Below are 64863 nucleotides of genomic sequence, written 5' to 3'. Positions count from 1 at the left end.
ATAGTAATATTATCATTATAATTTTATATATAATAGGAGTAAAATAGTTTTTATATACAAAATTATCACCAATTATTATTAAAATATAATATTTGTTAAATTCTATAAAAAAAATATATATATATATATACTTATAAAATGGATGGAAAAAAATACATTTTTATTCACAAAGTGTATAAATTGAAACTAAATACACCACATTTGTGTATAATTTTGTATATTGGATAATAAATGCACAGCAAAAATTATTTTATTTGAAAATGTAAATTAAAAAAATAATGGGGTGTTTCTTAATTAATTTTTAGTTGATTCGAATAGTTGTTAATTAATTTGATTGGATGAATATATCAGCTACTTGTACTAAAATATTTGGTAATATAATTATTTGATATTAGCAAAATATATATAAAATGATAATTAAGAATATTTTATATGTTTTTTTTATAATATTTAGTTGCTCTCTTTCTATGTGTTTGATTTTTTTAGAATTTTAATTATTGAAAATTATTAAAATATTTGTTTTAATTACTTTTTATATGTTTTCTAGAAAAATTAATACATTTTTTAAAAAAGAATATGAGCATTTTTTTTCATTAGAAAATAATGTAAAATATAAAAGAATGTATATTGTTGGAATTCGAGTTCAAATTATTGGGTTCTATTTAGATCTTGAGTTTAAATGGCGGAACTAGGAATTAAATAAGAGAGCACGTTTTTTAAACAAAATAAATATTAAAACTAAAAATTATAAATTCTAGTAAAAATAATATTAAACATTATTAAACATTGTTAGAATAAAACTATCCATTTGACAATTAAAATCTTCGATTTATCGTATTTTGAAAACGTTGCAAAGTATTTTATTTTTAATTTTAACAATTTTTTTTTTAAAATAAAGTATTGTAAACTATATGTGAAAAACTCATCTCTCATTTTATTAAGCAAATCATTTTTAATAATTTTCATCGCGAATAATGATAATTATTGCAACTGATAAAATCACTGGCAATTCAATGAGTCGATACATCAACTTCAGAGCCGTGTATCATTTTCTTTCGACCATTCTTTTAACAAGATCATCAATACTTTGAATGACAAAAAAAGAAAAAGAAAAGGACACTCATTTTTTTTTTTCCAAAGCTAGCAAATGAATTCAGAGATCAATGCATGCAATGCCGAAAAGAAGTTTTGAACTTTTCTACCAAATAATTATCTATTTCTTGAGCAATGAAATCACCAATCTTCCATGAGAAAAAAAAAATTAATTAATTTTTTTTATAAAATAAATAAACAAACAAACACATAAAACTATAAAAAAACATTTACAAACAAGTAACTGAAAGAAAATATGTTGTTGAAAAAAAATAAAAATAAATCTTCGATTGTTCATCAACTTTCTTTCAAATCAGGGTCGGTCTTTACTTTCGAAAGACTTGGGACGAAATAAAATTTAGAGGTCCTTAAATATCTATAAATCATATTTATTTACCTATAATAAAATGTAAATATTTTTTTAAAAAAATAAAACAATTTTCTAGTATTTTTTGATGCAATAATATCAGTAATAATATTAATATTAATTTTGTCTAATATTTTCTTTTAAACAAACAAAAAAATTTAAAACAAAAACAAGGGGTCCCTAAATATATATAAATAATTTCATTCTGACTTTTGCACACGGATTAATGTAAATTAGTATTTTATAGATATATAATAGGTATAATAAAAGAATGTAATGTCTATTTAACTTTGAAAAGTAATGTGAAAAATAAAAAATAAGAGTACTTTGGTATTTAATTCTGAGTTGCTTGTTTTTTGCCGCCGACAATATACTTGTTTTTTTGCTAACAATTTCAACATAAAATGAGTAGTGAAAATAAATTTGAAACTCATCATTTTACCGGGTTAAACCTGTTGCAGTACCTCGAATTTTATACTATTCTCCAAAATAGTATCAACATCTTTTATTACCTTATTAGTAACTGACCAGTGATTGCAAAAATCTAAATTGAAAAAAAAATCTATATAGCACAACTTGCAAATCACTGAACTGTGTTATACTAAGGGTGTGTTTGTTTGGGGGATTGGATTGGATTTACACTGTTCATCTAATTTTTTTCCCAAAAACATCAAATCAAACACCTATTTTTCATTTTTTATATTATACAAAAAATCAATTTTACATTCAAAACATCACATCAACACCTATTTAATATCACATCACACAACTATTCAAATTCAAAATTTTTACTATTCAAATCCCAACTCAAAATCCAAACACCCAAACAAACACACCCTAAATTGCTAATCTGACTAATCAAATAGATAAATTAATTACCAATTTTAAGTATAAAAGCAGTTTGAGCAAATACAGTTAAAAAATTTTTACACCTATTTTAGATTTTTCTTTTTATTTAAAATACTCAGGGTTTGAACCATGACTTCATGGTCACGAGTCCATTCCATACATCATGTCATCTCTTATATTTTTTTTTCTAATATGTTAAATGGTCCCTTTAGATAATGTGTCTTGTATTTCCGTAAATAAATTTGGTAATTCTAATAAATTGGGTAATAGAATAGCCTTCAATTCACCTAAACTAATTCAAACCTTCTCGCTACCACAAATAATATCCCATAAATATTTACCCCTATTTTTAAATAAAAATATTCAATCAAAATTTTAAGTCCTTTTCAACTACTTTTTTTTTTTTAGCAGTTGTATAATATTTAATTGTGTTTTAACTAAAAGGCACAAAATATTTTGTATTTTATTTATTGCGTCAAACTCTTTTACGTTAACGTAGAATTTGTATGGAATATTCTCTTTGTCCAAAACTGATGTTTTGTTCTAAATAAAAACTTAAATTATACAATTTTTATACAAATAAAAAACGTAAAATATCTTAAATAATTTTTTTTAATAAAATAAATAAATAAATAATTGATTAATAATTTATTTATATAGTTTTTTTTGTAAAAATAAGATAGCAATTTATCTCCAAGAAATTATAAATTGAAGGATTAATCAATTATTTATTTATTTATTTTATTCAAAATATTATTTAAGATATTTTACATTTTTATTTGTATAAAATTTTTCGTAATTTAGGTCTTTATTTCGAATCAAATATTAATTTTGGACAATAAAAATATTTCATGCAAACTTTACATTAATATTAGAGAATTTCACGCAATAAATAAAAAATATATATATTTTTCCCCATCCTCTTTCCTCTTCATCACAGTCGTCACTGCAGCCACGCCAAGTTCTCTCCCATCTTTTTATTTTTCTCCGGACCTTTTCTTTTTTTCTTTTATTCTTTTTTCCTCCTCCTATTTCATAATAGCCGTCCGCTCCAACATTCCACAGTGGGTCTCACGCTCAAAAATAAAAAAATAAAAACACTTGAATCGCTATCCTCTATATATATATATATATATATATATATATATATAGTAATACCCGCAGCGCACTATGCCGCGCGACTGCGACATAATATAATGAGGTTGTATATGCAAAATCGAAGTGTCGGTATGAAAGAAAAGACAGTGTAGTTGTATATTCGATGTGAATATACGTGATAGAAAAAAAAGACGGAGTAATGAAAAATCTCAATCCATTTAAATATGTGCATCATTATGTTGAGCCAATTATATACGATGAGAAAATAAAAATAATTACGTTGGAATGATAAAAGTTAATCCGAAAGAAGTCTGTGTGTCTGTAAAAAAAATAAATTAATAATTGATACATCAAATCAAATCTAAAGTAATTTCAGTCATGTAATTAATAATGTTAAATAATGGAAGGTATAACAAATATAATTAATTACATTTGGGGTCAGACATAGTTCAGTCGCTCGAAATGGCGGTTAGTTGGTCGTTTGGTTGGGCGACCGATGAATTGTCTGGACAAGATAAGGTCGGGCGAAGAAAGATGAGATGGCAGACACAGAGGTCGGACAAATGGAGGTCGGGCGAAGAAACATGAGAGGGCAGACACGAAGGTTGGACAAGATAAGGTCGGGCGAAGAAAGATAAGATGGCAGACACGGAGGTCGGACAAAACGAAGTCGGGGGAAGAGAGACGAGACGGCCGATACGGAGGTCGGTCAAAAGGAGGTCGGGCGAAGAAAGATGAGAGAACCGATACGGAGGTCAGACAAGAGGAAAGTGGACTTCTAGGAGCCCATTTGAAAGAAAGGTTTGTTAATTAGTAGCTTAATTAAGCGACCTGTCAATCACCTGATCGATTGGCTGATCACTTGGTCAAACAGTAGTTCAGTCGCTTGAAGGACTGCATTGTGGTCGCTTGATTGGGCGACCAATGAATTGTCTGGACGGATGATTGTTCAGTGGATTGAAGGGACTGGATGGTGGTCGCTTGATTGGACGATCGATGAATCGTCTGGACGAATGGTTGTGCAGCCGTTTGAAGGGACTGAATGGTGGTCGCTCGAGTGGGCGACTGATTAGTCGTTTGGTCTAGCGACCAGTTAGTATCTGGATTGGTCAATCGTTGGGTTATTCGGTAAGTCCATTTAAGGAAGTAAGGTGCCCAGAGGTGGTCGGTCGAGCCTGTTAGGTTCTGTAACTGGTGGGGGCGGTTGGTGAAACGGTTAAAAAATAGGTAATTCAAACCCTACATTCGGCATATATTAGTAATAATATTAGATAGTACTTCTTCTATTCCACGTAATTTGTTCATATTTTTTATTTTCGTCTGTCCCATGTAATTTGTCTTTTCTATTTTTTTTAAAATATAATTATGCACTTTAATCATATTTTAAATTTTATATTTTTAAATTTTAATTAAATTATTTGCTTATCTTAATCTATAATTATTTTTATTAATATATATTTTAATTACTTACTAATTGTATTTTATCTAAATTTTTTATCTACGGTAATAAGTCCAAAATATTCGGGACGGAGGGAGTAGATTATAGATTATAGATATAGACGTTGATACTTCATAAATGGATTCCCTTGTAAATTGTCTTATGATTCATTTAATTTAATATTATGTATATATATATTTTTTATTAGTATAAAAAATAATATTTGTTTTCATCCGGTAAATTAGTCTATTTGAATTTAGTACAAAAATTAAAATAAATATATTTTATTAAAAAAATAATAAAAGTAAAAAAAAGTAATTAATTATATTTTTGAAAATTTAATTTTAAATTAAATTAAATGAAAAGAATGTGTGTAATAAAAGGTATTATATATGTTATAAATAAATGTTAGGCTGAAGATTAAATAGTTAAATGTTATTTGTTGATTTTGTCAAAATCAATAATCGAGTAAATTTAGCAAATAGATTAAAAGAAATAAAAATAAAATTGGTATTTTATTAATTAAGTGAAGATATGTAAGATGTTTTTCATATCTTTATTTTTTATACATTATATATAAATTAATTATATACTTGATCCGTCATTTTAGTTTTGAAAAGTAATGTAAAAAATAAAAAATATGAGTGTTTTGATATTTAATTGAAAGTTATTTTTTTTATAAGAAAATAAGAAATTTTAATTTGGACAAACTAAAATGACAAATAAAAAATTTACTAAGTAGGCGGAGAGAGTATATAATAGTATTTTTTTATAATTTATGTAAAAATTAAAAATATTTTCAACCATTAGTATGTGATTATTTTTGTTATAATAGAAAATTAATATATTTTTGGGACAAACAAAAAATGATAAAAGAAAATATTATCTATTCGGATAGAGAGAGTAGATGGAAAATAATTAAGGATGTGTTTGTTTTTTAAAATGATTTGAAAAAATATTTTTTAATGTGAAGTTATGTATTGAATATAAAAATAATGAATATATATAATATATTATTTTTTTTGGAAAAATATGTGTATTATTATTATCACTACAAGAAATTATCAATTTTGTAACGAGGTTTTTTCGTTCCTAAATTTACTTTTTCCATTACTAATGATATTAAAGACGGAATTACGTTAACTACGTGAACTTTATGAACGGAATTCTGTTACAAATATACTATTTTTTTTTGTAGTCTATTATTATTTCTTTTAAAAAAAATATACCATGTCTCCGCCTAAAGTTTTTTAAAAAAAAATTGTTCGGTTAAAAAATATGACCTTGAGTTCACATTAACTACCTATAATGTTCATGTTGCTGTTTCTAGTGTTTTTATATCTTATGTCACTTTTATTTTTTAGAAAATAATTACACACTTTAATTTCATTTTAAATTTTCTAATTTATATTTTTTAATTTTAATTAAACTATTTAGTTATATTAATCTTAATATATAATAATTTATATTATAGGTTAATTATTTTTATTAATATATTTTTAATTATCTACTAATTATATTTATCCTAAATTCTCGTGTCTACAATAACTAGGACATCCAAGGTGGAACAGATGAAGTATTATATTAAAAATAATTATTTAAAATATTAAATTAGAAAATTCATTTAGTTATAAATGATTAAAGTTATAAGAGCAAAATTATCAATTTTGGTCTCATTGATTTTTTTTTTATTTTTTTATTTTTATCAATTTTGGTACTACTCAAATAAAAATTTGTCAATTTTGGTCCCATGATGGTTTACTGGGATTAAACACGGCAGTTGATGACTCATAAGAGTGACTGGGCGTCTAGACAGCCAACACACGATCGTGTTGATTACCTTGCACTGAACATAACCGTGTTTATGCCCCTATTAACGACTATATTCTGAACACAGCCCGTGTTCATGTCCGTGTTCTGAATATAACTATGTTCCTACTCATGTTCATGATTGTGTTCTCAACAGAGTCATATTATAGGTCATGTTCACGACTCTGTTCTCAACACAACCATGTTCAAGGTAATGTTGACGATTTGTTTTCAATATAGTCATATTATATATCATATTTATTATTATTTTCACTTATTTGTTAAAATTATTTGATATACATTTATAAATTGACAAAAATATTTTTTTCAAAATTATTTCGTAATATATAAAAAAAATCAATTTTTAATATTTTAAAAAATAATTACAAAAATTATAAAAATAAAAATATATTTTTAACAATCATAATTATATATCTTTTTCAAAATTTATAATGAAAACTTTAAAATAAAATTATGAAATAGTTTTCTAAAAAATATTTTAATTGTTGAAAAATAATTTTTCAGGTGTTTTTCTACTAGAGTTGCAATTTTTTATTTTTTTTTTTTTTATTTAAGGTGCTTTTAATTTCGGTTTGAATTTTATATTAAAATAATATACAATAGAATATTTTATGAGAAATATATATAATTTTAATTATACATAGTCTAAATACGTAAATAATAATAATAATAATAATAATAATAATAATAAAAAATAATTAAAATTTGAATGTAAAATAACTACCCATTTTACTATCCATTATTCCTTCAATTATATTTATTTACATAAATATTATTTCATTACAAATATATCTAAAAAATAAAATTTTCATTTAATGCAAGATATCATACAGCATTATTAAAATATTTTTTAATATCCATCTCAAATGTAAATAGAACTCTAATTACCAAACGTGGAAAATATTAAATAAATTTAAAATCTAAAGTTAAAATTAATATTAAAATATATTCTTTAATGAAGTATTATATATATATATATACTAGAACACGCTCTTGGTGCGGTATACCGCGCGACTATTCTATAATGTAATGTAGTGAAACATTATTTATTTGAAATATAAACTGTAAAACAAAAATACAATCGAATTATTTGCGCTCAGGTCGGTTGGTCCTCGGTCGGTTGGTATGATCGGTTGGTCAGGTGGGTTGGTTAGCTGTCGGATAGGCAGGTCGGAAGGTCCTCGGTCGGTTGGTCTGGTCGGTTGGTTAGCGGTGGGATAGACAGGTTGGAAGGTCCTCGGTCGGTTGGTCTGGTCGGATGGTTAGCGGTCGGACAGACAGGTCTGATGGTCAGCAGGTCGGACAGACAAGTCTGATGGTCTGCGGTCGGATAAAGTAGGTCGGCTGGTCTGCGGTCGGATAGGCAAGTCGGTCCGCAGGCGGATAGATTGAGATAAGAAGGGTGACCCTGCATCTCTTTATGAGTTTTGAAATGTCATTTCAAAATAGCAAGCATATTTCAACTTTGATAATTGTTACGCACAAATAATAATAATAATAATAATAATAATAATAATAATAATAAAAATAAGGATAGCAAGATCTTAAAGGAAGTTAGATACAAAGTCGGGTGGAAATGGAGAAAAATTTGCGCTCAGGTCGGTTGGTCGGATGGTCAGATGGGTTGGTTAGCGGTCGGATGGTCAGATGGGTTGGTTAGCGGTTGGATAGGCAAGTCGGAAGGTCCTCGGTCGGTTGGTTAGCGGTGGGATAGGCAGGTCGGAAGGTCCTCGGTCGGATTGTTAGCGGTCGGACAGACAAGTCTGATGATCTGCGGTCGGATAAAGTAAGTCGGCTGGTCTGCGGTCGGATAAAGTAGGTCGGCTAGTCTGCGGTCGGATAGGCAAGTCAGCTGGTCCGCAGATGGATAGATTGAGATAAGAAGGGTGACCCTGCATCTCTTTATGAGTTTTGAAATGTCAAAAATAGCAAGGATATTTTAACTCTGATAATTGTTACGCACAAAAAATAATAATAATAATAAAAATAAGGATAGCATGATCTTAAAGGAAGTTAGACATGAAATCGGGTGAAAAAGGAGAAAAATTTGTGCTTAAGTCGGTTGGTCAGGTGGGTTGGTCGGATGGTCAGGTGGGTTGGTTAGCGGTCGGATAGGCAGGTCGGAAGGTCCTCGGTCGGATGATCAGGTCGGTTGGTTTGCGGTGGGATAGGCAGGTCGGAAGGTCCTTGGTCGGTTGGTCCTCGGTCGGATGGTTAGCGGTCGGACAGACAGGTCTCATGGTCTGTGGTCGGATAAAGTAGGTCGGCTGGTCTGCGATCGGATAGGCAAGTCAGCTGGTCCGTAGGCGGATAGACTGAAATAAGAAGGGTGACCCTGCATCTCTTTATGAGTTTTGAAATGTAAAAAATAGCAAGGATATTTCAACTTTGATAATTGTTACGCACAAAAAATAATAATAATAAAAATAAAAATAAGGATAGCAGGATCTTAAAGGAAGTTAGACACGAAGTCGGGTGGAAAAAGAGAAAAATTTGCTCTCAAGTCGGAATGTCCTCGGTCGGTTGGTCCTCGGTCGGATGATCAGGTCGGTTGGTTAGCGGTCAGATAGGCAGGTCGGAAGGTCCTCGGTCGGTTGGTATGGTTGGCTGGTCCTCGGTAGGATGGTTAGCGGTCGGACAGACAGGTCTGATGGTGGTCTGCAGTCGGATAGGCAAGTCAGCTGGTCCGCAGACGGGTAGACTGAGATAAGAAGGGTGACCCTGCATCTCTTTATGAGTTTTGAAATGTCAAAAATAGCAATGATATTTCAACTTTGATAATTGTTACGCACAAATAATAATAATAATAATAATAAAAATAAGGATAGCAGGATCTTAAAGGAAGTTAGACACGAAGTCGGGTGGAAAAGGAGAAAAATTTGCGCTCAAGTCGGTTGGTCAGGTCGGTTGGTCGGATGGTCAGGTAGGTTGGTTAGTGGTCGGATAGGCAGGTTGGAAGGTCCTCGGTCGGTTGGTCCTCGGTCGGATGATCAGGTTGGTTGGTTAGCGGTCGGATAGGCAAGTCGGAAGGTCCTCGGTCGGTTGATCTAGTCGGTTGGTCCTCGGTCAGATGGTTAGCATTCGGACAGACAGGTCTGATGGTCAGAAGGTCGGACAGACATTTCTAATGGTCTGCGGTCGGATAAAGTAGGTCGGCTGGTCTGCGGTCGCATAGGCAAGTCAGCTGGTCCGCAGGCGGATAGACAGGTCGCTTGGTGGGTGCGGTCAAGGAGTCTTTTGGTCTACCGATTGGTCTCTGGATTGGTTGGGTGGACTATTTGAGTTCTGGAACTGGTGGAGGCGTTTGGCGAGGCGGTTAATGTAACCGACCAGACGACGTTCCAAAACGTTTCGTCTTGGGCGGTTGACGGCGGTTGCTGACGACGATTCCAAAACGTCTTTTCAAGCGAGTACAAAGGTAGGTTAAGGGCTAAATTGTCATTTTTGAAATGAGGGGCAAGATAGACTTTTCAAGTGGCAGATCCGTACAAACTCGTATTTATAAGATATAATATTAACAATATTAATTTACATAAATTTGTCATACGGGTATTAGACTACTTATTATAATTTATAAAATTATTCCAACAACTTATATAATTATAAAATAAATATTAATATTTATTTTAATAAATTATTATATATCCTTATTATTATTAAAATTATTACATATATATAATATAATTAATTTTATAATAATTACTCCCTCCGTCCAATAAAATTACTCCAGTTGGGTCCTACACGAGAATTTAAAAAATAAATATTTTATTAAAAAAAATAGATAGTTGAAGATATTTTTTAAAATTTAGTTAAAAATTTAAATAAAATTAAATGTTAATTTATTAATTTGGCTAAAATTAGTAATACAATAAATTTATTAGTGAAAGAGAGAGTATTAATAAATAAAAATCAATTTATTACTGTATAAATAATAGCTTAAAATGATTTGATACTATCAATTTAGTAAAAATAAAGTGATTAAATTAATAATATTATTATAAGTTTCGGGATTGAATTTTTAGTTGGAATTTGAATAATAAAAATTTTGAATTAAAAAAAAAAAAGAAAAAAAAAAAAGGAAAAAAAAAAGAAAAAAAAAAAGAAAAAGTTAATTGAATATGGGCTATAGCCCATTTTCTAAACCCTAATCCACCTTCCCTCCCTAATGTAAATTTAATTGTCTCTCACGCCTCCTGTCTCCCGACTCCCTCCAAACCCTACGCCAATCCGATTTGTTGATTTGTTTCCAGGTAGGGCAACTTGTGCGTCTCTTTTTACGCTTTCAAAGATCTCGATCTCGTGCATTTTTTATTTTTTTGTTTTGTGAAATTTTATCTGGGTTGCAATGAATAGTTTTGCTCGATATTGCGGATGTACTTTTTTTTTTTTTTTTTATTCGTCTTTGTAACTTTATTTACTTACTTATTTTTCTGTAATTTTGGTGGGTGAATGTAAAGAAAAATAAACATTCCTGGTGTGTAATTTTCTTATTGATATTGTAGCAAAAGATTGTGGATTTGTTGATGTTGGTTTGCAATTGTTTGTCGGGTGTAGAAATTTTCATTTTTATTGTTCCGTTGCTGTTATTGTTTGTATAAACACTAAGTCTCGTGCTACGGTTCTATTTGCTTTAGGAATATGAATTAGAAAATTTCATGGTACTGTTCGATGTTGTGATCTCAAAGAGTAAATTGTTTAATTGCTGATCTTTATTCTTTTCAGATCAGTATTGTTAGGAGTAGGCTATGAATTACTTTATTTTAGATTTTGTAATTAGCTTTTTGAAGTGGTTGCTATCTCAAGATGTTTCTAAGTTAGTTTAGTTATTGCATTATAATGAAAGAAATCTACTGTTTTAAACTTAGATATAAGATGCTGTTTTTTTTATCTAATTGAAAAACATAAGAAATAGTTGACTACTCATGTATTGAATGCTTCATGTATACCATTGCTCAGAAGTTTGAAATTCTAATGTTAATTGTTTTTGTCGAAGTTGAATTTGAAATTTCCAAGCAATTCCATTCTGATTTCAATGGCTTGGTTTTCGATTTGATATTGTACCAATTTGAATGCATAATATACCTTTTTGATTAGGCTTATTGGGTATTAGATATTGGCTGATGTATCAAAGTATGTGTACATGTAGTTTAGAGTTTAGACTATTTAGAACTTTTGTAATCAAATAATTTGTGTACAACACTTGCAAATACATAGGCCACTTTTATTATGAATAAGTAGGTGGATAGTTATTAGCTTCTATCACATGTCTAATTTAATATGTTAACTTATTAATAATAAATTTTTATGTGGGATTATTAATCTAATCCATTATTTAGAGATAGATAATAGAATGATCCTTTAATTAGTCTTAAAACCTACCCTGAAGTGTTTTGACACATTCTAGTCGACTGAGTTGTGTTTGTTTGTAGATTTTAGTTTTTTAGTTTGGATTATGAAAAGTAAAAAGTTAAATTTGAATAGTTGTTTGATGTGATATAAATAGAGGTTGATGTGATGTATTAGTTGTAAAATAAATTTGTAGTATAATACTCCCTCCGTCCGTCTCTAAGGGTCACATTTATCTTTTGCGTCATTGTACTTAATATTAAAAATATTCTTATATTTGTATAATTTTTTGTATAAATGTCATTCTATTAGTATTATAAGGCACTAGTGAAAGTATTTTTGCAATTTTTTTTTTTTAATTTGTACTACGTTTTGACATAATGAATATTCAAAAATCAACACGCAAAAAGTAAATAGGACCCTTAGAGCCGGACGGAGGTAGTATAAAAAAAGAAAAATAATTATTTGATGTGATATTTTTTAAGAAAAAAAAAGTTTGAATAGTAAAAACCTGAAATAAAATCCACAAAAGAACACAACCTCTATTGTTTGCGTGAGGCCAGTGCTGAAATTTAGTTAAAATTATTTTAATGTTTTGCGAGTTTTTGCTACAATCAGTGAATTCATATTAGTTGCTGTTTTGTAGAGATGGGGCGTGTGCGTACCAAGACAGTAAAGAAGTCATCCCGACAGGTGATCGAGAGGTACTACTCCAAAATGACCCTTGATTTTCACACAAACAAGAAAATCCTCGAGGAAGTAGCCATCATTCCATCAAAGCGTCTCCGTAACAAGATTGCTGGTTTCTCGACGCATCTGATGAAACGGATCCAGAAGGGTCCAGTCCGCGGCATCTCATTGAAGTTGCAGGAGGAGGAGCGCGAGAGGCGCATGGACTTTGTCCCAGATGAGTCGGCCATAAGAACCGATCTCATTGAGGTTGACAATGAGACCATTGAGATGCTTACAACCCTCGGAATGGCAGACCTTCCGGGAGTCGTGAAGCAGACCACTGAACAGGCTGCGGCCCCGGCTGCTCCGGCCTATGGCCGCGGCGGAGGTGGCTTCGGAAGAAGGTACTGAGATTGGTAAAAATGTTTTTTTGGTTTTCAAGTGTCTTTAGTTCTATCAATATGTGACTATACTGAAACTTGTTATGTTTTACAACATTATGGATTTGTTGTTTTCTTGACTCAATTAGTTGTAATTTTGCAACAAAATTGGTTCTTTTTACTATTTAGGATTGATTGCCATTAAAGATGATTGGTTTTGAGATTATTTTGCAATTTTACCAAATTCTTATTAGATGGTACATTGTTATTTGTGTATACAAATGTTCTTTCAATATGGATGGCAAATTGAAAACATGCTCTTATGAATTCCGATAAAAAAAAAAAAGAAAAAAAATTGCTTCTGTTTGTTTTTGTAGTGCTATGATATGATATGATATGGTAGGTGCCAATCGGTCTAGAGCTGTTAACGAACCGAACCGAGCCAAATTTGAAATGTTCGTTAACATTCGCGAATAAAGCCCGTGTTCGTTCGTTAAGCTTTCGAATTCGTTCGTAGTGTTCGGGCTTAGCTCATTAAGAATTTTTATTGTTTGAGCTCGTGTTTGTGTTCGGCTCGATTAAGTTCGTTTGTCTCATTTGTTTTAATTTATATATAAATTAAAAAAAAATTAAAATTATTTTATTTATGTACTTTAAATTAATGTTTTATTTATTTATAAATTATAATTTTATATGTATATATAATGTTTATAATAAATATGTTATTTAAATGAATATTCGTGAACAAAGTTCAAGCTCGCTCGTTAACTAAACGAATTTGTTTATATTGTTAGGCTTGTTAACGTTTGCGAACGAATTTTAATCGAATCGAGTTGAGCCGGATGAGTTGTTCAGTTCGGTTAACAACTCTAATCGGTCCTAACCTGAATTTTTTGGATCATAAACCAGTTCCATTTGGACCCAATATTCTGGAATTTGTTTGTTTATACCATAGCATATTAATTATCACTGCTATGGTTATAAATGATATCTTACTACTACACTACATGATCATGTCTTAATAAAAGTGAAAATGAAAAACAAGTACAGCCATACATGAGGCAACTATTACTGCATTAAAAAGAAAAAAAGAAAAACAGAAAAAAGATTAGTCAATCATTTATACTTGTGAAATTTTTGTTTTGATTTTATTATTCTAAAAATTTTTTTTCCCAAAAATATCAAATCAAATATATATTTTTTATTTACTATATTATACTAAAATTTAATTTTACATTCAAAATATCACATCAATACATATTTATATCACATCAAACAACTATTTCAATTCAAAATTTTACTATTCAAAATCAAAATTGAAAACCAAAACCCCACGAATAAGCAAACCCAAAATGATTATAAGAACAACAGATTATTAGGCTATGTATTATTTTTGAAAAAAAAAACATTTATTTTCCGGGTGTATTTTTAGTTCAATTTTAATTTATAACTAGTTTTCATTTAAAAAAAAGAAAAGAAAATTAATCTATAATAAAATAATTTAAATCATATTGAGATAATGATTAGTCGTTAACCCAAGAGATCTGGTCTATGAGATTAGTCATTGACACAAGTAGATTATAAAATACAAAAATTAAAACTTACAAACAATCTTCGGTACTCCTTAATGCAATATGATATTAAATAAATACTACAAGTGGAAATTAAATCTTTAAAATTATCTAACTACAATACTTACTTTTGTTTTTTTTATAATACAATTTTCTGTTCTTCAGTTTTTTCATCACTCTATGCAACTTCTATGGCTTTTTTGTTATTTTTCTTAGTTGTGGCACACTCAGTGCACATGCCCGTATCTATTACACCCATAGCATCTCATGTCATATGATATGACTATTTTATTCATCACCTTAACCATTTTCGAAACATCGACCTTATGGACAACATGCTTCGCATAAGTACTAATCTTTTTAAATGTTCTATGCAAGAGGCCTCTTATTTGTTCAAGTTGTGTTCAGAGTGCAGTTTCAAATTCCTGTTGCTTTAGTTGTCTGGCCTTTTTATCATGGCTTATTCAAATTATACTTTTTGTAATGATGCAGAGCTCTTTGTCACTATTTTCATCAACTATAGTTTCTGATGTGAAGATCACCTAAAATTGAGTTTTAAATGTCAATCGATTCATTTAGTAGGTTTTCAAGATTTAAATCAACTCATTTAAAGACATAGTGTTTGTCTTTTTTAACTCTACAAATGTTGTGATGTTTTGTGCAATTTTTTTCAGACGCTGTCCTCATCAATTTTAATACCAACTTTCTTTAAAAATCTCATATATAAGAACTTTCGATCTAAAGTCACTCATTCTTATTTTATCAACTTATCATTTAGATATCTCAAGCCAACATCACTCGTACTTGTATTATCAATTGTTATAGTAAAAATATTCTTAATCTTCCATACTACCAAAAAATCTTCAATTTTCTTTCTAATTGCATAACTCCGAGTGAGCAAGAATTAAAGAGAAATTCAACTTCTTTTGTGCAAATGTCAATCATCATCAATAAAATGCACAATTAATGACATATAGCTCATATTTTGACAAGATGTCCAAATATGTCAAACACTACCCTTGTAATTCTTGAAAAAACTCTCAAACTTCAACTTCTCATATTCAAATATCTTAATGCAATTCTTAACAAGTGTTTTTCGTGATGAATTTGTTAATCGAGGTTGAATGACACTCATAGAATCACAAAATTCTTCTAATTCTACCATTCCAAAAGACATCTCATCAACAATAATTAATTTTGCATGAATTTTACGACATTCTTGTTGATTAAATGTCAAAATAGAATTAACAACAATGGATTAGTTTTTTTTTTTTTGTTGATAATGCATTGTTGTTTATTTTAACTTTTTTATCCATACGGTCCTCATATTCAACTTTATTCATAATTATCTTGCAACTTTTCAAATGATTCAACGTAGCACTGATATTTGTTTTTAACTTACATTTGCATGTAATCAATGAAAATAAATGATTGCATTTTACTTCATCTCCCGATTCAGTGTTATAAAATTATCCATGTAATAGATCTAGATTTTTTTAACCTTAGGAGTAGGACAATAATCTATTGCTTGAGTTTGAAGAACTTTTTATTGTGACTAAGATTACTCTTTCTTATATACCGTCGAATTAAATCACCATCCTTTCATAGGAAATTTCTAATAACTGACTCAACCCGTTTATAGAATATCTAATAGGACCATCATCTGTTTTTGAACTTGCCGACTCCAAAATACGTATTAATCAAAATATGGTACATTAATTGTTAAGTAATGATTCAAGAATCAAATTTCTAATTAGCAATTGCAAAGAACTAAAATACATTAAAAAAAGAAACATTTTTTTTAAAAATTATATTTTAACAAGCAATTGTAAACAACACAATTACAATAATTGAATAAAAACCTAAGTATCGAAAAGTAGTCCGACTTCAATTTATTTCACATTAGCTACTTAAAACAGAATGCCAAAAGAAACACAAATAAATAACATGATTACCCATTAATTAACAAAAATTGAACCCAATAATAGAAGAAGAATAAACAACTAGCAAGTTGAACAAAGAAATAAGTCTCGTTAGGGATTATTTGGTAGAGTGGGGTTGGACTTGTAAGAATGAGTTTTTGTCTCTATCCATAAGTAGAAGAAAAAAAATATATAATGGATATTTATTATTATTATTATTATTAATTTTTTTGTTTTTTGTTTTTTTGTCTATATTTGTATTCTTAGTTTTAACAATTCTATTATTAAAAAATTAATTGAACCTAAAATATTATTTTTATACTATCAATTTATTTTTCAAAGTGACATAAAAATTTATTTAAATTAAATGTTTTATTTAAATAATATTTTTAAGTATTATACTCCCTCCGTCCCACATAATTTGTCCCTATTTTTTATTTTCGTCCGTCTCACATAACTTGTTATTTCTATTTTTGAAAATATAATTATGCACTTTAATTGTATTTTAAATTTTAAATTTTATAATTTTCTTAATTTTAATTAAACTATTTACTTATTTTAATCTTAATCTATAATTATTTTTACTAAATAATTATTATTTTTACTAATACACTTCTTAATTAATTACTAATTATACTTTACCTAAATTTCTGTGTCTAATACACCCATATTACATGGGACGGAGGGAGAATATATTATCTCCGCCCTACTTAAATTGTTCTATTTTATTTAGGTACATTGTGTTATTAATAAATGATTAAGAAGTGTAATAAAAATAATTATAATTTAATAAAAATAAATATAAATTAATATTAAAATGATTAAATAGTTTAATTAAAATAAAAAATTATAAATTAAAAATTTTAAAATGTATAATTATATTTAAAAAAAATAAATAAATTATGTAGAACGAAAATAAAAAGTGGATAAATTAGTGGAATGAATGAAGTACTCCCTCCGTCCCAAACACCGTGCAACATTTGTGTTTGACATGAGAATTTAGGTGGGTATAGTAAATTGAGATAATTTGGATATTAAGTGACGTGATTGGAGATAGAAATGATTATTTATTTTTTTATTTGACTGGTGTGATGCGATAAAGTAAAATATATATTAATATATGTATATAAATATTATTAATTATTTTTAAATTTAAAAATATTGCAATAAATTTGAAAAAAATAAAATATTGCAGATGTTTGAGACAGAGGGAGTAGTAAATATATATTGTCATCATAAACATATACATATACATATTATTTTCTTATTTAAAATAAAAAACTAACGCGCCCGCGAAAAAAAAAAAAACAGAAAATATTGAAATATTGAAACTATAATGAAACGAAAACAAGCCCTACTAAATTTCGAGTTACACGGAAGTTAAGGGGCTCAATTGTAATTGTAGAAATTTAGATCCCAAAAATCAATCCCAATATATTACTCCATTGTTTTAGCTTTTCTTCTTACATCGAATCCAAGCCCTAAGCCAATTCAATCGTGCGATAACGGGAAGAGGAACCATTTTTGTCTCTGCAGATCGGAGCCGCGCTTGTAAAATAATTCCAAGAAAGTTGAAGTTGCGGGCTCAGAGGAGAGGAGAAGCATGTACCATCCGACCAGAGGTGGAGTTCGCGGTGGCCGTGATCGTAAGCCCTTCATCTACTGTCTGTCTATTTCACCCAAATTAAAGGTTTTCTAGCGAATTCGGTTAGAAATTTGTTTTTTCTTTTTGCGATGTGCGTCGCGAATCAGTCGTCTGATTGATTGCTCTCTGGATGCTTTTCATCCATTTGAAAAATTAATTGATTTTGTGGGTTTAAATTACTTGTGGAGGTGTTCGAATTTTCCAAACATATATAAAATACCTATGTACTGATATTAGGAGCGGGAATTATGGAACTGTGTTTGGTAGGGGACGAAACCTTGAAAGGAAGGAGTCCAAGGTGGAATAAATGAAATATGCAACCTGAGTTGTTCAGGTTTTTCAAATACAAATTGTGATTGGAAGTGATGTCGGTGTTTGTTCATATGAAATGTGTTTGTTAATTATCTACTAATGTATGTTTTGTATGCTATCCCATAGTTTAATAACTAGCATGGAGATGTTACCTCTTATTTCTCTACTTAATATGTAAGGATTCTGACTTTAGGGTTGCAGGATTAACTACAATGTTTATGCGGGCAGCCTCCATATATTTCACACCAGTGTCAGCTAGTGTCTTTCAATTGAAGTGATAATATTTGTCTTCTTTTAACACGAGGGTGAATTGAATGTTTTTAATATAGCAAGCACTATAGTATGTGTGGTGTGGAATTAAAAGTCTAGGCCAAAAAGCACTAGAAAATGTGTATGATAAATAACAAGCCACAGATGAAATTATTCATCAAAGGGGTTTTGTTAAGTCGTCTTTCCAGACCCTGTCCACACAGTAACTTATATTGTATGCATTCCCAACTTCCAGCATTATCTTCTTTTTTATTATTACCTCTCTTTCTCATTTTTCTTTTCTTTAAAACTTTTTGAGTGATTCATTTTTATTTATCTATTTTCCAGTTGAGCTTGAGTCTGTAGTGATCAATCGATTTTGAATGTGCAGAGTTTAACTGGGATGATGTAAAAGTTGATAAACATCGGGAAAACTATTTAGGCCACAGTATTAAGGCACCTGTTGGAAGATGGCAGAAAGGTAAATTCAACACCCTTCTCTTTGTGCTTGTTTGTGCTTGATCGAATTGTGAATATTTTCATTGTTTCTAATTGTTCAAGTCAGAATATTAAGTGTATATAACTAAATATGTGGGGATTATGCATGGACAGTTGATTACAGTAACTAATGACCATCCTGTGATATCTTCTCATTACCTTGTCCAGTTGTCCCTACCTCAGATGCCAGCCATTGGGCATCATGGTATGCGTGATGGCATATTCACGTATGTATATGTGGACCAGCTTTGCAGTTTAGTATTCGTTGAATATGAGATTTTTAGATAACCCTTTCATATTCATTTCTTTTAGAGGTTTATGGATATTTCTGTCAATACTCTTGTTTGTATCATCATCAAGACCGATTCAGATTACAAAAGATATAATAATACTACTTTAACCACTCTTTACTGTATGCCCAAAGTTGCAATATTTGAGCATCTAGGTGTCACTATAACTGCATTGAACCTTGGTAGCCCTCATGGATTTCTTCCGCTGAACAGTTTGAATTGTAGACTGAGCTCTTAGAAAATTCATGCCCTGACCGCTTTAGAAACTAGAGATATATGTTTTAGCATTTAGTAGCTCTACAAGGTGTGGGTTAGAAACACCAATTTTCTGAATTGCTGAATGTTTCTAAGTACCAACTACTTTGAAATTTGAATAGTGCTAAACACAACCACTTTAGCATAGCAATATTTAACCTTACTAACTTCACCGATGGTTGGATGAGTCTTTACTTGATTCAGCTATATTTAGCTTAGTATACTTACGAGTTGGGTGAAACTGGAAGATTCTACAATTAAACTACTTCAATGGGTACCAAAAGAGGGGCATCCAGAGTGGCAGTAGCAGATAGAAACAAGGGCATCTTTCTTTGATAGAGGCTCTATGACTATGGGCATCTTTCTTTCAAGTGTTGGCTTCAGCTTTTAGCCAAAGTTACATTTGAACCACAAACACTTAAGTTTGATGCTATTGCTAAATATTGTAGAATTGAAGTAATTGTTGAAGTCTAAAACCAGTTGGAAGCCATAATAAGCTAATGAACTTGATTGAAGATCCAAGTTGAAGTTTATCAACTGAGCTTTACATGAAAAGATGATCATTCTGAAACACTATGTCTATAAAAAATTAGAATGGATTCTTTTCGCTTATTAATTATCTTATAAACTAGAGTGTGGTTGTTTGTGTTCTGGGGTGTTATGGATTAGAACATTTTTGAATGAAAAATAAGTTTTGGATGTGTTGTATTTAATGTAAACATTAAAATATATATTTAACTAGGTCTGTTGAAAAATGTGAGAAATGAAATCTGAAACACAAACACATCTTAGCCTGTTAACAATCGATACAAAAAAAATTTAACTAGTCATTTAGAACTAGTGTCGAATGAATTTACACACTTCAATATTGGGGGATGGGTCTTTCCTGGGTTACTTTTCATATTGTAAGTTGTAACCAAGGATTAGAAAACTCCTATGAGTACTGAGAATCCTAAGTTCAGCTTTCTTCCTCCACTTATCTTCACTTTTATAGAACGCACTATCCCTCTGTCCAGAAAGAGAAGCAAAAATGTTTCAGATATTCCCATATCACTCATACCTCGCAGCTTCATCTTTTGTTTTCAACTGCTCTCATTCTTGTTCCCAATTTTGATTGGCATCCCCTGTAACACTCGATTCAACCCATTTTAGTTCTTCTTGGACATTCTTGACCAAAGTTCGCTTGTAGGTGAGTAGGCAGTGGAAGCAGCCATTTATCTTGGACTGTGCATTTCTCTATTCTTCCCTTAATTGGATATCTTTATGTAAGAATCCTTCATTGGATATCTTTATCTTTAAGATGCTGCAGAGCAATACTATGAGTAATTATAGGTCAGTGATCGAAGTTTGAATTTAGCTATGAGAGGTTCCTTGACATGTTTACATATGATGGCTGAAGGTGTCATTTGAGAGTTGGTAGAGCTATCATACTCTTGTGTCGCTTCTTATTACTATCAGGTTACGAGTTCCTTGTTCTTTAGCATCTTTGCTTGCCTTACTGGTTTACCAATGGCTTAGGTAGGGGTGATAATTGATCTTTGCTCACCCACGTTTGGTTGCATAACCATACCAAGGATTTTATTGATTATATTTATCCTAGTATTTTAACATTTCCCCATCTATTGGGTATCGGGTATCTGCATTCAAGAGGAATATTCAAGTGTCAGCCTTTGGTTTTCCTTTATTGGTGTCTGGTTAGTACTTGTTATGTAGTTAGATCCACCAAAACTTACGAGTTGTCATCCTCTGGCTAAAACTTTAACCCCACTTTCTGAGCAACATTACATTAGTACCCACCTTGGTTTAGTTTGGATGGGAGCAATTGGATAGAAAAGAAATCAAAAGAAAACTAAATTGATTATTTTTTTTCTACTTCTATATAGATGAATGATTTTGAAAGGAAAATTTTCTTCTTAGTTTCCTCGAAAAAAGACTTCCCACTTTTGGGAGGGAATTGTTTTCCTTTGTTTTCTCAACTCCTAAACTAGTCATTATCAAGGGCTTAATCATTCTAAGCCAGTGTGCAATCAAGACTTGTAAAATTATATACCGAACAGAGGCCCACTTAATTCAAAGCAATTATCTTTCTTTCTCACTCTCTTTATTTTGGAAAGCAAACTTAGCATCAGATCTACTCAAAAATTCTTGCAGGGAAAGACCTCCACTGGTACAATCGTGACAAAAAATCTGATGGTCCAAATTCTGAGGCCATGAAAGAAGAGATCCGAAGGATCAAGGAAGAAGAAGAGCAAGCAATGAGGGAAGCTCTCGGCCTAGCTCCAAAGCGTGCTACAAAGTCCACCGGTAATCGACTGGATAAACATGAATTCGCTGAACTTACAAAGCGTGGGTCTACTGCAGAAGACTTGGGAGCTGGTCACGCTGAAGCAGCTCGGGTTCAAGGACTCGGTTTTGCGAAGTAAGAACTTATCCATAGATGAACATATGATATAATACACCTTATGACACATCTGGAGTTTGATGATGCAGCAGTTAGTTGTTTTTATGTAAAAAAAACATTCTTGGCTGTCTGCAGGGGGCCTCATCCTCCAGAAGAATCAAGTCTGCCTGCGGTTCTGAATACCGAATCAGTCAACAAGGCAAACATCCCAATTCCATCATCCTCGTCCGTGAAGAACGAACAAGATGATTCGGAAGATGAGAGTAGCAAAAAGAAGAGGAAGCGCGAGGAGAGGAAACTGGAAAAGCGCAAGGAGAAGAAACGGGACAAAGACAGGCATGAGGAGCGGCGTTCTCGCGATTCTGATGACAGGAGGAAGCACAAGAAACACATGGATAAGAGAAGACATGATTCGGAGTGATTGATTGATTGATTCCTATAATAAATCATGTCCGGATGGTTACAACTCTCGTATGTCTCCTCCTATTTGTATTTGTAAGTCTAAATGCTTAATTGTCTTGTGCTGCTATATTGAGGTGGGGTATTATTACAGCGCTGAACCACTTTTTACCATTTGTGAAACTTCGGTGTGTTTACTTGTCAGATTTACATCTGATTTTACTACTTTGATTTTTTTTTTTTTTCAAAAAATATTGAATCAAACATCCAATTTTTATTTATTTTATTACACTAAAAATTAATTTTATATAAAAATATTACATAAACACATATTTATATCACATCAAACAATTATTTCAATTCAAAATTTTACTATTTAAAATCAAAACTAGAACCACATTCATTGAAGTAAGTTTTGTGGCCTTCTAACGAATGTGATGGAAACCTAAAAAAAAAAAAAAAAAAAAACTTTTGATGTGTGTTGAATTTTGGGTTTGAATTGCAATTTAAATTGCAAACTTATTCACCCGTGTACCAATGAAGAATTGGCGTTTCTCTTTTTTCCCTTTTTATTTTATTTTATTTTTATTATTATTTTTTTTAAAACACAATTTTCACTGAAAAAATATACTCATTCTCTCAAATGAAGTATTTTTATAATTTTTGCATAATTTATACTATAATTTTTGATAAAATAATTAATATTCAAATTTAAAGATAGTATCGTAGAACTTAGATTTTATTAAGATGTAATATCTAATGAAAAGACATTAATGAAGTATTTTTACAATTTTTTTTAATTTATATTATATTTTGAAATAATAATTAATATTTAAATATTAATACGCAAGAAGTTTTATATTTCAATAAAATATATACGATATGAATATCATTAATAAAATTTTATACAATACAAATAAACAAAAAATATATTTATTTTTTCATTATTGCCATAAATTAATTTTATAAAAAATATTAAGAATTTTAAAAATAGATAAAAAAATTTGTTAACTGAGGGAATATATAGAAATAGAGGGATTTTGAACAGATAAGAAGTTAAAATCTTTTTAATTAAATTGATTTATATTTGTTAAATTGTAAAAGATTGATAAATTTCCAAAAAATAAAAAAATAAAAAAAAATCATCTATTGTCGGACAAAGAAAAAGAAAAAAATGGTGATTTGTGAGGGGACTGAGTGAGTATTATCTACTATTGTAAACTAATTTTGGTTGTGAGCAATGAGGAATGGTAAAAAAACTTTAAAAACAATGGTGTGTTTGTTTTGTGAGATAATTTGAATGAATATTTTTTTTTTTTTATGTGAAGTATGAGAATTGTGTAAAAAATATAAAAAATAATGAATGCATGTGATATATTAATATTCGAGCATACAAATAATTTTCATGCAACTCCAATATCACTACAAAAAAGTACTCCCTCCGTCCATTTACAAGGTTTACATTTACTTTTGGCGCAGTATTTAAGAAATAATAATATTTTAATTACAGTGAATAGTTAAAAGTAATGTAATGACATTTTTGCCCTTATTTTTTTGTGTAAAAGTAATGGTGTGATGTAAAGTAAGGGTATTTGTGGAAAAAAGTAGTGTATTTAACGAAATGTTAACTTTGTAATTGGACGTCCCAAAATAGAAATACGTAAACATTGTAAGTGGACGAAGGGAGTATCTAATTAGCTACATTATTTTTAACTATGAAATAGTTTTGTAGTTAAAACATGTTAATCAGCTACAAAAATTAATTTAATCGCTAAAAATAAATTATGTACTAAAAAATTAATTTTGTCGCTAAAATTTTTTTTGTTAGAAAATTCTATCTTCATAGAAAAAGGGTTTTAGCTACAAATTAATTTTCATTGCTAAAATAATTTGACTAAAAAAATTATACATATTTTGTTGCTAAAATTTTTTGTTATAAATTTTACTTTTATAGCAAAAGAACTTTAGCTACGAAATCATATTTTGGTAACTATATCTCTTTTTTTAACTTTCATTACAAAAAGTTTATTTTTTGTTACAAAAGTCATATTTGTCGTAAAAAACCTTTACTAATGCGGTATAGACAATGAAATGAGTTTCATTGCAAAAATATTTTTTCTATGAATTATTTATTACATTTTGCTACGAAATTTTGTTTTAGCTAACTTTCAACTTTTTTTTTTGGTACAGTATACAAAATACCTTTCTTTCCTCTGTTGGCTCAAACAACTAATCACAAAAAAGTAAAAATCAAGTAGGTTGTGGAAAAAGTCATTAAAAACAAATATGAAATAATATGTTAATATAACTCCACAATTCCATCTTCACAAAGAGAAAATCCTTTGATTCAAGTAAAAAACTAGGTTCCCAAATTTTGTTATGCATATGCTTGTTGTAACAATAATCAAGATTGTTAAACAACAAATTACAGAATAAACATATATGAAGACATACTATATATCCCGTAAGGGATAGCCTAGCGTGACTTTTCCGTCGGGCCTGATTTGCAGGGTATTAGGTTCGGCCGGGTATAAAGTATATTATAGGATAGCCAATAAATATATCGGACAATCGGAGATTAGTCCTTAATTCCATAAGTTCATTTAAAATCAATCCACATTACAAGTTAATTAGATTGCACTCCATTCTTTTTCATTGCACTCCATTTTCACTATAAATTCATCTCGATTTAACCTCCACTCATGAATCGTTAAATTTTATGCGAAATTGGAGGTGAAATTTGATTATAATAAATCAAAATTTTTGATTCGATTGTATTCCCCAACCCCAATTTCACCCCAAATTGATTGTATTTTCCTAACCCCATCACAGAAACTCACAATCAATAGTCTCGGCCCCTCTTTCTCTATCTCACTCTCTCTCGTTCTCTCCCAAATCTCACCCCAATTGATTGTTTTGCCTACCGAACGTGACTTTCATTGAAGCCTTTATGGTTCTCCTCAATACTTTTTAATTTTTTTTGTGTAATATTGTCTATCTCCGCTTCAATCTATCATCAAGTAATTCATATTTATTTTGCTTAATTTGGTGTCGATTTATTTGAAAGAACCTTGGTTGCTTACTTAAACTGTGATATTGAGTTTTTACTAGTGTTATTGATTTTGCTCGAATTTCATTTGTATTCTCTTCATCAATCAATTAAGGTATTCTTTTTTATTGTGCTTAAATTGAAGTTGTAATTTATCGCCCTATATGATACACAACTATAGTCGTCATACGAGCTCTCTTCATTTGGGGTTGAAGTGCAATCAAATTTGTTGAAGTCCTCTGTGTTAGTTATTGGCACCGGCGTCTTGGATTTACTTGCCCCGCTTTACCTTGTAACATGTGGTGTTGGTGTGCGTAGATAATTTAAGAAAAAAAAAAAAACAAAAAAAGCAAAAATTAAATATGTTGACTTTAATATAACTATAATTATTTAAATCTCTAAAAAAAAAATAAATTAGCAAAATTAAATAAATTAATAAACAATATCTATTACATTAATTCATAAACTCTCATAATATATAAAAACAATTAAAAAAGTATATATCAGCAAAATCTTACATAAACATCTAGCTCATCTAACAATTCTATAAAGAAAAAGAAAATGTTAAATACGTTAATTGATACAAATATGATTATTTTATTTAAATTTTTTAAATTATTAGTTAATAAAATTAAATAATAAATAAATAATAACTCCTGCATTGATTAACAAGCCTTCTTAATATATAACAAAAAAAAAGCAAAAAATACATTAAAAATAACTTTACTAAACAAATATCACATATTACTAACTCCTATTTGAGCAAAAAAAAAGAAAAATGTTAATTATGAGTGTAGTACTAAAATACTAAATACTAATTTATGGAATATTTTGTAGAAAAATATATTTGTTCTCTCCGTCAAATTTACTCATTTTCCTTTTTTGTCTGCCCCTAAATTTACCCAATTATTAATTTTAACAAAAATCTTTATTACATTCTTTCTCCACTTTCTTTAATTTAACTAAAATTTAAAAAATACTTTCACCTGTCTTTTTATTTTTTTCATTTTTTAAATAGTTTAAATAGTAAATTTTGAATTGCAATCGATGTTTAATATGATATAAATAGGTTGATATGTGCTATATTAAATAAAAATTTTGTTATATTTTGGGCGATTTGTGGGTATGAATTGCGAATATATATGCTCCTAGTGATATTCTTTTGGGTTGTTACTAAACATTCAGGAGTTGACAATTTTTGGGCATATTTGGGAGAAAAGCATACTGCACCAAGGCCTTAGGCGTGATGTTTGGAGTGAATTTGTGAGACTTGATTTTAGTTGAATTTGGTGTTCATCGATGTTGGGTATTTTTAATTCTTCTAATTTATGAGTTTATAAATTTTAAATTGATTATTGTGCGCGTATTGATTTGAGATTTTATAGCTACATTAGAGATTGACACCCGTAATTGTGTAATATTTCAATTGGTTAGCAACCTAGAAGAAGAATATTTTAAGGAAGAATTAAAATCAATTTTGAATAAATCGGCGTAGAAATTTGGTTAAATTGAATTGGACCTTTCTAGTCCGTAATAATGTCGAGTCAGTAAAACTACGGTCGTAACTAGGATTCTCACTCGATTAGGGAAACAACTAACGGTCGTACCTTAGCTATCAACAAAGTAAGGAAATGTTGGTTGTGAAAGCATATACATTAGGTATATAGAATTATAAATAAAATATTATTTTGAAGGCAAAATTGAAAGTTTATAGATGAAAATGTATAAAATTATAAATAGAGAGTTGTGAAGAATAAGTAAGAAGTTATAAAAAATAAATATATGGATAGAAACTGAAAAAAATAAAAAATAAAAAATAAATTTGTGAAATAGAAATTTTTGAAGAATTATTCGAAATAAGAATAACAAAACCCATCCAAGCCCTTACAAACAAACATATTGGAAATTATATAATAAAAATAAATATAAATTAATTTCTAATTAACATCACTATTTTTTTTTAAAAAAAAAAAAAAAACAAAAAAATCAAAATAAAGAGTTTTGAATGTATATAAATATATTTGTTTATTGAAAATCGATATAATTAAAAGTTTATAAATGATTGTAGATTATGTAATATATTAAAATTAATTATACTCCTTAATTTTATTTGTTCCGTCTCAACTCAAAATATATATATTTGTTTAATTTTATTTGTTTTCCGTCTCAATTCAAAGTATTTTTTTTTTTTATCATTTTCGTCTGTCTCACTTAAAAGTATTTCTTTTTTATTTTAGTAAATTACTAACATATTACATATATAATTACTTCAATATAAAGTCAAAATGACAAAAATATCAAAGCTTCTTATATATATTTATTAACTAATAAAATATTTTTATTTCTTAATTAGTACAAAACTCCAAAAGATATATTTCAATGAGACGAATAAAGTATTTGTTAAACATATTTAAAATTGATAAACTTTATAAAAATAAAAATATTTAAGAAGATAAACGAGTATTTATTAAACATTATTAAAATTGATAAACTTTACTAAAAATAAAAATATGTTGTAAGAAGATAAAAAATAAAACATATATCTAAATACTAAGAATCAATAGAGTATTAAAGTTTAATATAGCTTCGTATTAAAATTTTAGAATAAAATACTCCCTTTCATCTAATTTCGATTATGATAAAGTATATTTGCACGATTTTTTAGGTGATTATTTTTTTGTTATGAATTGACAAATTTGCCCTTAATTGTACGATAGAGATTAAAAATAATAAATGAATGAAGGATAAAAATGTATAATTTGTATTTAAAAAAAAGAAATAGGACAATAATTGTTGGACGTCGTAAATAGAAAATTAGGATATTAGTTTGTGGACGAAGGAAGTACGAAAGAAGATTGGGTGTTGTTTAAATCAACATCATTAGTGTAAAAAATAATTATGTTATAATTTTATAAATTATATAATTAATACAATTATATTAATAAATTTTACACTAATCAACATGAGTGTTAATTTAAAAAATAGCACCCAATTCTCATAAAATATATTCAAGTGTGTACAGTGTGATTTGCCTTGTCAAACCTAGTTTGCAGGGTATCAGAATCGACCGAGGTTTTACTCAATGCACACTTACGGATAGAGCTGTTAACGATCCGAGCCGAGTCATACTTTAAGTGTTCGTTAACGTTCACGAACAAGGCTTGTGTTCGTTCGTTAAGCTTTCGAGCTCGTTCGTAGTGTTCGAGCTCGGCTCGTTAAAATTTTTTGGTGATTGAGCTCGTATTCGTGTTCGGCTCGTTTAGACTCGATTAAGCTCGTTCGAATTCGTTCAAGCTCGTTTGTCTTATTTTCTAAATTTATATATAAATTATAAAGAAAATTTAAAATTATTTTATTTATATATTTTAATTTAATATTTTATTTATTTATAAATTATAATTTTATATGTACATATAATATTTACAATAAATATATTATTTAAACGAACGTTCGCAAACAAAGCTCGGGCTCGTTCGTTAACTAAACGAGTCTGTTTATGTTGTTCGGCTTGGCTCGTTAACGTTTGCGAACGAGCTTTAATCGAGCCGAATCGAGCCGAGTTCATGAACAGCTCGACTCATTTAACAGCTCTACTCACGGGTAACGGCTGCGAATTTCGGCGTCATTATAAAAAATAAAATAAAATACTTTAAGTGTACATTATTGTAGTATGTATATAAATACTTGAACTGTCAGATCTATTCCATGTGATTAGCCTCCCAAGGATAGATCACATCGGAGATAAGATAAGAGGCCATTATAAAGATTTGAAATTTATTTCAATATTATTTATTTTATTTTTTAATAAAAACGACTACTATTAAAATTTAAATTAGTTAATAATAGTAAATTATAATATTATTTTATTACACAATTCGTCGTACGTATTTATTTTTTATTTTTGTCTTTACTAATTTTATCATTTTTTTTTCGAAAAGAATTAAACACTTTAACCTCATCTTTAATTTTTAAATTTTAATTAAATTAATTAGTTATTTTAATATTAATTTATAAAAATTATTTTTACTAATACATTTTTAATTATTTACTAATTATGCCTTCTTAAATTATCTTGTCTACAGTAAAGTGAACATCATAGCGGGGACGGAGGGAATATAATAATAATTAATATTGTTGGTAGTTTTAAAATAAAAATTAAATATATATAATTAAAATAAATTTCAATATGAGTTTAAATATTTTAAATATGGAGTGTGTTCTTATATCAGAAAATATCCAACACATTTTTCTTGAAAAAAATAATATTGTTTCTGATAACCATTTTTCTTTTTTAATTCATACCACAAAAGATGACTCATTTATATTTTTAGTAAATTTATTCATCTTAAATATACTTAACAAGGAGTATTAATCAATTTAGTTAAATTTCTAGCTTGTTACACGTATGACTCACTAAAAAATCTTTTATTTTAATCTATCTCTTCAATAAATAAATATTTTTATTTATATTTTAAATTTTTTTTTTATAAAATCAGTTTTGTTATTTATAAATAAATAAATAATTTTGTATTTATTTGTATTATGTAAAATTTTATTATCTACAAAATGATATTCCTATTGTATATATTTTATTGAGATATAATACTAAAATATTTAAAATACTAATAATACTACTCATAAAAATAATAAAGTAGTATGATAATTTATTATTAATAACTTACTAATTTAAACTAACTAAAATACGATGTCTGTAACCAAATGGGTCATCTTTTTCCAGGACGGAGGGAATACATCACGCACTCGATATTTTTATATTACCTACACAATTTTTTATAACTCACATAATAACAAAAAATAAAATTCTTCAAAGCAAAACATAAAATAAATAAACTTATGATATTTTAATAAAATATATGCAATATAAATATAAATTTTAGAGAATAAAATTTTAAATAATATAATAAAAAATATTTATTTATTTATAGTATTTTATAAAAAAAATATATGTATAAAAATATTTATTTATTAAGAAAAATAAAAATGAAAAAAAAAAGGAAAAAAAAAAAAGAACCAATTGAATTGACATTTGAGGGATATATATATATATATATATATATTGTTAAAAATCAAATAATTTAAATAATACAGTAACAAATTTTATTTGTAAGCAAAACAAACAACCGAAATAATAAAGAAGGAAAACAAACGTAATCAAATCAAAACACTACGCATCGCCGCCAAAGCTCTCAGCGGTCAGTTTCTTGCATTATTTTTTTTAAATTTTTTTTTATGACATTTTTAATTTTTATATTAACATCCAAGCCGTCCTTATCACAATAAGGTCATTTGGTTTGTTTGTTTGTTTATTTATAATAAAAAATTTTACATTGAACATCCAAATGTGGGTTTTTTTTTTTTTTTTTTTTTTTTAAACACTCCACACACGCACACCCCGATGAGAATTCTACTCAATACATTTACATATGCACCCAGCCAGGATCGAATTTGGGACCCAACCCTCAAACGAGGATGTTTCACCGCTTGATCTACAAGTGTATGACGCATCCAAATGTGGGTTTCAGAGTGGCCGAATTGCATAAATATTTTTGTGTTTATTCTTTATATGTGGATAGATACACATCCAATATTCATTTATTGCATTGCTTTAATATTGTGGATTTATTTGTTTTGTATTTTGGTTTTGATGTATTTTTTTTTAGGAGAAAAATTATTTTTGATCTCAATAAAAATTCATCAATTTTGATTTAAATATAAAATTTTTATCAATTTAGGTTCCAATATAACCAAAACTCATCGTTCTTTGTCACAATCTAAAATTTTTATCAATTTTAGTCCCAATATAACCAAAACTCATCATTTTTTGTCCCGATATAATCAAACCTTATTTTTTTGGTCCCACCGTAAACAAATCGACGGAAAATGCTGACGTGAACTTGCAAGATTGTGCAATTTCTTCAAATATAAATATAAGGTTTGATTTCTTTTTATTTCAGCATTTTTTGTAGTTTTGTTGACGGTGGGACCAAAAAAATAAGGTTCGATTATTTTGAGACAAAAAATGATGATTTTTATTATATTGGGACTAAAATTGATAAAATTTTATATTGAGACAAAAAATGAGGAGTTTTGGTTATATTGAGACAAAAAATGATGAGTTTTGGTTATATTGAGACAAAAAATGATGAGTTTTGGTTATATTGAGACCAAAATTGATAAATTTTTTATATTGAAACCAAAATTAATTAGTTTTCTTATATCGAGACTAAAAATAATTTTTTTCCTTTTTTTTATATGAGATAAAAATAATTTTAGTAATATAAAGAATAATATTCTTTTGTCTCTTTTTAATGTAATCACCAGGGTTTTATAGTAAATTAAAATATAGTACGTCAAGAAGTAATAGTATTATATTAGATAGTTGATATATGTCAGAAGTTTTGATAATTATATGTATAATAATATGTTTGTAATTTAAATAAAAATTAAAAATATTATAGCATTAATATATATTTACTTTTAAATAAAAAAATAGTAAAAAATATTTTGAGTTGAAATAGAAAAAAAAAGTATTTTATATTAAGTACTGATTTTTATTTTTTTAAAAAATATATATATTGAAAAAGGTGTTTGAATAAAAAAATGGATAGACAAACAAACTCGCGTGCAATATCAATTATGAAGTTCATTGGACATAGGTTATTTTGGAACAAACAATTTAAAACAAAAAGTCAAATTCAGATAACAACTAAACAAACCCATGATAATCTAGAAATAAGTACTCAGTCCGTCCAATCTGCTATGTCCATATTACTGTTTCTATCCGTCTTATATTTTATTTTTTAAAAAATAATTATATATTTTAATTTCATTTTAAACTTTTTAATTTTAATTAAATTAATTAGCTATCTTAATCTTAAATTTATAATTATTTATATTATAGAATAATTATTTTTACTGATATATTTTTATTTATGTATTAATTATACTTATCCTAAATTATCGTATCTACAATAACACAGATATCCAATATGGAACGGAAGGAATATATAACAAAAATTAAAATAATTATAAGTAACATTTTTCTATTTTCACATCCTAATCCAAATTCCCCGTCAAAGTTGGGAACCAACGGCAAACACACACATATATGTATATAAATTCGAGAGGAAAAAATTGTAAAAAATATTTTTTATGTATACCTATTATCACATGTATGTATCTTATTGACAAAATATATTTTACATGTTTACAAAAGTCGCTATTTATATCATTTAGCTGGTCGTGACGATCACACCACACTCGCAGTGATGTGCGACCAAAGAATATAAATAGCGACTTTTGTAAACATGTGAGATATATTTTTCCAGTGTGATAAATATAAGACAAAAATAATAGTAAAGTATATATATGTGATATTTTTTGCAATTATATACTACTTCACTTCGGTTATAAGGGTTTACTTTTTGCTGTGTTAATATTTAAATATTAATTATTATATCAAAAAGTATTTTAAAAAATAAATTTACAAAAATATTTTTATTAATGTTTTATAATACTAATAAAATGATATTTGTATATTTTAATAATAATAAAATGACATTTATATAAAATAATATAAAAATATAAAAATATTTTTAAGATAAAAGTATAATCTTGCAAAAAGATAAATATGACTTGGAGAAATATATATATATATATATATATTTATATATACTAGAGACATGATATATCTGTGTAGTTAATTATTATTGGATTTATGTTGGGAGAGAGCTAGGTAGGTGGCATGGCGACCCACATCCTGATGTTTCCGATACCTCTGCAGGGCCCCGTCAAGTCGATGCTCAAGCTGGCGGAGCTCCTCCGCCCCCACTTCCAGATAACTTTCCTGGTGACGGAGCACATCCACCGGCGGCTGCTCCGCCACTCCAACATCTCCGACGACGACGACAGCGACGGGGCCGGGTTTCGAATCCGGGCGATCCCGGATGGGCTGCCGGAGGAGCATCCCCGGGGGGGCGACGACTTCCTGGAGATTTTGGAGTCCCTGAAGAAGACGAGCAGGCCTCTGTTGAGGGAGATGCTGATTTGCAGCAGCAGCAGGAAGAAGATCTCCTGCGTGGTGGCCGACGGGATCCTGGGATTGAGCTGCCACGTGGCGGAGGAGGTCGGGAACGGCGTGGGTGTGTTCCACGTGAGGACCATCAGCGCTGCGTGCCTTTGGGTCTTCTTCTGCCTTCCCAGATTGATCAGATCTCGAGACCTTCCATTTCATGGTATTGCTCACCCTCACTCACTTTTCTCTCTCTCTAAAAAATAGTTTTACTCCAACCGCTCCGGACATGCTGTTTTTTTTTTTTTTTTTTACCAATATAATTAATAAATAATTAAAAATATATTAATAAAAATAATTATCGTATAATAAAAATAATTTTTAATTAAAATAAAAGTAATCGATTAATCTAATTAAAATAAAAAAAATATAAATTAAAAAAATATAATATGAAATTATAAGTATAATTATTTTTTTTAAAAAAATGACTGAATAAGTCACAAAGACATAAATAATAAGGTGATACGGTTTGTGAGACGAAGAGTGTATTATAAACAAGAAAATTTTTCATTTCCTTCGTATCTCTTTTTTTTTTTTTTTTTTTTATATTCCGTATATATTATTTATAAAAATAATAATTATTATTACCTAATTTTGAAAGTATGTGTTCAACTAAATGAAATATAATTTTCAAAGAAATATGCAGTAACTTTTTTTATTTTTTAAATTTTTTAGTTATTTATTTATTTTTTATTTTAGAGAACCACAATTATATAGTAAAAAAACTTCAAATCAATTTTTAAAAGTTAATATTTGTTCACTTTGTATTTTTATAGTAATGTATTTCTATGTTAAATATGAAAAATCGTATTAGTAATACCATATTATTAATTTTTTTTTTAAATAAATAAATTATATATTGTGTTTATGTTATACAGATTGATAAATTAGATATCAGTAATATCTAAAATAAATTCGATCAAAATTTATATTGAATTAATGTATATTATATAAATTCTTGATCGTTATCTCATATTCTTATTTTTTATTAAAACTTCTATTATTATCGATCTAAAATAATTTCATATCATATTTAGGTTGTGATTGTTTGAGAGATTTTCTTCAAATTTTACTACTTATTTAATTTTTTTCTTCAAAAATATTAAATTAAACTTTTATTTTCAATTTTTATTATTTAAATTTCAATTCAAAATCCAAAACTCCAACCCATCTGCTCCAACACACAATTATATATGTATCTACACACTGTGTGTGGGGGCAGAGTTGGGCGGGGGAGAAAGGGCCCACTATCTTATCCCGGAAGAACATGTGTGAAACTTGCTAGCTACGAGCTTGGCATCAAAGAAACTTGGTTTACATTTATAATTTGAAAAGATTATTCAAAATTTTTATGTAATTTTGAGAATTAACATAAATTTTTTTATGTATTTTGATAATTTCATGATGCCCCTTTAAATTTTAAAAAATATTGCGTAAACTTTGAGTCATGTAAAAAATATAGATAAAACAATTATATCCTATGCAATTTTTAAATTATAAAAAAATTTAAGCAAAATTTCAAAATTGCAAAAAAATTATATATATACTCCATTTTATTTGTATACCATATCTTTTCATGTTTTAAATATAAAATATATTCCCTACTTTCTATAACAAGTGAGAATTTTTTTTTTTTTTTTTTCATAGTAATTGACACTTTTTAATTTTGATAAAATTTACTAAATTAAAATATACTTAACAAATAAATTAATTTAATTAATAAATAGTATTTAATATCATAAATCATGTAAGATTCACTCAAAGCCTCTTTATTTCTAACTATTTCCTAAAAAATTTAATATTTTTTATCTACATTTTAAAAATTTCACATATTTTATAAAATTAGTTTATATTAATTATAAATAAACAAAAATATATATATTTTTTATTTATTTGTATTATAGAAAATTTTATTCTCTACAAAATAATATTCATATTACATATATATATATTTTAGCGTGATATAATTTTTAAATATTTAAATACATAATTCTAATTTTTTTAATTATATATTTTAAATTTATTTTAAAACTAATATTATTAAATACTTAAAAAAATAATATCATAACTCATTATTATTAATTAATTAAACATAATTTTCTTAAAATCAATTGTATTGGGACAACGGTAGTATAAAGTAACAAAGGGTTTGTTCTTCCAAATTTGTTTCGACACAATTTTCAATATGTAACATATTTTATTCTCTCACAAAAATCAACATTCAACATAAAATATTACTAGTATTTTTTATATATTATCTACACAATTTCAAAACACTAAACAAATAAATCCAAAAAGTATACACAATATTGAAATCTATACAAAAAAATAAATGAGTATTTCTTTTTTACAGAAAAAGTAGTATTTTTCTTTTTCAAAAACACTTAAGAAATAAATTATTTTAATTTTAAATACTATTACATTATGAATATATTTAATTTAGAAGTATTACATCGATGTTTGTTTACATCACACAAATATTAATATTTTACTATTCTCACAACTCTATAAAACTCCAGTGTTCTTTTTTTTTTATTTTTTTTATTTTTTATTTATATAATATCTTTGTTATTATTATTTTTTTAAAAATATCATATTAAATAATTATCTTTTTATTTTTTTTATGTAATACTAAAAATTAATTTTATATTTAAAATATTATATTAATATCCACTACAAAAAAATATCAATTTTGTAACAAGATTTTTTCGTTCTTAAATCAATTTTTTTCGTTAATAATGGTTCTATTTGGTTTTAGTTTAATAATAAAATTTTGATTTAAATAAGTATTATTTTGATACGATATTTTATTCAAAAAAATATTTTTATTAAAAATTGTACAGATAATAGTAATTTGAATATAAAATTTAACCAAAACATTCTCTAAATTTTATTTTTAGTTTTTATATATTTTATATTAAATAGTTCTTAACTATTATACTTATAAAAAATTATTCAGTCAATATGATATTTAAAAAAGACAATAAAAAACGTAAGATCTCGAATCAATTAATACTTTACAGGTGTGTTTGTTTGAGGTTTTGAATTTTGGATTGTGATTTGAATAGTAAAAATTTTGAATTGAAACAGTGATATGATGTAATATAAATAAGTATTCATGTAATATTTTGAATGTAAAATTAATTTTTAGTATAATATAAAAAATTAAAAATAAATATTTAATTTGATATTTTCGGAGAAAATTTTTTGTATAAATAGTAAAAGTCCACCAAAATTCTTCAACCAAACACTCCCTACGTAGATACAGAATTGTCAACAGATCTTTAATATACTTAAAAGCACAATTAATGTGAAATATGACCTTTTTTTTTTTTAATAATTATAATACTCTCTCCGTCCACGGATAAAATATACATTTACTTTTGGCGCGGAATTTAAGAAATAATAGTATTTTAATATAGTGGGTAGGTAAAAGTAGTGTAATGACATTTTTGCCGTTGCTTTTTTGGTATAAAAGTAATGATCTGATATAAAGTAAAGGTATTTGTGAAAAAAAGTGGGGTATCTAATGAAATGGTTACTTTGTAATTGGACCTCCCAAAATAGAAATATGTATACTTTTGTAGCCGGACGAAAGGAGTGTTAAACAGATGGGTGGGGTGGGGGAACAAATGGTCAGTGTTGTTTTTTAATACTTGTCATTCACATGACCAAAAATCGAAATCCTGCAATTTTCAGAAACAAATTGATATATAATTAGAAAATTACAAAAGTTTGTATCTCAATTTAACATAAAATTTTATAACATAATTTCATGATATTTAGTTGTATTTTAATATAATATAAATAACTATATAATGTGATGCAATAAAATTCTATCGATGTAATATACGTTTGATGAGTTCTTTGTCCTGAATTGTTAATGAAATATTGAACATTTCATATTTATTAACTTGCTTGAAGTTATATTTAATTTTTTTCTTCTAGGAGATGACTTAGATACACCAATAAAAAGCATACCAGGCATGGAAAGTTATCTCCGCCGTAGAGATTTGCCGGAATTCTGCCGGTCCGGCGACATAAACCATCCAATGATCGAGTTGTACAAGAAAGAAGGTTCTGAGAATCCTCGAGCCCATGGTCTCATACTAAACACATTCGAGGAACTCGAAGGGCCAATACTCTCGGAGTTACGCAAAGTGTGTCCAAACATTTACACCCTCGGCCCTCTACACGCCCATTTAAAAGTCAAACAAATGTCACCAGACACATTCTCGAATAGCCTGTGGCAAGAAGATCAAACATGCGTGACATGGCTCGATGCGCAACCCCCAAAGTCCGTCATCTATGTGAGCTTCGGGAGCCTTGCTTTGATAACACATCAACAATTAATGGAGTTTTGGTACGGTTTGGTGAACAGTGAGCAAAGATTCTTGTGGGTGATACGACCTGATTCTGTGATCGGAAAAGATTGGGAAGACCGACTTCCCATTGAGTTATCAAAAGGTACTACTAAACATATAAGTAATATTTTTCAATATTTGTCATTTAGGTTATGTTTTTTTGTGTGTTCTATCACATGTTTTTACTATTCAGATTTTTTTTCCCTTAAAAAATATCGAATCAAACAATTTTATTTTATTTTATATTATACTACAAAATTATTTTACATTCAAAACGTCACATCGACAACTATTTATATCACATTAAAAAACTATTTAAATTCAACTTTTTACTATTTATAAATCCAAACCAAAAAAATCAAACCCATAAACGAACATACTCTTACATTCTTCTACATGATTTATAATTTATTAAAACGATAATGCTAACCTTTTTATAGTTATCGAAAAAATAAAAAGAGTGATGTTTTTGTTGTAATAGGTACAAAGGAGAGGGGATACATTGTGGATTGGGCGCCGCAAGAAGAGGTGTTGGCGCATTCTGCCATTGGAGGATTTTTAACGCACAGTGGATGGAATTCGACACTAGAGAGCATATACGAAGGGGTACCAATGATTTGTTGGCCATATTTTCTCGACCAACAAGTGAATAGTAGGTTAGTCGAGGCAGAATGGAAGTTGGGATTGGACATGAAAGATACATGTGATAGAAGTACGATTGAAAATATGGTGAGAGATCTTATGGATGTGCGGAAAGAAGAGTTTGCACTACGAGCAAAGCACATGGAAAATTCAGCTAAAGCGTCCCTTAGCGACGGTGGGACATCGCATGCGAACCTTGAGCGCCTGATAAATGATATCAAATTTAAAGCACGGTAAGTTGTTTCTGCGCGCTTTCGAAGTGTGGGAAGGAGTTTTTTCGAAGAAATTTTACTATAACACGGAGGATATCTTTTAGTAGATATCTCAATTTATGTAGATGTGAATATGAACCATGAAATAATATAGACTTTCATTTCTTTACATATATTAAAAAAAAAACACTTTTTTTTATTATTTAATAATCATAATTTTCAATAAAAATATTTTATTTCGTCTCACAAATATAACTCAAAATACGTACTATTTAAATCAAACTAAAATAAATAAATATATAAAAATGAAAATTTCAAGAGGATGCTGAAATTTTGCAATGTATATCACTTTGCATTTTGGTTTAGGATGATGTAGTAATGTAAAAAATATTTGTTTGCACACACTTCAAGAGTGTCCACCGGGATAATTTTTTTTTTTATTTTATTTTAAGATATAAAAAATATATATATAATATAAAATAAAAAATATAAAAATAAAATAAAATTTTTTTTTCTGTTCCAAAGACATAAGTTTTTGAGATTTTATAATATATTAAGAGGATGTTTGAGAAACAATTTTTTTAAGAGCTTTTAACTTATTGAATAATTTTTAACTGTTTGACCTGTCAAGAAGCTAATTTAGGTGTTTAGTAAATTAGCTTTTTAAAAGAGATTTTTAAATTCAAAAACCTAATTTCTGAAAAGGTTATCTATTCAACCTTTTGAAATAACTTTTTTATTATTAATTATTTTGAATATATTTAATTTATTAAATTATATTTTTATTTTTGTAAATTTAAAATAATTACTATTATTAATTATTATATATAAATTATTTTATTTGTAAAATATATAAATTTTTAAAACTAAATCAAATAGAAAAAAAGGTATTAATTTATTTATATATATATATTAAAACAATTATTAACATAATAAAAATATATATACGAAAAATTTATTATTTTATATTTTATATAATTTCAATAAAAAATTATTATTTTTTAGTAAAAATATTTTTTTCAAATCTAAATAATAAAATTAAAAATAAACATTTTATAATATTTTTATAAATTTTAATAATTAATAACAAAAATTCTCATAAATTTCAAACTAAAATGAACAAAATTAAATATTTTTAAAAAAATATGTCAATGTCCTTAATAGTCATTTTATGTATAAACAACTAATGTCAAACAGTTGCTTTACCAAACACTTTAATACAAACCGTTTATTGAATCAGCTGGTCAAAACAATTAATTGAATCAGCTGGTCAAAGCAATTAATTGAATCAGCTAACAGCTAATTGCCAAATAGAAATAATAATATTTGATTGAATAGTGGAAGTGTGTAAGAAATTTTGACATTTTTGTCCTTTGATTTTTTGTATAAAATAATTATATGTGCAATGATATATTTATAATTTAAGTAAAATTTAAATGATATTTTTTAATATTAGTGTATTATTACTTTCTCTAATAGGAAATAGATACTTTGGAGTGAGACGAATGAAAATGGTAAAAATGATACTTTGAGTTAACACATAGGAAATATAACATAAAATAAAATTTAAAACTTTTATTTTATTTTTATATTTTTTATATTTTTTTATCATTCGTAATTTTTTTTATAATTTAAAATTTTTAAAAAATAAAAATAAAAAATATACACGGTGCTGACCTGGCCGACATGTGTCTATCGGCATAGCACGCATGTGCCACATAAACATTAATGACTAAATGTGCAAAACTTTTTTACTTATGAGACTATTTAAGACAACCTTCAGTTATATAACTATAATGAAAAAGCTCCAATTACGAAACTAAAAAAAATCAATTTAGCTTAATAATAATAATAATAATAATCTTCGAATTAATTTATAATTTGTAATATCAATATTGACCAATAACTCAAAATAGACTATGCATATGTAAATAGATGACCAACAACATTTGTCTTTAAGATTAAAATGAGTTCTTTTGGAGAAATTGCAAAAAAATATTTGGTACATTGCTGGGGTGAAGTAAAAGATAAGGGTGATACTTGAATACACATAAATGATATTTTTTATAATTTTTTCAATTGTTTAATAATATAAATATTGAGCAAAGACTCAAAATAGACTGTGCACAAATAAATTAATTGACAATCAAAAAATTTTGTCCCTACCATTAAAATATTAAAATAAATTTTTTAATTTTTAAAAATTTTATATATCAATATTGAGCAATGACACAAATAGACTATGCATAAATAGATAGACAACCAACAACATTTGTCTCTAGGATTAAGATAGTTCTTGTTTGTTTGGGGATTAGATTTTAAATACGCTATTTTTTAATTCTTTTTTTTTTTTAAAAAAATAAAATCAAATATCTATTTTTTATTTTTTATATTATACTAAAAATTAATTTTATATTAAAAACATCACATCAACACCTATTTATATCGCATCATACAAAAATTCAAATTCAAAATTTTTACTATTCAAATCTCAACTCAAAATCTAAATCCTCGAGCAAACACACAATATAGAGCAATGACTCAAAATAGACTATGCATAAATAAATTGTTAGCTATATTATTATTTTTATTGTCTGTATTTATATCATATTAGGCCTAAGTCCATATTTATATATATATATATATATTTGTGTACATATTTATTTTAAACTAATACAATCATATTTTTCACCCCAAAAATTCACATGATATTAGAATCATTTTAATTCAAAATGGCTGAAATTTTAATCGGTATATTTTTGGCCACCACTATTCACCACCGCTGCCACCGTTGTTTTCCAAGTGCCTCTGTGGCTGTTTTCCGAAAATTTCAGCTTGATCTGCAACGCATATCAGCAAAAATGCATCAATTCAAGTAGGGGTTGAATTTGTGAACGTGAGGTCATGGGTTCAAACCTCCGATGCCTCAGGTCCACCTGCCACACATGTTTCGCCTAGTGTGACTTTTCCGTCGGGTTAGGTTTGTAGGGTATTAGATTCGGCCGGAGGGTTTACCCAGTGCACACTTTCGGATAGCGACTGCGGGTTCCCTAGTCATCCAAAAAAAAATAAAAATGCATCAATCCAAGTTTATTTCAATAATTAAAATTCCTAAATGATACTAATCTCATAAAGTTGAATAAAATTTCACCACCGCTGCCAACATTGTTTTCCAAGTGTCTCGATGGTTGTTTTCCGAAAATATCAGTTTGATATGCAGCGCATGTGAGCAACAATGCATCAATCCAACTTTATTTCAATATTTAAAATTTCTTAATGATATTAATCTCATAAAGTTGAATAATATTAGTATTTCAAAATAGTAAAAGTTATACTTCCTCAGTCTATTTTATATTGTCCTAATTAATATTTACATACTTTTGTAGGCAATTAATTAATTTTTTTTATTTTTATTTTTTGTTATAAGTTGACAAATTTGCTTTTTATCTTATATATAGAAAAGAAAAGAGTAGAATAAAAGAAAGACTGAATAACTTTTATGTATAAAAAAAAGAAGAAGAAGACTAATTGTTGAATGTTTCAAATAAGAAAGTCGAATATTGATTTGTGGACAAAGAAAGTATAATATTAATATAAGTTATATGCATTAATATCTTGAGTTAAAATAAATATTATATATATATATATTATTAGACAATAAAAATGTATAAAAATAAATAGATTGTTATGAATTATATAAAATAGTAAACATAATAAGTTGAATGCGGTGATATTACGAGTGTTAAAACAAATAATTTGAATGTTGACTTGGATATGATATAATAATAATTACAATAAATACTAATATATATATACTGTCAATGGTAATGCATATTACTCATATTGGTCCATTGTATTACTATTTTCTATATATATATATATATATATATTATCGGATACCATTTTCTATATCTTCCCAATACATAGTATATCCTTAACTTAGCAATAAACCTTATATATGTTGGTCAATTAGTCAATTAGTTGAATAAGTTCTTAAGGTAACATTCTCTTCTTGTTATGTGCAAGTGTAGGATTCATGGACATGTTAGATTTTCGAGATGGGCCGCAAGACAGGATAATTATTTGAATTTGAGTCTCTCTGTACCTCTCATTCCTATCCCCATTCTGCAATCCTTACCTCTGACTAATCGAGCCTTCATTGACATCTTCATTTAGGTCATGCATCTTCCAATAAGGTCCAGTCTTTGCATAATAAAAGTCTTTTAGGTCTAAGTCATTTTAAATATTTTAATTGTTTGCATTGCAAACTTGGTAAATAAATTTCTCTTAGTTTTACATAAAAGTTATTTATTGCTATTAAACCTTTTTTATTTAGGGTGTGTTTGTTTGGGGGTTTGGATTTTGGATTGGGATTTGAATAGTAAAAATTTTGAATTTGAATAGTTGTATGATGTGATATAAATAGGGTTTGATGTGATGTTTTGAATGTAAAATTGATTTTTAGTATAATATAAAAAATGAAAAATAGGTGTTTGATGTGATGTTTTTGGGGGGAAAAAATTGGATGAATAGTAGAAATCCTCCAAAATCCTTCAAACAAACACACCCTTAATGTATTTTGATAGTTGGGATCCCTCGCCTATCTCATCCAGAAATAATTTTCAATATTATGTTATCTTTGTTAATGATTTTTCACAATTTACTTGGATTTATTTTTTGATAAATTATTTTGAATTGCCCACTATATATGTTCAATTTGCTCAAAAAATTCGCACTCAAAGCTCACATCCTATTAAAGTCCTACGTACTTATTATTCTTGTCAGAACAATGACTCGTACTTTTACGGTTTCTATTTAGTCAGTGTACACTATTTCAACGTTCATGTCCTTATATGTCCTAAAAGATAGAAGGGCAAAACACAAACATCGTCGTATTCTCGATATTGTTGGTGCCCTTCTTCTCTATACTCAGTGTCCTGATCGCTTTTGGGGGGAAACAATCTTGACTGATGTTTACACTATTAATATACTACTCTTATCTATTCTTCATGAAGTCAATCCCTTTGAGCTATTATATGGTCAGTTTCCTAACTATAGTATGTTACACTACTTTGGTTTTGTGTCTTGTTATTTTTCCTCCCCATGAGCTGACAAAGCAACAACCTAGGGCTTGTTTATGTTGTTTAATGAGATACATGGTAGAAAACAAAGGCTATAGGTGTTGGGACCCTATCTCTAGTAGGTTACATATCTCACATCATGCCACATTTTGGAAACACACTCCTTTCTTTACCTCATCGAAGTTTAGTATACCGCTTAATTGATAATCTTGGTTTTCCTCATCTTCTCCCCTTGATTCCTTTCCTGACACTCCCACCTCTCATCATAAATCACTAATCGGTCTGCCTTGTCACCATCTCTTAAAATCGATCCACTTGCGTCTCTTGAGCCGATACCTACTCTTAAGTCTTCTACAAATTTCTATTGCTCTACTCATGTAACAAGACCTTTTGCTCACCTCATTGACTATCATTGTTATTCTTTTATGTTATCTCATCATCAGCTATGTATTTCTTGAAGTGAATATTGATCCATTGTGGCAACAAACTATGGTTGAAAAACTACAAGCTTTCGAGAATACTCACATTTAGGATTTGGTGGTTTTGTCTTCTAGTAAAACACCCATTGGGTGTAAGTGAATTTTAATAATCAAAACAAATTATGATGGTTCTATTAAGTGCTATAAGACTCGTATAGTGACTAAGGGTTATTTACAGGAATATAAGATCGAATATAAAGAGACTTTTGCTCTAGATGCTCGACTCACTACTATTCATTGTGCTGTTGTTTTTGTTCATCGTTACTTACTTCATCAATTAGATGTCAAAAATGTCTTTCTACATGATTTTTTTGTAGAAAGTTTATATAACTGTTCATCTAGATTTCTCATCTTTTAGGAAGATTTTTTTTGTTTACTCCAAGCTTTATATGGGTTGAAATAGGCCCTTCATTCATGGGATACCGCATTTAGTATTTCCTTACTAAATTAAGGTTTTACTAGAATCGATCATGATTTTGGCTTATTCTTCATTGTTTTTCCTCGGGAATTGCCATCCTATTCTTTATGTTAATGATATGATGATTATTACGGTGATGATGCTTCTGATATTTATAATTTAAAGGTGATGATGCTTCTGATATATATGATTTACAAACATATCTTTATCAGTAGTTTTAGATGAAGAACTAGTATTAATATTAATTTTGTCTAAACAATTTTAAAACAAACATTAGAGGCCTCTAAATATATACGAATAAATATGTATTATTTAACCATTAAATCATACCCCTTTATAATTACATTAAAATCAAATAATTTATATGTACAAATATTTTATATATAACATAAATAAATAATGAATCCTTATTTAAATTGGTCCTGGACTGACGCCCTTTCATCGACGTTGTCTGCTGTCCGTCGGGGGGAAGAAGTCGCCGTTGTCCCGCTGCAACTAGCTGCCAACTGCCGGAGCTGCTGGCCGAAGTTTCAGTCGGGTCGTGCAGTGCAGTCGCCGGAAGTGAAAGGGCTGTCGAAGGCTTCGTCGATTGAAACGAGAATGAAGACAGGCAGCTGTGCAATTTTCAATCCGAAGCAGACACACGAACAGGGGAGTCATTTGATTTCCTTTCATTCAATTAATTGCACAATTTAGTGTGTTGTTTGTCTCTGGTTTTGGTTAATTATCCCAAATTTGATTTTAGCCTTGATTAGTTTAATTATATTTCGTTTGGGTATTATTTATCTTGATTTTATTAAAATTTTATTTTTGCTAATATTAATTAAATTGTATTTTTGTATATGAAGTGTTATTTTATAAATTTAAAAGATTCGGGATATAAATTTACAATAAGTTTGTCCACCTAATATTTTTTTGGTGATATGATTCTCTATCAATATTATAAAAAGTACAATATATATAAAATATAAACTTTATTCATTTAATAAAATCAATAATTTAGCAAAAATATTATTTTTATACTATGAAGACAATGTTTTACACTTCATGTAAAAATATAAATTCATCAAAAACTACGAATTGAACAAACCCACTATACCTGTGTAGGTTACATCAATAAATTTTAAAATATAATATATTATTTATTTAGTTTTTTACAATACACCGTATTAAAATGATATTTAAATAAAGAAGAAAAAAGAAAAGACAAACCAAAACCAATTCAATCTCAAAACCATCAAAATAAACAATAAAAATAAAAATATGTGTTTATTTTGTAAAATAATTTGAATGGATATTTTTACGTGAAATAAAAAATAATAAATATGTATAATATTCTTTCTATTCCGGATATTTTGTCAGTTTTATTGTAGACACGAGAATTTAGGAGAGGTATAATTAATAAATAATTAAAAATATATTGATGAAAATAATTATCGTATAATAAAAGTAATTATAGATTAAGATTAAGAGAACTTATTAGTATAATTAGAATTAAAAAAATTATAAATTAAATTTTTTAAAATAAAATTAAAATGTATAATTCTTTTTTAAAAAAGAAAAGTGACAAAATAAATGAAATGAACGAAAATGAAAAGGTGACCATAAAAAGTGAGACACAGAAAATATATATATATTTAAAAAAAATTCTGTGTTAAAGAAAAAAAACACAAAAAAGAAACAGAAAAACACAATAAAGTGCAATAACACATCCATGCACATCCAATTAGTCTATATATCTTTTATTAAATTATTTTAAAAGATGTAAGCAAAATTTCAATATATTTACAATAGAAAAAAATCCCGCGACAGGTGGAGCTAAAGTTATTGCGTCAAGGGGTTGAAGGTTTTGTTGAAATTTAAAAATCAGATATTTTTATTATTTTAAACATTCTTTATGGTAAAAATATTATTTAATAAATTTAATTAATATAAAAATATTACTTTGATAAGAATTGATCGAAACTGAATGGATATATATTTATATAATCAATAATATAATCGACGTAATGATGGGATGATAGATGGGGATCAGATCCCCTAGCCCCTAAGTGGAGCCATTATCCGCAAGGGTTAGAGTTTGTATATGAATGTTTGATAAAAAATTTTGATTACTCTTGTTCGAAATTTTATAATTCTAATTTGAATATAAATATTTTATTTGATTCGAATATGAATAAAGTATAAATATAAAATTTTGATATTCACTTGAATATTTGTAAATAATCAATACAAAATATTAATAATATTATTAACACGCTCTTTCTTTGTATCTAATATAAAAATATATCAATTCAAAAATATATAGGATTCGTTCACTTTGTGTTTTTTTAACAATATAATTTCTTATAAATATTATTAAAAAAATATATTATATGTACAAAATAACATAATATATAATATATATACTTTATTCACTCATAAAAAATCAGTAATGTAATATTAAATATTATTTTTTTATATTATCTACACAATTGTCTATACTTAATATAAAAAAGAAAGGGTAAACTTTTTTTTAGTCCCGTAACTGAACCCTTATATCATTTTAGTCCTGTAAGTGGAGCCTGTCGCAAACTAGTCCCATAAGTGAAAATTTTTCGCTGTTTTAGTCCTCCGGCGCCGGAGACGCCCGCGTGGCTTGCTGGAGGTGACGTATCCGTCAGGTGTCCCGCCAGGTCAGCGACACTTGGCAGACACGTGGATTTATTATTTTTTTTATTTTTTTTAATTGGATCAAATAAAAAAATTAAAAAATACAAATAAAATTTGAAAAAAATTAAAAATAAGTTTTAAAAAAAATTAAAAATGAAAAAAAAAATAAAAAATCCACTTGTCCAACAGGTCAACGACACCTGCCGGACACGTCACCTCCGGTGAGCCACGCGGGCATCTCAAGAAACAACGAAAATTTTTCACTTATGGGACTAGTTTGCGACAGGCTCCACTTACGGGACTAAAATGATAAGAGAGTCAGTTACGGCACTAAAAAAAAACAATTTACCCAAAAAGAAAATTTATAAAAGAAAATACAAAGTAATCACATTCATAGTATTAGGATTTTACACCATATGATGATGTATGTAGGACTAGGAACCTTAGGGCTGAGGATCTCCTATCTATCAAATACGGTATGGGATCACCGGCCTCCCTCCCCTCCACGTCGGGAAGGGATCATCAAGCTCCTTACACCCGAACTCCTTCACACCTCTTATAATACACTGTGTGTATATATATACATGTGATATATAAATACACATAACATATATATATATATATTTAGGGTATGTTCCCTTAGAGGAGTTTACGGGAATTTGGGTTTGAGTTAGGTTTTTATTTAAATTTTGGGATAAGTTTGAATTTTGTTGTTTCTTTTGTGTTTGGGTTTGGTTGGAGTTTTGGGAGTTTTGATGGGTATTGATTCGATGGATAATGAATAACATAATATAAATATGTATTAAATTTAATTGATAAAATTTATATTGTATGATTTGATTATGAATTTATATTATACCCAACATATATATATATATTAAATTTTTATTTATTTGTATTATAAAAAATTTTATTCTCTACAAAATGACATATATATTGTATATATTTTTTTACCCTATAATTATTATAAATATTAAATAAATATAAAATTTGAATTTTTTTTTTTTTAAAAAAAAAAAATTTGCTGCCATTTTGCAGCCAATGTCGGTGATGGGAGCTGGCCCGGTTTTTGAGCTGGCGGTTTGCACAGTGTTTTCTCTCAAATCGGACCAGAAGAAACAAGCCCTTATATATCACATATATATATATATATATACATTAATTGTGTGTTCGTTTGGGAGTTTGGATTTTGAGTTGGGATTTGAATAGTAAAAATTTTGAATTTGAATAGTTGTATGATGTGATATAAATATGTGTTGATGTGATGTTTTGAATGTAAAATTGATTTTTCATATAATATAAAAAATGAAAAATAGGTGTTTGATTTGATATTTTTGGAGGAAAAAAATGGGATGAATAGTAGAATTCTAATTCAATTCCCCAAACAAACACACCCTTAGTATATATATCACTTTGTGAGAGGGGCGTGGGGCCGAAGGAGGCTGGTGAACCCACCTTCAACTAAGTCATATATCTATACATTATATATTATGATATATAATATATGTATGTATATATATTATGTGTATTTATATATATATGTTATAAAATTTTGGTCTATGATAATTTTTTAGACCAATATTGTATTCACACATCACACACACAATATAAGTTATGTGGCCCAAAATTGAGTCTTGGTCTGACCCAGATCCTTGACCCGCGACCCTTGCGTCTAATTTGACCCGCATTTTACTTGAGACTTAATATACATCGTCTGATTAAGGGTTTGCATTTGGGCACTTTATTCTTCCCTAACCTTACATATATATTTCGAGATGGGAGGGTAGCCGTCAACCATTCTTCACAATCTCTATCTCTACATAACTCATTCACATATTTCTCCCCATTCTATCTACACTCACTACGCGATATTCTTGAGTCTACTTTATGTGGAATTCCTTCTCTTGTTATTGTGGAGATCGAAGCTCGAATCCTTCCCCTTGTTTGACGTCCTAAACTGAGCAACACTTGTTCGTCGATGATTGTTTTTCGGTTGTTATTCTGTGGCATTTTTGGCCGATGTTTGTACCGTAAACCTTCGTTTATTTGTTGTTGGTGTCTTGTGAAGAGTTTAGGCCGATTCTTTTGTGTATGCCACGTTTTTATATTGTGTGTATCGATTTTGTGTTACAAGGGTAAATCCTAAACCCTAACACTTGATAATATTGTTGTTCATTTAGTTTTATATCCACAGTCAAATACTACGCAAACACTTGTAAGACTATCGTGAAACCAATGTTAAAACAATCCCTAGTCCTCATCTTTATGTGATTTATTTTTTGGGTGCCTTTGTTTGAACAATCGATGAATGAATGTTGTCATAGATAGACTATATTTTGTGATTATTTGCCTGTGATTGCATATTCTAATTGTTATTTTTGTGTGTATTTTTATTCTGATATTTGTTTGTCGAGTTGTATGTGTGATTGTTTGGTTCTCAATTGTGTTAAAAATTGAATAGTATTTTTGATAAATTGAATATTTTTAATAGAAGCTTTTTTTTTTTTTTCAAATTATTTGTATTTTTTCAAGCTATTTTCCAAATTAATTCAAATTTGTCATTAAACAAATTATTTTTTCGAAATTTCTTAAACAAGTGAATGTGTTAGCTAATATGGCAGTATTTGAGCAAAATTTAGCGGATGTATTTTTTGTTAGGTATGATTTTTTACCTATGTTAGAAAATAAATGGTTGGTTGATTTGGCTTGTTCCTACCATATGACTCCATTAAAATCAATTTTATGTGAATAGAAAATGTTAGAAAATTGCATGGTTTGTATGACTGATAATCCTGTGTGCAATGTGCTCGATATTGGTAGCATAAATTTAAAATTTAATTTTGGTTTTGTATTGAAATTGAATAATGTGAGGCATGTTCCAGAATTGACAAGTAATATGGTGTCTTGTGCATCTTTAACCGAATTATAATTTGAGGGTAAATGGGGGGCTGGTTTTATTAAAATTATAAAATGATATTTAGTTGTTTTTAAAGTTGAAATGAAAAATAATTTCTATATGACCTATGCTGATCCCATGAATGTGTCAGTTAGTTCTATTAGTTATGTTTCTGAAAATAAAATGAAATTGTGGCATAAACGGTTAGGTCATTTAAGCAATAGGGGTTTAGAAATATTGCAAAAATCTAGATATTTTGGTAATGATATATTTTTAGTTGTGCAATCTTTTAAAAATTGTGTTATTGATAAACAAATTAAAGTCCATTTTCCTTAACCTCATATTGAAAAACGTGAATACTCTAAATATGTCTTAGAATACATACATTCTGATTTATGGGGCCGTCTAGTGAGTCTAGTTTTGGTAGTTCTAATTATTTTCCAACTATATATTGTTGATGATTTTTCGAGAAAAACTTTGGTTTTCCTAATGAAAAATAAATATGATGTTTCTAGAATTTTTAAAAATTGAAAAGTTTAAGTTGGAATAGAAACGGACGGAAAAATTAAATGTCTTCAAACTGAAAATGATCTAAATTTTTGTAACACTTGGTTTGATAACTTTTTTGGGAAAAATAGTATTTAAAGTGATTAAATATGTCCCCATGATGCCCCAATTTAGTGGGGTGAGTAAGAGGATGAGCCGGACCATTTTGGAAAAAGTTAGAAGTCTTTTGACTTCATCCGGTTTATCGGAAATTTTTTGGGGTAAAACTGTAATTACAACATCTTAGTTGATAAATAGATTACCATCTATTCTACTAAAAGGTTTATGTTCCAAAAGTAAATGGTTGGGTAGAATATTTGACATTTTTAATGTTCGTGTGCTAGAGTGTTCTGCTTTAATACATGCTTACACCGATGAATTTGATTTAAAAGTTGAAAAATGTGTTTTCTTGGGTTATGGTGTTACGGGGTATAGATTGTGAATATGTTTTAGACCCGAATTTAAAACTATTATTAGTAATAATGTGACATTTAGTGAGTGAAATGCTATGTTTGAAGTTTGAAAAATATGACTTGGTTATTTCTGAATTTACTGAAATTAACATAGATTTTTATAATACTCAAAATATGGTGGAGTATGATGTAGATGATATAAATGAGAGAGATAATAAATTTTGAAAACCTGGTCATCGTTTTGCTTGTTTTGTTAAGCAACATACTAATTGTGAATTTGAAATTGTGCAATTTGATAAGGTAGAAGTTGCAGAAATTGATTATGAAATTGATGATATTGTTCATTATTCTGCTGAATATCTGTTTACTGTTCAAAACCAAAATGTAGAAATTGAGAAGGAAAAAGATTTTATTCTCAATTGTGATGATATTAATTCTGGTTTGCAAGATATCCATGTTCAATCTACTTCATGTATGTAAATCGATGTTGAAGTTGAAATTGTCAATTGTACCTCTGTTTTTTATAATAACATTCAAAGTGAGGTGGGGAATGTTATCGATGATATTAGAGAAAAAGAAATTTATAATTTTATTTTTCATTGTCATTGTGAAAATTAAAAAATTATTGATAATTATCTAAATGTGCAGTTTTGTGATATAGATGTTGATAATACTAGTTGTAAAGTAGAAATTGTGCATTGTGATGTTCAAATAGATGTTGCTATTATTTCTAATTCTTTGTTGTGTATGAAAACTATTGTTAAGCAACACGCTAATTTTGTGAACGAAAATGTTGTAATCTCTTATGTGGATAGTGTGTTAGATAATGACGAAACTTGTGAAACTGATATTTTTGTTTGTGATTTTCGTATTATATCTGCTGCTGAGCAATTTATTGTGAATAAATCTGAAATTTCAATTTCCGAAATTAAAAGCAATATTGGAACTGTTTCTAAAAATAATAATGGGATAGAAAATTACCTATTTGTTAGAGATGAGATTATGAATAGTTCTAAAGTATTCTCTATGTTTGATAGTTTTGCTTTATTTTATTTGCAATGTGATATGTTTGAGAACTTATATGTTGATGAACCTATGACTGTTAGGAAAAAGGATTAATCCTGAAAGTAAGTTTCAATATTTTAAGAGCTCATTAGTTGATAGGAAAATTTTGAATTCAATTTCTACATTTTGCTTTGGCTTCTTTGTGTTATGTTATCATTGATTGTGAATGATATGAAACTTACGAAGCTTGCTACTATTTTTGTTTGTATGTTTGTGTCTTGCATGTTTTAGTTGTATGATACATTTACAATATAGAGTGGTTTTGTTCATGACTGAATTTGAATATATTCCTGTTGTTGTTGATGCAACGTTTTGGGAAATTAATAATTTTGTATTTTGTTTTAAAATTATATTCTTTGATACATTTGATTAGTCGTGTTCTACTTGAGTGGATGTTTGACTAAATTAATGTATTTTTTACTAACTTGTTCTATGTTTTTTATTTGTGCAGGTAAGTAATCCAATATTGGGCAATGATGACTCAGTCATTTATAACCAAAATTAGGTGGAGGATTGTTTTAACATTTTGGTCTATGATAATTGTTTAGACTAATATTGTATCCACAAACCATACCCATAATATAAATTATGTGGCTCAAAATTGAGTCTTAGTCTGACCCAGATCCTTGATCAGCGACCCTTGCGTTTAACCCTACCCGCGTCTTACATGAGACTTAATGTACACTGTTTGATTTAAGGGTTTGTATTTGGGTTCTTCATTCTTTTCTAACCCTATATATATATTTGGAGATGGGAGGGCAGCCATCAACCATCTTTCACAATCTCTTTCTCTCTACATAACTCACTCACATATTCCTTTATCTTCTCTTTACACTCACTACGCGATATTCTTAAGCCTACTTTCTGTGGAGTTCCTTCTTTTGTTCTTGTGGAGATTGAAGCTCGAATCCATCCCCTTGTTCGATGTCCTAAGTTGCGCAGCACTTGTTCGTCGATTGTTGCTTTTCGATTGTTATTGTGTGGCTTTTTTGGCCGTTGTTTGTACTGTACGCCTTCGTTTCTTTGTTGTTGAGGTCTTGTGAAGAGTTTATGGCCGATTATTTTGTGTATGTCGCGTTTTTATATTATGTGTATCGATTTTGTGTTACTTTGGTGATGTTAGGGGTTGAGTCTAAATCTAAACCCTAGTTCAACCTTTATTTGCATTTTGGTTGTTTTATTATTAATAAAGTTCATTCTCGGATCTTTATATTTCATAACAAAATACATATTGTGTATATATATACAGTGTATTATATGGAGCGTAGAGGGGGTGACGGTAAGAGGGCCGGTGATCTCTTTCCATAAAATACACATGTATATATATTTTATTAAAACTATGTCAAATATTTAATTTTTTATTATTTTTATAAAATTTTAAAAACGTATCAAAAAAAGTGCGCTTTAGAACTTATATTTGGGGGTGTTTGGCAAATAGCTTTTTGAAGAGCTTTTAGTTTATTGAACAGTTTTTAGCTGTTTGACCAATCAAAAAACTAATTTAGGTGTTTGGTAAATTAACTTTTTGGAATAGCGTTTTGGACCCAAAAAGCTAATTTCTGAAAAGCTAACTTACACAGCGTTTTGAAATAACTTTTTCTATAAATTTTTTTATATTCCTTATATGCTCTTAAAAATTTATTATGCATTTTACACAAATAAATATATTTTGATTATTTATTAATGGGTAAACTGTTTTTTTAGTTCAGTAACTGGACCCCTTTATCATTTTAGTCCCGTAAGTGGAGCCTGTCGCAAACTAGTCCCATAAGTAAAAAATTTTCGCTGTTTTAGTCCTCCGGCGCCGGAGACGCCCGAGTGGCTCGCCGGAGGTGGCGTGTCCGCCAGGTGTCCCGCCAAGTCAGCGACACCTGGCGGACACGTGGATTTTATTTATTTTTTTTTTCATTTTTTTTAAAATTGGACCAAATAAAAAAAATAAAAAAATACAAATAAAATTAAAAATAAATTAAAAATAAGTTTTAAAAAAATAAAAAATAAATAAATAATGCACGTGTCCGCCAGGTCAGCGACACCTGGCGGACACGTCACCTCCGGCGAGCCACGTAGGCATCTCCGGCGCCAGAGAATTATTAATAAAATACTATTATTTATTAATGTTAAGAAAAAACAAACAGATACGGTATGCTTCTTTACCTAAATATCCCCTGATTTTACTATTTGGACTCTGCGTTTCCGAATATAATACATTTTTTCTTCTCACAAAATATTTCATCAAACATTATTTTAATATCAAATTCAAACCAAATTTTCTCAAACCCAACCAAAAGAAACACACCCATAATTTCTTTGATTGGGATAAAAGATTTAAAAATTGTTTATTTTTAAAATTGAAAATTTTTAATGGTATATACGTTTAGTCAAAACATTATAATACTTCGACAACACGACTGGATAAATTCAGCTCCAAGTCATGTAGTGTGCAGCTTCTCCAACAAGCCATGCCTCAATCAAACATACATATACATATTTTAATGCCGCCAATATTCCTATATATATATGATTAGTCATTGATACTCACTCACCATCTGTATCACCAAAGAAATTAGTTGTAATAATTCTTGTGTTTGTGTGTGTGTGTGTCTGTTAGCTATCCTTTCGATGGAGTCGTCGGCAGAAGATGTTTTCCGGACGCCACGTAAGAAGCAGTACAAGATTCCGGCGCCGGAGAGTTGCCCGGCGGCGCCGAAGAAGAAGACGGCCATCTGCTTGAGTAAGGGAAAGCTTCCACCTAAACAAGGGTTTTTTCATTCTCCTGATCTCGACCTCTTTTTGGCTCTTGCTTTTACCCAGTGAACTGAAATTATATCCAATATATATCTGTATGTATTGTCTATAGTTAGATCATAATTGGCAACGGATTATATATATGTAATATAATCGATTTCAAAATTAAATGATGGATTTGTCTCGTTTTCATGAGAAATTGCTTATTCCAGCATCTGTTTGTGTGATTTTTGTGGGATGTCAATAAAATTTGCATTCATATATGATATATATATATACACAGTGGGCCGACGTAGGATTATATTGGACTAATTTTGAAATTTATAAAATAATATATTTTATTTATAAATATTTATTTTTTATTTGAAAAAATTATCATTTTGATTATTATATTTTAAAAAAAATAAATACAAAAATAACGAACTATAACAATAATAATAATAATAGTTATACACTGTATTATAAATATTTTTTTTAATTTTTTTTATTCAGACAAGATATACAATTTTTTAATATTTTTTTATTTATCCATTTTCTCTATATTATATATATTTAAATAAAAAATACATAAATTTAAATTAAAAAAAAAAAACTGGGGTTGGGAGGGGGGACTGCAGCCCACCCTTGCCCCCACCTCGGTCCGCCCCCTTGTATATGTCTGTTTTTTTACTGTACGTTTATATTGCATACATATATATATATATATATATACATAAACGGTAAAAAAAACAGATATATATTCATTGATATAATCAGTCAGTTCAGATGGCCATAGCTAATTAGAGTGATTGGATACATCTAATATCATTGAAATTATTTTACTTGTAATTTTCAGAACACTGATCTTTAGGAGCTTCATAGATGCGATCAGACAGACGTTGAAGGGGTAAAAATTTTATTGAATGGCAGAAAATCCACAAAAATTCCAAACAAACATAATCTAGGCATTTATAGAATCCAAAATTCTAAAACACAAAATAAATACAAAAAGTTTGATGTGATATAAATAGATATCACAAAAAGCCTGAATAGTAAAATTTATTTGAATAATTGTTTGATGTGATATAAATAGATATAGATGTAATGGTTCGAATATAAAATAAATTTTTAGTATAATATAAAAAATAATAATTATTATTGATGTGATATTTTTGGAGGAAATAAAAAATTGAATAGTACAAAACTTGTGGTAAAACCCACTAAAGAACACATCCATAAAGTTTGTTTTTTTTAAATAATAAATTTTATATCATCTCAAAGAGATAATTACAAGAGAAGGATATACAAAAATCAACGGTGATTGAAATCACACCGCCAAAAACAGAAAGGGCCAACGGGCCCGGCCCGAAATTAGATGGCCTGATGAGCTCAATTATTGAAGGCGGACCAAGGGTCAAAAAGGCTGCTGGGCCCTTGGGCTGCACAAGAACCAGACCTGGAGGTCAGAAGGTCCATTTCTGGAATTTGGGCTGATTCACCACTTCAAAAATGGGCCTAAGAGAGAGTTCCAGCTTAGTTGGGCCGGCCAATCATCAGTCTGCAAATCCATAATTCTGGGCCCACAAAGAAATTAAGGGTGCGTTGGTTTGTGAGTTTTAGTTTTTGAGTTTGAATTACTGAATAGTAAAAAGTTGAATTTAAATAGTTGTTTCATGTGATATAAACAGAGGTCGATGTGATGAATTGAATGTGTAATATAAATTTGTAGTATAATATAAAGAAAAAAGAGTAATTGTTAGATATGATTTTTTTTTTTAAAAAAAAATCTGAATAGTAAAAATATGTGATAAAACCTATGAAAGAACACAATCTAAAATTTTAATTCCAAAAAAATATAATCTTCAATCACTCAATTCACAGAATCAAACTTCTGAGCCCAAAAATGAATTTTCTTCTCAAAAAGAAAAAATATGTCAATCCATAAAAAATAAATTTGTGCTTCGCAAATTATCAACGCCAAAGCCCAACATAATAATTAACAAAACAACAAAGTATCTCAATATCAAGGCCCCCAAATTAGACTGTCATTTATACAAATGTAAAGTTGGGGTCGCTTCAACAAAATAATAGTGAAGACAGATATTTTCATAATCTGAAATGAAAACATATATGAGAACAAACAAGAGGTGGAGTGTGACCGATTGTCAATAACATCGTCTCAATATAAACCATAGATGAATAGTTTAAAATTAAAGTTCACTACTCCACTTGTATACCCGATGATATTGAAACGAGTAGATTCAAAGCCACAAATTACTTTACCATATACAACAACATTTTTTTTACTAGAGTCGTACACTTGCATTCATCTATCTGGGCTATTTTCATTCATGTATGAGTTGTTGAAAATTTTATTATGTGGGAATTCAAAAAATTAATTAAAAAGAAGAAAAATTAAACAACAGAGATTAAGTCTATTTAGTGCATAGATAAATAATTATTTTCTCAATACTAAATTTTGGCGGGTAAGAAATAGATTAGTTGAATGATAATTACGATCATTTGAGCCATGTTGCATTGTGAAGTCCTGCCCTATATTGAAATTAAGTTAATTGGACCAAAATGGAACGAAGGATTAATTCTGGAACATATAACTTGATATTTTCGATCGAGCATTGGACTAAGCTCTATGGGTTAATGGATCTGATAGCAAATTATGCAAGACCCTATTCATATAAAATAAATCATCTTTACCATATTTATGGTTTCTTAAAGTGTATTCTTACCATAATTACGTAGATATATGTTTTAAAAAATTCTAATTATATTTTTTATTATACTTTAGATTATTTCATTATTTCAGGTGAAGAATATAAAGAAAAACAGAGCTTGTGCATGTGTAGTGTTTTGTGCATGTGCATTTAAATATTCTGGAGCTGGAGATCCAACAACAGACAAAGTGAGGTACATGATAGATAGTGGAACAATTTTTGATTCAAAGCCAAAAGATTTCAAATATTGGTATACTTGTACGGCAGTGATTTTATAGACGTACATATAATGGATGATATAGATTTCTTAGTTTCTTAGCTAGTTTTCCATCTTTGTATATATATATATATATATAACAGAGCATTGTGCTTATTAACAGAAGTAAGAAAAAAGTCCCAGCCTTTGATTGTTTATGTTCTTAAAACATATATTCTTTCTGCTTTACTTTATTTCTTTTCATGGTATCATAGCAATATCTAATTCTGGCACCTGTTTGATTTCTTTCTTCCTTTATTCCTTGTGATGGTTTATCAATTAGCTGCACATTCAACTTCTTTTGATGGCCGTTCTGAGACAAGGGGAGGAAATCCTCTTGGAATGAATCGAGCTCTTTTGCTTAGACCGGGGGATCACCCAGGATTATCCCTCAACTCCATTCATTTGAATGCCTCCAATTACCTTTCTTAGAGCCATAATATTGAGACATCCCTCATGGCCAAATCAAAGCTAGGCTATATCGATGGAACATTTCCTCGTCCATATACAAGATCTCAAGAGTATAATGCTTGGAGAGCTTGTGATGCAATGATAAGAGCTTGGATCACCAATTCCATCTCAATTGAGCTGTAAGAAGGGTTTGTGTATGTTTCTTCAGCTCGTGAACTATGGCTGGGGGCAAAGGAAAAGTTTTGGTAAGCGAATGGAGTTCTTATTTACCAACTAAAAGGTAATATCCCTGAACTAAAACAAGGCAATGATCCTCTTACAGTCTACAATACTAAGTTGCAAAAACTTGTTGATGAATTTGGAGTAGTTGAACCTGGTGTTAGATGTAACTGTGCACATTGTCAATGCAATGTGAACTCTCGTTTAACTAAGAACTTTGAGAGGGAATACTTGGTTCAGTTCCTTACATATCTGGGTGAATCTACTAGCCCATCAAAAACCAACTTTTAATGATGAAACATCTTCTAAGGCATTCTCTATGATATACCAAGTTGAAAGACATAATGAAGCAATTATGAGTCCTGGCTTAAAAATCTCTAATGTGACTCAAAGAACCGCTAATGATGCTAGTGGCAACTATAACAATAGGGCATTAGAAAAGAGAAATGTAGTAATTGATAAAAAGAATCAAATATGTGAAGTATGCAAGAGGATAAGACACACCAAGGAAACATGTTTTAGGATTCATGGCATACCTTACTAGTTCAAGGAATTGAATGAAAAAAGAAAGAATCTAGTTAACCCGATTGTTGAATCCTTTGAACAAGGATATCAGAAACTTGGTGAAGAAGGATCTGCAAAGGATATGCAAACTCTGATAAATTAGCTAAATAAAATGATGCAAATTCAACCAGCAACTGAGAGCCCAATTGAGTTTGCTAACTCAGCTTTTGAATATGCAGGTAACACTAACTTTGCTGCCTCATGCCTATTAGAAAAGAATTCTTGGTTGGTTGACAGTGGTGCATCATGTCACATTTCTATGAATCAATCTCTCTTCAGCTCATTACACCCGGTTCATAACCACACAGGTATTTGCTTGCCCGATTGAACTGTTTGCTATCCAAATTTTGTTGGTTATGTCTGAATCACTTCATCCATATAGTGTTACATAATGTCTATTTCTTGCCTACTTTTAAATTCAACTTGATCTCAGTAAGTTGCATTATCAGAGATTCTCATCTGACCTTGAAATTTACTTTGATGAATTTATTTTGTAGGCCTTGAATTCTGATGATATTCTAGGTATGGCTCCTCAAATGAATCACCTCTTTGTTCTTTTTTCAGCCTTCCATTCCTTAGCTATATCCAACACCAATAAAGATCAAGTGTGGGATTGAAGATTAAACAATCCTATCACTGATGTCATGTCTCATTTGTCCTTTGAGTCTAACTATGTTTGGAAGCCATATGATGCATGTCACAAAGCTAAACAACATATATTATTTTTTAATAAAAGTCATTTCCATGTTCAAACTCTTTTTCAGCTCATACATATTGACATTTAGGGTCCTTATAAACTACCAACTTTAAATAATTGCCATTATTTCTTGACTATTGTTGATGATTGCTCTAGAAATGTTTGGACCTATCTTTTGCCATCAAAAGCAAACTTGTCCCAATTGATTGAAAGTTTCTTGAATCTGATCAAAAACCAATATAATGCTGTTGTGAAAACCATTATATCTGACAATGGCTTGGAATTCTTAAGTGACAAATGTAAGCTTCTCTTCCAAAGGTTAAGAATAGAACACCAACTCACTTATCCATACACTCCACAACATAATGAGAGGGTAGAGAGAAAACATAAGCATTTACTTTAAGTAACCAGGTCGTTATTTCAAGCTAATCTCTCACAAAAAATTTTGGGGTGAAGCCCTGTTGTATTCTACCTATCTAATTAATAGACTTCATTCTCCTTTCTTGCATTGGAAAACATCCTTTGAGTGTCTACTGTTTAAACCTCCCTCATATAAACATATCGAAGTGTTTGGTTGTTTTTGCTATGTCACCAATGTATCCTTAAACAAATCCAAACTTGATCTAAGAGCCTTTAAGTGCATATTCCTTGGCCCGGCACCCAATTAGAAGAATACAAAATTTACAACCTTGATACATCTCAACTCTTTATTTTCAGATATGTACTATTCTATGAGGATGCTTTTCCTTTCAAGGAGCCACACTACGATCATCACCAGAGATTTGAGTCTGAAGGTACCATTTTTTTAGGTAATAAAAATTTTGTTCCTACTTATGATTCAACGCAATTGCCTCTTGATTTTCAATCTGCTCCTAATGTTGTTTCCTATGAACCAGAAATGGATAATGGTTCCCTATCCTCAGACCCTTCATATTTGTCTCCTCAGTCTCAATCTTCTTTATCCAAGCAATCACCTAATATTCTTGAACAGCCTAGTCCAAATTCTCCCAACCCTTCACATCAATTTGTTAATCTACCTCTCTCATCTAACCTTCCAGAAACAGACATAAACCAATAAAATTTAAGGACTACATTTGTCCTAGTCCTTCCCTTATAGATTCTACAATGTGGCATGATGAACTAAATATATCACCTCGGGAACCTTTCTCTTTCAGTTAGCCATGCAAAGAGAAGTTGTGGAAAGAGTCTATGGAGGTTGAACTCAATGCTCTCGAGCAAAATAGGACATGGATAGTGGTGGATCTTTCTGCTGGCCATAAGCCGATTATATGCAAATGGATCTTTAAGGTCAAGAAACATGTTGATGGCACATTCCATAAATGTAATGCTAGGCTGGTTGCAATGGGGTTTATGCAAACATTTGACATTGATTACAAGGATAGCTATGCTCCAGTAGCCAAAATGGTCACAGTCATGTTATTTTTATCCGTTGTTGCTTCTCATCAATGGAATATTATGCAATTAGACATTAATAATGCATTCCTTCATGGCACTTAAAAGAATAAATATTTATGATTCAACCTCAGGGATATCCACATGAGAAAGGGAAAATTTGTAAACTGTTGAAGTCTCTATATGGGCTCAATAAGGCACCACGACAGTAGTACAAGGAATTCACTTCAAAATTGATTTAATTTGGATTTGATAAATATGCTCATGACCATTGTCTATTTTAGAAATCATATGAAGCTGATTTTACTGTTTTAATCCTCTATGTTGATGATATCTTGATTACAGGAAAAATATACTATATTGATTGACCAACTAAAGAATTATCTACACAGATAATTCACAATCAAAGATTTGGAAAATGTTGATATGTTCCTTGGTTTACAGATTGAGCAAGGTACTCAAGGGCTATACATATCTCATGGACACTACCTCCATGATATTTTGTTAGAAGAGAACATGATGAATTCCAAGAGTTGTTCTACTCATCTTCCACCTCGTACTAGAATTACTATTGATGAGGGTACCTTACTGTTTACTCCAGATCATTGTAGGATATTATTAGGGAGATTGTTGTATCGTACCATGTCCAAGGCTGATATAATGTTTGCATTACAAAAATTGACTTAATTCATGTCTAGGCATACTTCGGCTTATCTTAAGTTAGTGTACAGGCTGCTCAAATATCTAAATGGTACCAAGAATTTTTCTCTATTCTATCCTTACTATTTAGACATGAAACTTTCAGATTTTTCAATTGCTGATTGGGGCAGCTGCCTAACCACCAGAAAATCCACCACTGGATATTGCATTTTCTTTGGAGAGTGCTTAATCTCTTGGAAATCGAAGAAACAAACCACAGTTGTCAAGTCCTCAGCTGAAGCCGAGTACAGGGCTCTTGCTCACACAGTAACTAAACTGTTGTGGTTATCTTACTTGTTGAGACACTTTCAGATTGAGTTTTCAGGTTCAGTTCCAATCTTTTGTGATAATCTTGCTGCTGTTAACATAGTTCACAATCATGTGCATCATGAGCGAACCAAGCATGTTGATATAGACTGCCACTTCATTAATGATTACTACACTACTGGTTTAATTGATCCTATTCACGTGTCATCTAAGGACCAATTAGCTGATTTTTTTACAAAGCCTCTCACTGATCCTGCATTTCACTACTTAAGTGTCAAACTGCATCTTGATTACCAGCAGTTTGAGGGGGACGGGGGTATGAAGAATATAAAGAAAAACAGAGCTTGTGCATGTGCATTTAAATATTTTGGAACTGAAGATCCAACAAAAGATAAAGTGAGGTACATGACAGATAGTGGAGCAATTTCTTATTCAAAGCCAAAAAATTTCAAATATTGTTATGATTGTACGACAATGATTTTATAGCAACACATATGATAGATGGTATAGATTTCTTAGTTTCTTAGCTAGTTTTCCATATTTGTATATATATATATACCAGAGCATTGTGCTCATTAACAGAATGAAGGAAAAAGTCTCAGCCTTTGATTGTTTATGTTCTTATAACATTTATATTCTTTCTTGCTCTGCTTTATGTTTTTTCATAGGTTCTTAGTTATGGTCGTGTCTTTATTTACAGTTGTTTTTTTCCAAAAATTATAATTATAAATGTTTTATCTTTTGATAATGTAATTATACTTATAAAAATTAAAACCCGTTAGAACTTCTCGCACACTTTTCTCTCACAAATCAACATATATTTTTCTCTGTTTCGTTTTATTCTCCACCTTCAATATTACTTTTATCCTATTTGGTAAGCAATTAAATTGTTTTATCTTTGAAAATGACATTGATATATTGGAGCACCACTAACTATATTTTATTTTTCTGATAGAAAACTTTCTAAGCATAGTTTTTTCTATCTTGTTATCTTTTTTATTTTTTGTTTACATTAACGCATCTATTTTTTTCAAAACAATATCCTCTCTCTCTATTGTTTGTCATTTTTTGCACATGTTTATTTTTTGTTTTGTTTGCTATTTTTAAAATTACTATATTTTGCTCATACATCTCATACCTTTATTTGGGTGTTTGCCTTTATTTTGTATGTAAAAAGCAGGTTGCATACCTTATGTGGTGAATATTTTCCCTTGCATTTTTATTGAATTTTTTTATGTAATTTAGCAAATATTTGAGCCATTAGCATATAAATTTTAATGGACGCAAAAGGAATTGAAAAAATAATGGATATATTGTGGGATAGGACTAGCTGTGGGAGACTAGTTTAGGAAGAATTAGTAACACTCCGTAAGTATACAATTATCTATTTAGGCATAATTACAATTAAGTTAGACAATAAAATCTGACCCACAACTATACGGGGAAATTATAATAGATCATTTATTTTCAAGTGTCATAATAGAATTGTGATACCCCAACCCTCAAGCCACGTGAAGCCGAGCATGTCGGGATCGTAGATTAGCTCCACAGGTCAACACAAGTCCTTACAAAGCGTGTTTTTCCTCACTTACGCACCTTGGAAGACTTTCCAAGGGGTCACCAATCCTCAAATTACTCTAGGGAAAACACACTTAACTCTATAGTTCTTTCAATAAAGCTCCCGAAAAGGAATGTTCACATTGTTGACATGAGTAATCTATTCAATTCATTTAACCTTTAACCCACGTTGCACCCCAAGGATCGTCAACTGCTAGGCCCGTCAACAGTCCGGTCAATGACTGCAGGTTGTCGTAGGTCGGCTCTGATACCAGCTATAACACCCCGATCTACAAGCCACGCAAAGCCGAGCATTTCGGGATCGTAGACTGGCCCCACAAATCAACACAAGTCCTTCCAACGCACTTTTATCCTCACTCACGCGCACCTTGAGAGACTTCTCAGGGGGTCACCCATTCTCAAATTACTCTAGAACAAGCACGCTTTACTCTAGAGTTCTTTCAGTAGGGTTCCCGAAAAACAATGTGCAAATGTTATGGCTCCACTTATCACTTAAGGGATCAAACACTTTATCTTGTTACAAATCAACACATTAATTATCAATCAACATAGATTCGGACCCGGTACCTTCATTTTCAGATTGAAAAATAGTTTCAATTTGATTTAAAAATAGTCTGAAATTTTCCAAATTTTTCGTTCTTAACATTTTTCAAGGAAAAACCATCAAAATTCACCTTATTTTGAATATTTTCAATTTCAGAAGTTGAAACAAATAGTACATTACTCAAACAAGGCATTTAAGTTCATTAAATATAACATCACGACTTACAGTTACTT

General features: G+C 28.9%; 3 protein-coding genes across 5 annotated transcripts; all 3 read left to right on the top strand.

Moving 5' to 3' along the window:
• The first annotated feature begins 10806 nt into the window (after window positions 1-10806).
• Window positions 10807-13293, top strand: LOC127259249 (40S ribosomal protein S17). 2 transcript variants are annotated; one of them, XM_051286444.1, is made up of 2 exons: window positions 10807-10924; window positions 12667-13293. In XM_051286444.1, exon 2 carries the CDS (start codon window positions 12669-12671, stop codon window positions 13101-13103), a length of 435 nt encoding a protein of 144 aa, XP_051142401.1. In that variant the 5' UTR covers window positions 10807-10924; window positions 12667-12668; the 3' UTR covers window positions 13104-13293. The 2 variants fall into 2 exon arrangements, with proteins under 2 accessions (XP_051142401.1, XP_051142402.1); XM_051286445.1 differs by having other exon boundaries at window positions 10914-10936.
• A 4721-nt stretch (window positions 13294-18014) lies between these two features.
• Window positions 18015-22818, top strand: LOC127260125 (uncharacterized). The gene is made up of 4 exons (XM_051287804.1): window positions 18015-18211; window positions 19163-19252; window positions 21966-22233; window positions 22351-22818. Exons 1-4 carry the CDS (start codon window positions 18169-18171, stop codon window positions 22634-22636), a joined length of 687 nt encoding a protein of 228 aa, XP_051143761.1. The 5' UTR covers window positions 18015-18168; the 3' UTR covers window positions 22637-22818.
• A 10561-nt stretch (window positions 22819-33379) lies between these two features.
• LOC127260067 (7-deoxyloganetic acid glucosyltransferase-like) lies at window positions 33380-39144 on the top strand. Of its 2 annotated transcripts, none has more exons than XM_051287724.1 (3): window positions 33380-33918; window positions 37704-38222; window positions 38601-39144. In XM_051287724.1, exons 1-3 carry the CDS (start codon window positions 33429-33431, stop codon window positions 38996-38998), a joined length of 1407 nt encoding a protein of 468 aa, XP_051143681.1. In that variant the 5' UTR covers window positions 33380-33428; the 3' UTR covers window positions 38999-39144. The 2 variants fall into 2 exon arrangements, with proteins under 2 accessions (XP_051143681.1, XP_051143680.1); XM_051287723.1 differs by having other exon boundaries at window positions 37680-38222.
• The last annotated feature ends 25719 nt before the right edge of the window (window positions 39145-64863 follow it).

This window comes from Andrographis paniculata, unplaced genomic scaffold, assembly GCF_009805555.1.
Source record: "Andrographis paniculata isolate CXL003 unplaced genomic scaffold, ASM980555v1 Contig60END, whole genome shotgun sequence".
Taxonomy (NCBI): Eukaryota; Viridiplantae; Streptophyta; class Magnoliopsida; order Lamiales; family Acanthaceae; genus Andrographis; species Andrographis paniculata.
Note: the sequence above shows the minus strand (reverse complement) of the source record. Positions and strands in the feature narration are given on the sequence as shown.

What these genes read in the sequence shown, in the direction of transcription:
- LOC127260067 (XM_051287723.1), top strand. Translation starts at nt 33,429, where the DNA reads ATGGCGACCCACATCCTGATGTTTCCGATACCTCTGCAGGGCCCCGTC. An exon ending in TCGAGACCTTCCATTTCATG is followed by an intron (nt 33,919 to 37,679) that starts GTATTGCTCACC and finishes ACTTGCTTGAAG; the next exon opens with TTATATTTAATTTTTTTCTT. An exon ending in TCCCATTGAGTTATCAAAAG is followed by an intron (nt 38,223 to 38,600) that starts GTACTACTAAAC and finishes TTGTTGTAATAG; the next exon opens with GTACAAAGGAGAGGGGATAC.
- LOC127260125 (XM_051287804.1), top strand. Translation starts at nt 18,169, where the DNA reads ATGTACCATCCGACCAGAGGTGGAGTTCGCGGTGGCCGTGATC. An exon ending in AGTTCGCGGTGGCCGTGATC is followed by an intron (nt 18,212 to 19,162) that starts GTAAGCCCTTCA and finishes TTGAATGTGCAG; the next exon opens with AGTTTAACTGGGATGATGTA. An exon ending in TGTTGGAAGATGGCAGAAAG is followed by an intron (nt 19,253 to 21,965) that starts GTAAATTCAACA and finishes AAATTCTTGCAG; the next exon opens with GGAAAGACCTCCACTGGTAC.
- LOC127259249 (XM_051286444.1), top strand. Translation starts at nt 12,669, where the DNA reads ATGGGGCGTGTGCGTACCAAGACAGTAAAGAAGTCATCCCGACAGGTG.